Source organism: Galendromus occidentalis, unplaced genomic scaffold (genome assembly GCF_000255335.2).
Source record: "Galendromus occidentalis unplaced genomic scaffold, Mocc_1.1 scf7180000077088, whole genome shotgun sequence".
Lineage (NCBI taxonomy): Eukaryota > Metazoa > Arthropoda > Arachnida > Mesostigmata > Phytoseiidae > Galendromus > Galendromus occidentalis.
This window is the reverse complement of record NW_003805076.1, coordinates 202,138-273,001: the sequence shown is the minus strand read 5'-3', so window position 1 is coordinate 273,001 and position 70,864 is coordinate 202,138. Positions and strand designations below refer to the sequence as shown.

Genomic DNA, 70,864 nt, shown 5'->3' with positions numbered 1-70,864 from the left:
GCTTCCCTAGCGAAATTCACACATATGCTATCTCCACTAAACGTGCTAAATTACTGAACGTTGAAAGCTGAAAGCCCAGCGGCGGCTCCATGTTTGGTCGCTTGATCGGCGGTTCATGCGCTGACACAAGCCGATTCAACCCGCCGCTCTTGGCCGCCAGTGGAGGCGCACAAATTCGAATTCTAGAGCAAGGAGTCGACATCCATCTATCGGAGGGGTCACGGATATGGGCTCGCATAGTCAGTCGAAATCTGTTTGAAATGATTACCGAGGTCATTTCAATCAGCTCAGAGACCGCAATTTGGGAAACACTGCCGAAGCAATTGACAGTACTGCTTGGAGTCGGGGCCTTTGATTCTCAAGCCCTTCGAAGAGTTGCGTTATTGAGAGAAACAGATCATTTCTTTGATGTATCCCGTAACTTGTTGAGATCGGAACTCACATTACGCACGAAATCCTAAGCCAGAACTGAAGCGATGAGGATTCCCTCTGCATGGCGTATATGCGCCAAGATCAACAGAGGGGTCCTAAATAGTGAGATCTTCCGGCACCCCCCCCTCCTGCCACCTTGTAATATGTGACACCCTACGATGCTGTGATAGACTACGTCTATCATTTAAATACCTTTGAATAAAAGAGATATTGACTTTCATACTTCCTCCAGAACCAGAGAGAGCATTCAGGAGGAATATAAATGGGTTCAGCGAGATCGGATAGCGGCTTTGCTGCGACTTCCTTTCTGTCAGCATTCGGCAAATCCATGAGAACTTTGACCCGGTCACCAATATAGAGAAGCTATGTCGGATAACTCGCCTGATGCTGATGCTCATTAGAACGTGTTCTTCCGAGCGAAATGCAGCGTTTGCGCGTTCGTCGAAACGTTATGTCTTCCTCGGTCAGCGCCTCGCCTCCCGAAACAACGATTAGTGTTTGCTGCGATTGTATCGGAGGTTCACCAACCCTTCGCCTTTACCTCGTTGATTGTTCCCGGCCCCCTTCAGGGAAGCCCATCGAAAGCTTGGGCTGTCGTGCGCCGGTATGCTCGATAGGGCGATTCAATCCGCAAGATGAATCACCGAAAATCTTTGTCGTCGCCAGGGCCGGTCGTAGGTAGACTCGCCACCACAAAGCCCTGTCGGCGACAGAGGTTTTTCTTCTGGCGGTTCGATGTCGGATTATCCCCGTTCGCGAATGGGTGCTAGTGCGAGGCAAAGGATCCCAAGTACACTTGAACGCCTATGGTCATTCCCCACATGGATGTCGCTCAAGATTTTCGTAGCCCCGCCGGTGCCAGGCAAAGTCCCTCCCCTCGGTGAACAGCAGAGGGACGACTGCGCTACCTCGCCTCGTCTGGAGGGCATACTCCCAAAGGAGGTACCCTGGCCCTTGAGAGGCGAAAAATTGGAGACGATGAGCGGAGTCTTCGGCATGGGAAGCCTGGAAACCATCGAGATAGTTTCCTACTCCGTGAACCGTGGAGCCTCGAAAGGAGTCCATCGACTGTCTTCCGATTTTCCTTTCTATTGTTCGCTCTGGAATACTCACTCGTCCTCAAAGTTCCGTTTTCCATAGGTTCGTTCGGTCAGTGTATGTCCGCCGGTATACCAGTCTGGAATACTTCTCGTCTTCCACCCTGACCTTTGATTGCCTCGATTTTAGAGAGCTTGTCTTCCTTGGAGCAAGTCATGCTCCAGGATGGCAGCTTCTCCATCCTCGGTCATCTACTTTGAAAACTTCCAACCAAACTCTCACGGTACCACTGGCAAACCTTGGCAGATTGGAGAGGAGTCACACACGGGATCTTGTTTCAGGCTCTTCACGTTTCAAGTTTCGTCTGTTATTCTGATTTTGAAGACCTTTTTCGAACGAAAAACTCTCCATCAAGAATGGTTCGCTGTTGCCCTCTGGGCTTGGGACATCGTCGACTATTGTGCTATTTGCAGAAATCACATCATGGACCTCTGCATCGAGTGTCAAGCTGATCAGGTGTGACGGAGTTCCCGCTCCTAAGATCACGAGTAGAGTAATTGGGGGAGCCGCGCAGCCGCTCACCTCCATGACATTGTATTTCAGGCATCTGCAACGACTGATGAATGTACAGTCGCTTGGGGCGTTTGTAATAATGCTCTCCATTTCCACTGCATTCGAAGGTAGACACGGCGTGCCAAGAAGCGAGAGACAAGATGACGATCGCAGACGAGAAATTCATATCAGAGCTCCTCGCCGGAGCATGCCGTACCTCGGCTCAACGACTCTCGAGCCACCTCAGGAAGAGAAAAAACTGTGTACTGGTGGACTAAGGACATAGGAGGAGCAAGGAAGCGAAGTCTTCACGCAAGGAGGTTCGTCCGCGCAAGGAGACGAGCCCAACAGAACCCAGTCGGAGTCGAAACTCTGAGAGCAGCTTATGAGGCTGCGCGAGACAGTTATCAGAGCGAAATTATCAGAAGCAAACGACAGAAATGGGAAGAGCTATACGACTCGGTGGAGGATGACATATGGGGTCTCCTATACAAGATCATCCGAGAGAAAATCGGCAAGAGAGGTCTCAAAATCCCGAGGGAACGAATCGACAATGTGATCGCGGAGCTCTTTCCGAAAGGGACAGCCTTCGAGCGACCCGAGTTCCTCGTAGATCCGTCAGAAATCCCGAAAACAACGATACAAGAAGTCAAAGCCGCCGCCGAAAAGCTTACGGCTGGGAAGGCAACCGGCGCAGACGGAGTCCCATTAGAGGCGGTCAAGCTTCCCATGAAGAGATGGCCAGAAACCTTCGCGGAGATGGTAGACCAAATCTTGCCAAGGGGAGTCTTCCTGGCGGAAGATGGATAACGACCCAGTTAACGCTCATTCCGAAAGCAGGAAAGAAGGATGCCCACAGACCGATATGTCTGCTAGACACGACTGCGAAAGCCGTCGAAACAATCCTGAGCTGCAGAATCCAGGAGGAACTAAATGTCAAGAGAGGCCTCTCGGACAGCCAACACGGCTTCCGGCCGGAAAGATCCACTATCTCAGCCTCAGAAAACGTGTACGACACCGTCGACGCGGAACTACAAAAACCACCGTGGAGGAGAGCAAGAACGCTCATAGTGCTCCTCGACGTGAAGAACGCTTTCTACTCCGAAGAGTGGGAAATAATCATGAAGAGCCTCCGAGTGACTCCAATCTGAGGATGGTGAATGCCTTCACGGGAGCGATCTTCGATTTCGAGAGTACGAACAAGATTGAGGGCGGGGCTGTACCATGTTGCTCTCGGATGCACGCAACGATTCCGTACGCCTGCAAGCTCGCATCGGAGAACATGAAAGGTTCCTTCCTAGATGGGGTGCCCTGTGGGGAAAGCATGTGTCGGGGAATGGCAATACCCTCAGCCTGGCTTAGTAGCTTTGAGAAATTCCCGTACTGTTCGAGGATATTCCCTTTCAAGGCCTCGTCCCAACCGATTTTCTTTTTCCATAGCTCTTGGAATAGTGATTTCGCGGAGACGACGATTGGGTTAATGATACCCAGTGGATCGATGATTTGAGCTGTCGCTCTGAGGAGCTTTCTCCTTGATGGAACCCTTGTGGTGAGTTCTCTGAGGGCTTTCGATGTTGGGGTGCCAAATTCATCCTGAACTTGATTCCATGGAACGCCCAGGATTTTGTGGTTGGCCTGGCCGATCGAGATGGTCAGGTCCTTGACCGGCGATATGTGTCTGATAAATTCTCCGATCTCGGTGAAGTTCGCTGACCACTTATCCAACGGGAAGTGCCCATCGGTGAAGATGTCTACGAGGACTTGTATTCGGTGCCTCGCTTCATCGAAGGAATCCGCACCTCCGATGACGTCATCCATGTAAAAATTGTCTCGAATTTCCTCGATGAACTGACGGTCCTCTGGGTGATGAGCGAGTGATGATTCTACGTGGAATCTGATTCCCTGGCAACGAAGGAATGGTGAGCAAATTGGACCGAAGTCCAACCTGGTCGCCCAGAACTCCCGAATTTCGGCTGATTTATCCTCGCTGATATTCAACGGCCAGAGAAACCTCAGAAAGGTTTCGTCGTTGTCCGCAATCCTGAGTTGCAGGAAGGCTTTCTCAATATCTGCGGTGAATGCGAATCGGTACTGACGGAATTTCAGGATGACTTTCGTGATTTCTGGAAGGAGGTTCGGGCCGCAGTGGAGGACATCATTGAGTCCTGCCTGGTTTGAGCGCCTGGCGCTAGCGTCCTTCACCACTCGAGTCTTCAGACCCAATGGGGCGTCGGATTTCGCTTTGAAAACAGCTTGAATCGGGAGATAATGCGCTAAGGAGTATTCTTTCCGCGGTCGAGCTTCTGCGGCGAAGCCGGCCGCGAGGTAACCCTTGATCTCTCCGTCCACAGCCTCCAATCTGATTGGGTCTCGCTTCAACTTCTCGAGAAAGGAATGTAAACGAAATCTTGCCAAGTTCTCGTTGTCCCCGAGGGCGTTCAGGTTTGATTTGAAGGGCAGTTTCAGTACATAACGTCCGTCTTTGTCGCGACGGGTGGACTCTTTGAAGTGTCCGACTAGCTCTTGGGTGAGTGGATCTTCTTCTTCCTGTTGTTCGTCCTCGAGGTTTACCTCGAATCCGACGTCCTCCGACTGCCACATGAAGTGAAGATCTCGCAGTGTTTGAGCTGCTTGCTTGTTCCTGTCGAGTTTTCCTCCGGAATGAGTCTCTGAGACGATGAGCTGCTCCTCTGTGGATGGAGAAATCGGCGCCGGTTGGATCACATCGAAACCGCAGAACCGAGACAGGGGTGACGCAATTTTGGTGGCTTTCTGAGAGCCACCGAACACCCATCCGAATATTGAATCGAATGCGAATACGTCTTCGATCGACCGTGGGTTCCTGAAACCGATTTTCGAGAAATGATCTTGTCCCAGGAGGATGTCTACGAATTTCTTGCCCTCTTCTGGGATGTGGTCCGCCACTGGGCTGAGTTCGAAGTCCTGATCCATCAGAGGGAACTCTGATCTCGACACGCAGTCCAGTTCGAGGGCTCTGAGCCGAATACTCTTGTTCGGGTGATGTCTGCTCCTTAAGATTATGTTGTGGACTCCGCAGTTTCGAATGTCGGCGGTTTGTCCTCCTGCCGTTGCCATCGTGAGGTCAATCCTTCTGTAAGGTTTAGATTTCAAGTTCTCGACGAGAGCCTTCGTTACATGCGTTGCCTGAGATCCAGGATCAATGAGAATTCGGCAGGGGATTTTCTTTGAATCCACTTCCGCCCAGGCTGAAGCCGTCCACAAGAAGACGGAGTTGCCGAGGGAGTCCAGACCCAAGTTCACCGATAGGTTCTGACTCGGCCTCGCCCCAGTGTTCTTGGACGGTTTGGGGCATATGATTGCGTAGTGGTTTGCATTGCAGAATCGGCACTTTGTTTTGGGACCTTCCCTGCAGTGTTTCGCGTCGTGGTTGAGCTTCAAACACTTGGAACAAGCCCTCGCGGCGAGCATTCTTTCTTGCCGTTCTTGATAGGTCAGGGGTGTAGGGCATTTGAAAGGGGGGTGATCGCCTTCGCAGAACAGACATGGTGTCTACTGTTTTCTCGGAGGCTCCCTGGGAACCGAACGACTTGGCATCGACGATGAGGCTATGTGGAAGCTGTTCGAGGAGTCCTTAAAGGTCGTGGCCCTCCCCGAATTGTTGAACTGATCTCGAGACCGGTAGAATGACGGACGTGTTGGAGGTTTCCTAGGCTCGTTCCGATGTTGGAATTCGTCGTTGCACCTGGAGCTCGAGGATTGGTGTGATGTTCTCCTTGATGAGCTCTGATTTTCCCTGAGAGCTTCTGTTGTAAGAGCCTCTGCTTTAAGGAATCTCATTAGCGCTTCGAGCTTGCATGTTTGTGTAGTGGTTTGTGTTGACCTGTAAGAATCCATGAATTCACGTTGCGTTTCATTTGATAATAATTTGGCGAGGATTCTATTGGCAAATGCGGGAGTTAGTGTTATGTATGATTGACCGAGAGTGATGAGTGCCAGGATGTGTTGAGAGATCGAGTTAAAAAAACCGGGTAACTTATCGTAATTGATTTCCCCTCCGGATGAGATGATCCTCTCGAGCTCTCTCAGGTGGCCGTCTTCCGCCATGCTTGTCTCCCCGTATAGCTCCTGGAGTATCTGCTTCATTGGTTCGTAGCTTTCTGCACGCAGGCTGAGGTGTTCGACGCTGTGATAAGCTCGACCAGTCAGGGCATCGTGGAGCAGGATGATTTTTTGAAGCACTGGGATGTTCCGGTTGTGGACGAAAGCGTCGAACATGTCCATAAATTTCCGGTATTGTTTCGGGTCCCCGTTGAACTTAGGCAGCTTGAAGCTATTTGATGATTTTGGGAGATAGTTCTCGGGGGGCTCTGCGGGTCCGCTTTCGTTTTCGCATGTCATCGCTGGATCCGCGGGTATCGTGATCCCCTGGGGTGCTTGTGGAGTGTGTGCTCGCTCCGGTGGGGGTATACTTGGGGTCATTTCCGGTGGGGGCAGTCGTGCGATGTGGGAGATGTTCGGTGTCGATGTCGTCGCCGAGTTTCCCGAGTTGTTCGCGCCTCTGATCTGCTCGTCCACTTGAGTAGACGTTCTCCACTGTGGATCTTGGCTTTGTGGCGGATCGACTGGTGTGGATGTCTGGACGATCTCCGGGTTCTGAGTCCTTCCGAAGGTGGATTCCTCCGTCTGGAGGTCATGGACCAAAGTTAGCCGGAGCTCTCTGAGGTATTTGAGTGTTTTCCGGCGATTGTTTTCGATTCCGATGAACTCCGCCTGACATCCCACAGAGGCGGATCTCTGAGTCGATGTCAGATGGGCTTTGGATTCCAACAGCCATTCCTCCAACAGAGAGGTGATCGTTCCTCTGTAGTCGTCGACCTGGTCGAGTGAATTCCTTTTGTCTTCGTTCTCGTTGTAGAAAGAAATTGCTTCATCAATGAAGAAGCTCATTCGGGTCTTCAAAACCTCGATTCCGGTGAGCGGGACTTGTACTGGCTCAGCCGCTAGGGCGTTAGCTGTCAGGGGGACCTTAGGACTTGCCTTGGTCACTGGTTCTGGAACGAGTTCGGGGGGACCTGCTAGTTCGGGGTTGGTGTTTGACACTGGAGTTCTCCTTCGCACTGCAGCTTGAGACTCCTGAGCTCGACATCCTCCCGATCGGGATGAGGGTTCAGCCGAGGTCCCCGCTGATCGAGTTTGAATTGCCGTGCTGAGTGCCGAAGAGCCTGAGTTTGGCGATGTCGATCTGGAGGCTATCAGAGATGGGGGTCTGAGTAGCCGACTGTCCTCTCGGTCTGACCGACGAGTTTCGATGTTTTCATTTTTCGCGCGGTTGACTATGGTCCTAGCCATTTCCTCCAGATGGCTTTCTGGAGGGTCGTCGAAGAATGAGTCTGGGTTCTCTGAGACCCGTAAGGTCCGGAACGATTCAGGCAGTAGTTCCGGCAGTACCGGCGATGTTCTGCCCTGGGTCGTATTCCCCTGCTCATGCGGGCTGCTCGGTCTGGATTCTTCGCTCATACCTGGGTCTGGTCTGGAGTTCTGCTATCGATGATCCTGACTCCTTCGTTAGGCTTAAAAGCAGTTGAACCGCAACGAGTGAATTTTCCTCTTCGTTGTGGCCGGAATTTTGCTTTCCGCTGCCACACCTGGTGCTCGAGGTGGATTGGTGAGGATTAAATTTACGGCGATTTGAACCGAACGCACTGACGATGAGTTTTCAGAATCACATGCGGGCTCCAATGAAGGAGCTCCCGCTTCGCTGAAATCTGATGATTTGGTGACCAAGTGTTCTGGGCACTCGGGTTCTGATGACTTCTGACACCAATTTATGGCGAACACACTTCACTGACTAATTGATAACACAAGGCTTGAGCTTGTCGAGATCCCGTGGAGTGCGCTGCGCAAGAATATTGCCTGGAGAATCCCGGATTGAACGGGAATCTCCTGGAGATGGCTTATCGGGACGATGGAGGGTGTGAGCCTCCAACCGTCACGGGAAACTGAATGAGTACTGGGGATTCTGAACCCCTGAGTAAGACTTCACGAGGAGCTTTGATGCCACCTCGTGATCGTGATTCTCGATGATGATTGATTAACTCGCTGTCCCTCCGCCTCTGTCGCCACTGTGGCTTGCAATGTTGACAACTTCTCTATCGGCTGACAGAGAAACAGCTGATGCTCAGCTCTGGAGAAGCCAGCACTGTGCTGATGGACGTACCTATGCGGCGCACTCCTCGAGAGGTTTAATGATAACGAAACTTGATAGGACTGCTCGTCCTGGACGGGATATGATAACATAATTTAGATAACAATTAAACGGTGATTAAGGAGCGCTGGAAGTCCACCCCGGTTAGATTCGATCTCTGCTGTGCGTGTTGTGTGCTGATTGTTTTTGTGTGATGTGTGTGTGTGTGAACGTGTACGCAGCTTGAAGACGCGACGGCAGCTCCGTCCGTGACAAGGCTTCTGACCGTCGGGCATCCGGGGATCGGAAATCTGGGAGTCCGACAGTCAGACCCCTAAGTGTGGCCCTTTCTCTTATCCGACGCCCTCTAATAGCTACATGGTTCATCTTAGAGAGCAGGGGCGATCAGACTGCGGGCCGCATGCGGCCCGTCGGGTTTTTCCGTGCGGCCCGTGAGCCGCTTCCCGACTTACTATAGGGTGCGGCCCTCGAGCAGCTTTCCGAATATTCATGTGAAATACAATACAGTATCCGCCCGATTCTCGGATGTTCATCATCCCGACCAGGAGGGAGAATCCGTGACTTCCACCAGGAGCATCTGTCAAAAGCTCGCTTCCCAGAATTGTGGCGGAAATGCCGCAAGGCACATCTCCATGGCAGTACGTATCTTTGTGAGCAACTATTCTCGCTCATGAAGGGCTGCAAGTCTAAACATCGTACCCGACTAACTCAAAATAATCTACGGGCGACGCTCAGGATAGCCTCGAACCGCTCTTTTCTGCCAGATTTGGAAAAAACTTGCGGAGGCTTCGCGCCCATCGTTCTCAAGGAAAACGTAGGAGTTTGAAATAAATCATTGCCGTTGTACAGACATTCGGTGTCTTGATATCGAATGACAAAAAATTTCATACTGTCGAACATGAACATTTTTCCGAGTTGCGGCCCGTCCGAAATTTTTGGTGAACACCTCTGGTGTGTACTATAATAATGAATAACTACGATTAACAATTAAATAAGATAGAAGAAGAGATTACGCTCCTCCAAGTGGCGCTGAAATGTGGCGAACCCTCAGAACTTCGTCGTTAGCGACTCTATCGATCCCATCATTCCACCCTTGAGCGATCGGTCATCTTGGAATGGAGCGAAGGACAATATTTCTTCTCTCTCGCCCGTTTTTGGCATAAATTTCAGCGCGAGGAGCACCCTTAAAACTCCCGATATCGCAGGCTGGGTCAACAGAATCGAATTCAAGGAGCTGCCGTTAGAATCAGATTGCATTTCGCAAACTTCCTCGCGACCTCTTCGAAACTTGTGGTCTGGGGAAGAATGAGAGTTCTGAGCTCCAATGTCGTATGCCCTCTCGTGCTCATCTCGATTCTCGTCGCAATAGATGGACTACGAGCATCCCGTCGCAAAGAAACGAAGAAAAACATCAAGAACAAGATCATCAATTGGAACAGTTCGTACTACGTGTCTCGATATGAAGCCTGTAAGACGTTGAGAGAGTTCGATCCGGTGGAAAAGTTCAGAGCGCAAGGTTTCGCGGCCACCGTCTTCCGTAAATGCGGACCGCAACATATAGTCCGCCTCGCAACGAAATACAGCATTCCCGCCTTCGGTGAGGAACTGGGTTCACTAGAATCTTCGCGAGTCTCGGGAATTCTTCGGAAATCGCTTTGCGGGCTCCGACCTAAGGTTGCGTGGCAATCTTATTCTCCCATGCTTTTTTTTCTTAGGCATATATGACTTGCTGGGGATCGGCTGCTTTGCTGTGAATTTCGTGTTTGCCTTCATCGCTCCAGACGGCGGTGTCATCATCCCCGAATCTATTCCAATGAAGGTCGCCTTCGCTCTCATGGATAGGGCGCTTATGGCACTGCGTCGTGTCAATCATACAATTCTCCTGGAAAACCGGGGAAGAGTTTACCATGCACCCTCAACTCTATTGGACGATTGGGTTCAAGCGACGCTCCCATGTTATATCAACGAGGACCAAAAGCATCTGCGAGACGCTGATTTCATCAAGCATTTAGCTAATCATGTCAGACGCATCCTCCTTTGAGGGTCTAGAGCTCAAATAAGTCCGAAGCAGAGTATTCTACCTCTTCGCATCACTGTTCACCATGCATATGGTCCGACTTGGAGAATGACCGCGTACGTGATCCCATCGTATCGATAAGCGCTCTGCGGGGATATATCCTAATTGAAGCACCCAGCTTTTCCGGAGGGCTTCTGCTCGGAGGCCGCATCGCTCATGCCGTTACATTTCAAGAACTCCGCCTACTCATCTCCCTGGAGATTTCGGTTTATGGTTTTGTGATATTCAAGCATCAAAAATGACGAGGTGTGCATTCAGGTGCCCACGACCCGGAAGGCAGGTCTTGTGAAGTCGAGTCGATTCTCATCGAAATGATGTAACTATTTTCCTTTGCCACAAACTTCATGTATCTCAGGATTCTGCTCCTCCTGAAAGGACTCGAGAAATGGAAGACAATTTTCGGAGGAAGGTCACGACGGGCACGCGGGTACTCCAAGTGAATATAACACCAAACATGGAAAAAGCACCCGTCTGTGTCATCTGTCGCTCTCTTCCCCGGAGGGAAGCCAGATCCAGACGCTCGACAGCCTTGAGAAACTTTTTGACGTCACTCAAGCGTCGGCGTCGCCACCGTCAGAGGCAACTCACGGATGTTGCCGAGACGATTCTGCGCAAAGCTTGCGCAGCATCGCTGCAAAATGATCTGTCGTATTGATCGAGATTTGCGGCGGTAGTAGTAGTTCAAGTTCCCCTTCGACGTGTATTCTCGGTTTTCCCTGCAGGAACCCTCTAGGTGTTCCGCGACAATCTGCGCTCGTTACTCAGTCAGACGATTCTGAACGAGTGACCAGGGACGAATTCTATGTATCTGATTGAGAGTTGAGACGGAATTCTCCTTCCGGAGCCCATGACTCATGGGTACGGTAAATCCTGAAAGATACCGTTTCGACACAGCGAGCGAAAGATGACGCCCGGAACATCTCCCCCCTCTTTTTGCTTGGATGGGGTAAAGCATCAGAGGACACAGATTTTTTGGCTTCCTTCTGGCGAAACTCTCACACGAAGTACTCCTGCGCCTTTATTCTTCCACCTCTCTGTATTTTTCAGAACATCAGTCTCATCCGATGAACATGCTCACAGGCTAGAGACAGGAAAGCGACTCCCAGAAGTTGGAGGAGACCTGGGTCCTTAGAGGCAACAGTGTCACCCAGGATCGAATCAACTACAGTCGGCTTCAGTAATTTAGGAAATGAATGGTTCACTCGGCACCGGGTCCGAAGTCACCGACCTGGTCCGAAAGTTCGCGCGGAATCGTTCGGGCGCGACTAAAAGGAAGGACTATTGACGGTATTCGAGGGGGAATCGCAACGGGTTGAGCAGCGTGAAGTCGTTCTTATATGATGGAGATACTGGCCGGTCCGACGCGGAGTCTCTTCCCATCGCGTTTGAAGAGGAGCAGCCTACGGCAAAGGCGCGACGGAGAGAACCACGATATCGAAGAAGCAGATCGAATAAGAATGGTAGAAGAATAAGCATGGTAGGGATCAGCAAGCGATGGGATTTTTCACCAGGATCCCTCATGGTCTTCGTCAGCTTTTCCATGAAGAGTGCGTAAGCTGGAAGTAGAGCGAGACTCCGTGACCTCCGCCGAAAGTCCTCGAGCTCGACCTAATCATTTGAGGCTCCCGAACGAGATACTCCATCCGCTATCACTGCTTCAGTTCCCCCTTCCCGCGCGCCCGGATCACGTCCGCTCACAGCGGGATAGACTGTGAGCCTCCTTTTGCTTGTCATGCTCTCTTCTCATCTTCGTGGACAAGATCAAGTTCATCCTACACAATGAGGTCAACTTCCACATATTCGCTGGCGACATCAAACTAGTCCGAACCATTGATGGTCATGACTCATGAGTCATGACGACGGTCTTGGCCTTCAGAGCGTTCTGAACAACTTCGATGCCTGGTCAATGAAAATGGGTACCCAATTATACGCTCTTATCACATCTCTCATTACCCTCACGTGTCCGGATTTTGAGAGCCTTCACAGGCAAAGACCAGACTGTGTATCTCACATTGTACGGAATCTATGTTGTGCTCAACTTTTCATACTGCTTTCTTATGTAGAACCCTCTCTTGAAACGGGATCGCGATCTTCTCGAAAACGTACTGTAGAAGTTTCTGCACCAATCGGGCTTTCGCCGCAATACGTCTATGGCCTACTTCAATGTTCCCATCATCGGAGACCGGATGCTGGCTATGGACCTGAAATACCTTCGAGGGCTCTCAAAAGACGATGTAGCGTTCGACAAGCTATTCTGCCTCCAAAACAACCGTACTCGCAGATGCTTCGACTTCCACTCCGAGTCGATTGCGAGGTCTTCCAAAATTAGTCATTGTAATCCATGGCGGATGGCCATTTTTATAATTGGAGCTCCATTGAGGCTCAGGCCAGGCTCACTTGAGGCTGCGGGAGCTCGATCAGGAAAACTAGCTAGTTTGTAGATCAATGAGCTCAGGGAAACCGGGACCGGCTAGAATCATGCTATCGCAACGAAAACCAGCATGGGGTAGACTCTCTCCGTCGAGGGCACGGTGGAAGTTCTCGAGAAAAAAGTCTCACGCTCCGTGGCTCCTCCGAGAGAGGCTGCTCTTCGGAGTCGAGATCCTCGAGGGCTGGAATAGTCGAGACGCACGCCGATATTTGAATGCATTCCGTCCGTACTAGAGCGTGTCTCTCGGTCAGGGGGACTCGAGCAGGTTGGAATAGATGGCGCATCAAGTGTCACAGAGCAGATTCGTTGACGGGAGCATATACGAAGCTTCTACCGAATCCAGCGATTCCATCACGACACAACTCCCGTTGCCCATTATCGGTATCGAAAATCGAGCTCGATCCAGGGAAGGCGAACTTGCCATTGTTTGCTCCTACATGATTATTCGTCCTCTGGTGACGTTCATACATTCTTCAGGGTTTACGAAGAGTTCGCACAGTCTGAGGGAATTTCCTGGAGTACCTCCATTTACATGTAGCGTTGAGCTCATGATCATTGAGGATCTCCCTTCCTGTATCCCTGCACCGTTATGCAGTATTCCGCCTCACTTGGCTCCAATTGTCGAATCTTCACTCAAGGCATCGGAGTTGATTGTCCAGTTTTTCTCGGAGACTCCTCGCGCATCTGGTATAGCGCTTGATCGCCTTCGGTGGGGGCACGCCGAGTTCCTGCGCTTCGATCTCTATCAATGGAAGAAGGTTTTCAGTAATCTCTACAAAGTCAATTTTCCAGCGTCAGCGACCGAGCTTCCATGTGAATGTATATAGCTGGAACAAGGCAGACTCGATACCGGCTCCAAAGGCGGCTGCGCTCAGAGTCGGAACTTCAAATACAAATTCCCGTGAGCTCAATCCACCATGCGGATTACGGAATGGTGATGTGAACGGCCTCTACGGACCGCTGGCCTCGACCAAGAATACCGACCTGATGAATGGAAGGAAAAAGAGAAATCCCGAACCATCGCTCGTCTAGAATTCGCACCTCTCAACCTTAATTCCGGGACCCTACATGCCACCAGAATTCTATTTGGTAGCCCGGTTCCACGGAGAACTCTGAAAACGCGCGCAGAAGTATCACGAAGCAGCTCGGGTCAGATGAGGAATGAGAGAGCATGGAAGGCGCTCCTTTTATCTCTTAATCCGCGGAATAAATTAAGCGCGAATATCAATCAGGAACTTTCGAAGGATCTTGAAAACTGAGCGCGAACAGAGCGGTCGGGGTCAATCGTTATCCTCTCTCGATCCTGGAGCTCTTCTCTCATGTCGGACAGTTCAGTTCGATGATTCAACTCTCCCTTCGATCGTCATATATCTGTGCGGATGTGGTCGGGGAGTGCAAGAGACGCTAGGGGCGACGGCCCCTGTTTCGGAGAACCGACTGAATGCACTCCCGGTGACGGAGACTGAGCAGAGCAATATGGAGAGTCGAGCCGTCAGCGGACGGGCAAATCGATGATGAACGAAAGTTTGTAGAGAAGTGCTACATACGTGAGTTGGCACGCCGGAGATGACGATCACTGCTGGCACAGAATGAAATATCAGGAGTATGAGTCTTCTCGCATTGGTTAACCGGTCCGATGAGAAACAGGCAGCGTCGCCGACACTTGCATTCACAACCCGTTCTTGCGCTCCAAGTGTTGTATGAAAATACCAAGGGTACGCGACGCGGCCGTGTGCCGCGCCCGACGCCAGTCGCCGTAGAGGGTGCATCGTGAGTGGAACTTCGCACAGGAACTTTCACTTCCTCAGACCAGGTTTCATCGATCTTCGCAGAAATTACGTCTACTGAGCGGTAGAGAGGCTCAATATGCGTCATTTTTGCGTGTCAGTCCGCCACTTCTGCACTGTTTCACTTGGGCTGTTCCACCGCAGATCAGATGCCGTTAGCCATCGGCGGAGTGTTATGATGACTTCATCACAGCGAGGTGGCTTCGATAACGAAAACGTTGCTTCTTTGACGCGTCTTCGATGAATCTTGGGGCAGAGCTGAAAGGAAGGCTCATTCGCAATAATTCGGGATAGCCAAAGGGAAACAGTGCAGAGGTGGCGAACCGACAGACACCTACAGCGCTTCTATTCTCTTGGGGGATAGGAGGAATACTTTCGACGTCGGCGTCGCCCCAGAGGCGCGCACGAGGGGGGGGGGGGCAAGGAGGCCATGGCCCCTACCAAAATTCTTCGGTTTCAATGCTAAAATATGGACCCCGAGAAGGCGCGTCATCATTTTTGGTGGTCTGGCCCCCTCCAAAACTCTGGTTGCCCCCCCAAAAAAAATCCTGTGCGCGCCCCTGCGTCGCCCACCCGCTCGTGCCTTGGATTTCGCCACCATTTCATGGCGAACGAAGTCGATCAGAGAAAACCATCAAAGGTACAGCAATGATTATTTCAAGTATACGGGTACATCCTGGGTTTAGGTTCAGGCTCCGGTCCTCTCTGAGTCTGATGCCGATAGGCCTAGTGGGGTGGGAGGACTCTACTCGTCTGCAGGACAGCAACCGAGTCAAGCCTAAGTATATTCTCTAGACTTGTAGCCATACTTGAGTCATCTGGCAACTGTCTCCCGGGAGCATATTCCCTCTTTCTCACGATCTTCTTCGCGACCATTTAGTCCCCCGAATCTTCTTCGGAGAGGAATCTAAGACGAGAGTTCGCCCTTTCCCGAGCCGGTAGCGGCTGGGGCAATCTTCATAATTTGTCCCGGAAAGCCCGCAAGCCGTGCACCCGGTATCCGTTCAACCCAAAAAGCGTTTCCAGCGTTTCTCGCAGCTCGCCTCTAGGGCAGGCATGGGCTCGGGAGTCGGGCCGGAGACCGCCAACGATATTTTCGTGCTTCGGAGAGTTTTTCATAATCAGGCTTCGTAGGAATGGAATAACGGAGTGGGCTGGCAATCGGACTCGAAAAGCGCTCTCCTTGATCTGGCTCGCTCCAAATGATCATCCTTCTACCCAGAGGAAGATTACTCCGAGTAAAGAGCTCTCCAAGCTTTGGATCCCGAAGATTGTTCGCTGACAGATACCTTGGAAGGGTTTGAGGGGGAGGCCCTGACTTCGGTCCCAGAAGCCTGATATTCAGTCTCGTCCGCGTACATCGCTTCGTGACTCGTAACTGTCGCGAATTAGACCCAACCCTTGTTTGAATGGAACTTATCGGAGATCATGCACACGACGGCTGCGCTCGGGGAGCTTTCCCAATACAGAATTGGATGAGCGCAAATTAAGAGCTACATACGATTTAACTCGCAATGATTGAAATTTTAGGAGAGCCTGAAGGAGGTGTGAATGGAGAATCAGGTGGGGACTTCGCTTTTGCCATGGGAGCACAAGAATGCTCGGTTCCATTCATCTTAATTCTCGCGTCAGGGACTCTAGTCCCAAACTCCGAAGTCTAGGGCACCCGTAAAAAGTTCCCTCTCCAGCCTCAGCCGTGCACAGAGAATTCGACCGTGACATTTGTTTTGAACCTTGGGGGAATAATTCACAATCGCGCTCTGAATTGCGGCAGAATCTCCGGCTGGGAGCTTTCATCCAATCTCCTTGTCTTAGATGGGAGCGCGGGACGAGTTTGGCGGAGGAGGGAGCGCAGCATTTCAGTTTTCCCTGCTGGAACGAATTGTTCGATCCCGGTCCTCCGCCTGCTCTGTTGCACGTCTTCCACAGCTCCTCACGAGAGCCTGATTCTAAGGCCAATTACGGGACCTTCCGCTCGATTTTCGCTCGAGTTCTGTCAAAATGCTTGACAGATTTTCGGAGGGATCAATGCGATATCCGGGGAAAACTCCGGGATGGGCACAAGAGCGCCAAACCCTCAACTCGTTTTTGAGATTAAGTAACTCGTGCGCGGTGCATATAGTATCCTGAGTTCCTGAGTCGAGAATAGTTCCGGATATCGCCAAATCTTCATCTATCGACAGGATCCTGACTGATTGAGGCACCGACGGGTGGTCGAGTGGTTAGCGCGTTTGTCACTACTCGTGCAAACGTACATAGCCGCACCGACGCCGCTCGCGTCGGAGGCGGTGTGGGTTCGATCACTGCTGCCGGAAAGATATGCAGGTACTCGGCCTTGATCCTCCTGGGTACATTTGCTCTATGGATCCGTCCTCGGAAGCAATGTGAATAACAGTACCCGGGACGTTAAACCTAGGCTGTGTGGATCAGCCCGAGAAAGTTTGACTGATTGAGGCTAGGTGCTAGGCACGCCTGCAGCATGTCCAACCATCCCCGCTGAGGAACCTATCTTTCTCGCAGAGCGTCAATAAAACAATCTCATCTAGGATTAACAAATCTCATCCACGCTTCTCATTCATTAAGTCCGTATCCTCAGCAAAGCGCCGCGGTCCCACACGACATATCAGGTGGGTCGACTCGAGGGAGATCCTTCGAACTCTCTACTCCGCATCCAACGAGAAGAAATCGAGCGACGCGGGTCCTCCGGGAGAAAAGACAGCATTGCCGCGACTCGATTCCAAAGCTTCAGTTCAGCAAGATTCTTATGTATGCTATTGCTGAGACATAACCCCGTAGGAGTTTCCGCGAAAATGTAGGCCGTGAGCTGTTCTCCTTTCTTCTCAGCATTTTGTCACTGATTGAATGCCTCATACGCCTGGAAATCTCGCTGCCTATTCGGATCTGTTCCTAGATGTTCGCTGTGACTGAATGAGTTTGCTGTAAGGAGCTTATACTGTTCCCATGCTCCGTTCGAGGCTCCGGGTCGCAGCGAGTCGCCCAGGGGAACGAGGGCCGCAACGAATGGTGTTGGAGGCTGTCGAGTCCCTGCCCCGCCCAGATACTCGATCTCTTCCTGCAAGAGTTCCGGAACATTCACTGCACAGGAGTATGAACCCATCCGGCTGACTCGGTACCCCCAGTATTTACGACGCTCGTCACAAGTCTTGTGCATATTCTACCGGCGAGCGATGAATCACGACGTTTCCACAGAGGGAGTCTGAGAGTGTCATGTCCTTGAATTGGTCGACTTCGATCTTGAAAGTCGTCTCGTAACATTGACGCGTGATTGTCCCGACAAGAGAGCACCTTCGTTCCTAACCTGTTGAATGTTCGAGCCCGACCTCGAAGTCATTTTTATTGTTTGTCACACCCGCTGAGCTCATTCTGATGGACCTAATCAAAATTCCCGTCACGCCGTGAGTCCCGGGAAAGCGGCGCATTTCTCGGTCACCCGCCATGGCATCAACCCACTCGGCGCTCCGAACGATCGGGTTTCAGTAAGCTCAATGCTGCGCCTTTAATAAAGTAATATTCTCCGCTATTCTCTGGCGTACGTAACACAGGTCGGAGATAGCCGATAATGCTTGGATCTATTGAGACCGTGACGGTTAAACATCTCTGAAGGTAATACCGTCATGGTTAATTTCTTCACCTCTTCCTGTACTACCTGTTCATTCTTTTGTCTCCATCCTGCCAGTCGGCCTCACGTCGAACTCTGCCGCTGTCTTCAGTGCCCTCTAGTGGGAGAGGCTCTTCTGACAACATGAATGCAGGAGAAAGCGTTGACGTTCGTAGTTTGCTCCGACGAAGCTTTTCCGAAAACGAACTTGATCCTTGATTCTACATGAGCCGTCTAGAGGCTCCACTCACCGAGCTTCAAAATAGACTAGCGTACCCTTCCGCATTGCGTTGCAGCTCACAGCTCGCGTCCACCATCCAACATCGTCACAGCCACCGTGAACCTTTCTCTAGCGATGCCGGAGTCTGGTCAAGCTGCAGCTTCCCACTTGAGCGATCCAAAAACGACGTGACGAAGTATTCCAACGCCCACAATCATTGACAGCGATTATGTCTTTCTTTCGATCCCTGTAGTATGAGCGCCCATACCGACATAAGCGAGAGGATGACAGGTTCGGTCAGGTTGTTTTGGATGAAAAACTCGGGAAGATACTTCTCACGGATAGTTTTCCGGCTCCCAGCGTTTGAAACTCGCTCCCTTTGACTGATTCATCCAAGCCTAAGCTGATCTCAACTAATCCCTCAAATTTGCATGCCGCTGTTCACAGCGCATATGTACCGATGGAAATGGCTCAATAACCGTTTTAAGTTCTATTATCTTATTGTTAGTATTATCTTACAAGTCAAGGGAAGAACGCAGGGCGGCGCTTCGTGATAGCTGTAGCTGTGGGCTGCCGGGGCAGTACCGAACGAATCATTGACGCCATGATTCCACCAGCTGCCGAATGCGGCATTCAGCTCCTTGAGCCAGTGATATCGTCACCTGCTCTAAACTGGGAAACGGTCCGGGCTGCGCTAAGTTTCACTGCGGCTGTAATGAACGAGAATTAGTCGACTCGTTGCATCGATCGCTAAGCGCGCCATCGCTAGTTCTACTGAATCTTAAGCGTCTCCGTGTCCCATCCCCTTCTTACCCGTCACCCTCCCCCTCTCTGGTCCTCCTCAAATCCACGTCTCTCGTAATTCTCCAGGTTCGTTCATGTCCCAGATTCGGCGATATCTCAATAGGGCAAATTGCCGGCAACGATTCGGTGCGAGTTCATTAGATAGCGCTACCCGGCGAGCGCCGCTGTGAGACCAGAGACTACGTTCCTTAACAGCGCCTCTCCCTATGCTTCCCTCATCTCCGTTTTCTTCTCCAGATTTCTCCCGTCACTGGCTCTCAAGTCGTATTCCGTTTTTCCCGTCAATACGTGTTCTTTCTCATTTTACAGCCCTACCCACGCGAAGTTTCCCTTCCGTGAAGCTTTTTTCCTCCTCTAGTCTGCCTTTCCTTCCCTCAGTCATTTTGCGCTCCCCCTCATCCTTCCCGCTCTCCCGTCTCCCCATCGCTTCTTTTCTCTGGACCTCCTTCCTTCTATCTCACCGTTCCTGATCCCTTCTCTCGAGTCTCTCATCTCCCCTGATTCATTCCTCATTCCCCTATTCCATTCCCATTTCACGGATTCCCGATATTCTCCCGTCCTTCTTATTTTACCATCTCCCCTCTCAGACCTTTCCTCATCATGCTCTTTCCCCACGTTCCTAACGCTTCGCTCCTTCTACTGGATCCCTTCTATTTTCCCATGTCCTCCAGCTCCGATTCGTACCCTTCTTTCTTCTCCACTCTAATTTTCACCGCCCATCCTCATTTTTCTTCGGTAACTTTTCCGCGCCCCCTCATCATACTTCTTCCCCGTCTGCTTCCGCACTGGACTGCGCCGCGCTCCCCGAACCGCGGTTTTCAATCGCGTTCACCGGAGAATGTCTGCGGTTTCCGACCGCGATTACCGTGAAGATTTTTCGCGTGAAAACCGCCTAAATTGATTCCATCAACCCGTGCCGCGGGGAGGAATGATGTATGAGCACCCCAGACCGCCGGCAACAACGTCTGCAGAATTGTAACGATTGGTTTCTGGATGCAAAATGATTTGGCCCGCCTAGCAGAGAAAAATGGTACCTCGAAATTCCTTGATCGGCATAAGGTCGTAGGAGCCCGGTGACTCGCGCCCTCACCCACGGGATGCGTTTCCAGCTGGTCTCCAGCCGCGCTTTTCGGTTTCGTGATGCCATTCGCCGGAACCGCGATTCTTCCTAGATGCGGTACTTTGCAAAGCGGAGTTCATACACGGCTGGAATTCGCTCAGTTCAGAACTCGATCGCTGGAAAGCGCTTGCTACAGGCTGCGTTGAGGAATATCGAAGGTCAAGGATGCGTCGGGTGAAACAGGAAAAACGGAGCTCACTGGAAAATGGTTGAGCTCCGGTGCGATCTCCCTCGCCAGAAACTTTCGGAATGCTGGGGCCGATCATCTCGCCTAATTTGGAGCGATCACTTGCGTGCTCTGGCTCACCAATAAGGATATCCATACAAACGTGATTTTCACTTCTGATGTACAGATTAATACAGAGACGATCCAGCATTTTCCGAGACCCTCTTTGAGATTCACAGAGGAACTTCGACAGAATCGGGCCTTGATCCAGAGGCTCGCACGATAGCATAGGTTGCCGTCATCATGACATGCGGAGAGAAATCGAATTATTTCACCGTCATCGGGTAGACCAGGTGGAAATTAGTGGAACATCGATGAGTCTTGGGAAACAGGAAACGGTAGTATTCACTCTTCTTCCGTTGTGGATGTTATGACTACTCGCGTGTGTTTACAGAAGCCGGAGTCACAGATCCGCATGTCGTCACTGAACAACTGAACTCAGCGGCGATACAAGTGCCCAAAGAAGCGAAGAGTGTCAAAAGAGAGACCGACCGATTGACTGGCTGACTAACAGTGGTTAGGCTGACATCAACTGTCACGGCGACTCGGCTCATCCAATCTCACCTTCTACCTGGCTTTCTCGGCTGTGTGACGTTTTCGTCTCTTTCTAGGAGGTTCCCCGCTCGTCTCACACCTGCTATCTGTGAGAGAAGTCCGGGTAAGTGTTGTGCGCTCAAGAGAAAAATTGGACTTTTTGTCGATTTCGCGCGGGGTTTTTCCGACTTGACCCACATATCCGTGGCGTTTTCGGAGCACCGACCGAACTTTCATTCTCGGGATGATACGATTCGCATGAGCTTCCTAACATCTTGCGGTATCTGTTCGAATCCTTCCCTCACTCCCGTCCGAGTGGGGAACCCATCCCAAGAAGCCCAACTAAATTCCTCCAAAGATGAGTCCCATGAACATCGCTGTTCGTCGGGGCGGTCGCGTGCCGAAGATTCGCGGTGAACTATTCCAATCTCGACCGTGGGAGAAATTTTCGGAGCAAGGAAAGTCTCGAATGGGTTCGGTCGAGAGGAGAGAATTTCCAGTTGCTGCGGGCCGAACTCGACGACAAAACTCATTCTCCCGAGAAAACCCGTTGCTGAGTGAGAAATCGGTGGCGCCGGATTTGCTCTCATACCAACAGGGGCGTACGCAGGGTGGAGGCTGAAGGGGCTATAGCCCCCGCCCGGATGGTCTCTTCGTAATGCTGTAGTACAGGAGCGAATCGCCATACCGGATTTCAGCCCCATGCGGAGACCCGATCTAGCCCCCCCCCAACGAACAGATCCTGCGTACGCCACTGCATACCAAGCGATGAATAAGTCGACATACGGTGTCGAGAAACGATTCTGACGCTCAAGTGAGGGCAAGCTCAGGCCAGGCTCGCTTGAGGCTGCGGGAGCTCGATCAGGAAAACTAGCTCGTTTGTAGATCAATGAGCTCAGGGAAACCGGGACCGGCTAGAATCATGCTATTGCAATGAAAACCAGCATGGGGTAGACTCGCTCCGTCGAGGGCACGGCGGAAGCTCCCGAGAAAAAAGTCTCACGCTTCGTGGTTCCTTTGTGAGAGGCTGCTCTTCGGAGTCGAGATCCTCGAGGGCTGGAGTAGTCGAGACGCACGCGGATATTTAAATGCATTCCGTCCGTACTAGAGCGTGTCTCTCGGTCAGGGGGACTCGAGCAGGTTGGAATAGATGGCGCATCAGATGTCACAGAGCAGCTTCGTTGACGGGAGCATATAGGAAGCTCCTACCGAATCCAGCGATTCCATCACGACACAACGGATTTAATCTTCGGATTTTCGCTCCAGCTGTAATCTCGCGAGACAATCGACTAGTTGTGGAATGGGAAATTGCCCGGTGAGCATCGACCTCAACGTCATCGCTCAGCTGGAGGCGCCACGGTCTCGAAGAAGGACTAATGCTATCTGAATTTCACGAAAAGTCCCCATTCCCATGAAAAAAATGGAGAGGAGCTGTCCTCTCACCCACGTAATCATGGTTCGGGTTCAATCCGCGTTCACTGTTCGATTGGGCTAGCAACGCCATTCCATCCGAGGGAGGATCATTCGAGGACCGCGCGACCCGAGGAAGGTCACCGAACATCTAGTACCGGGGTTATTCGCGTATTCGATATAGCCCCCAAGATTGTCGACCAGCCCCACTGCGTTAGAGTTCCTCACTTCACTGAGAGCGCGATGAGGAACAGGAGAATAGTCTTTGCCCGGCCAAGACACTGACTGGTACTTTCGCAATGACTCCGGAGGGGGTTCCGCGCTGAAAAGAAATCGGGAGCCGCTCGTCTGTAGGCATCGTTGGGCAGACTGTTAGCGCCGACTGAGCAGCCGTAAACTGATGCAGCCTGTTTGATCTCGAGATGGGCAAGCGCTCTCAGAAACAAATGCTCAATGCAGATTTCGGCGGGTACTGTTATCGAATGAACTCTCGCTCATCATCAAAAGAAATGACGTATTCCCCTCGGATAAGCAGAGGATCTGCTGCCCCAAGCGGAGATGAGGAGAATCCACGAGAATCCACGCGCAGGTTTCAGAAGAATTCATCACACCCGCTCAATTCGCATGCGGCTTGAGGACGGAGAAAAGGTCGGAGAAGGGGGGAGACGATCTTCTCGGTTTAGGGGATGCGGGCCGAAATCTGGCTCTAGACTTCTAGACAGATGGAATCCGGATGAACCCGCCAGATGCCCCTTATATGCTTCGGCTGAATATCGAACACGGTGTCATGTAAATGAGTGGATGACCGTCTCTAAGGTTGCAGAAACAATGCAACAGTCACCACAGGTCGGCCAGCACGACTCCGATCACGCAACACATGTGATCTCTATTCGATTGGCGGAGGGCACTCCCAGACGCCCGCGCGCACACAGAGAAACCGCGCGGAGCATCTTTATTTCATGTGAACATTGTCTTTGTTGAGGGCGTCAACGGAATTACATTGCCCCGAGGTAGGTGGCTCGTCCAGCTCTCGGACCCGACATCAATCAGGGCATGCGTCACATCCACATTGATCGTTAGCTCATTGGGCAGTTTCGCCGCACGAAGACTTCACCTGTCCACTGCGAAAGAGATCCACATACGGAATCGTCGTGAAGTGTCACCGGATCGAGTCCTCAATCTAGTTTAGTTCTGGGCTGTTCCCTTGTTTGATTCCGTGACACTTGAATTGATATCTCGTTGAGGAGGAGGGTGCCTGTCGCCGTCAATGAATGACAGCTCTGACGCGGTTTGTTTGATATCGGTCCGCCGCCTCATCACCGCCAGGTTGGAACCGTGTGCCAACATGTTACTCGGTCGTATCTTCCAATGAGCGTCTGCTGCATGCTCGTGATCTAGTGCCGTTTCCTCCCTAGACTTGACGACGTTCTAGTGCGGGCGGAAACAACTGGACTCGGTCAGTTCCCGATTCCAAGCAGAGCCGGGAGAAGTATGTCCACTAGGATGTTGAGCGTCCAACAGTCCCTTGCGATGCCCTCTGTTCTGACAATAATTGTAAGCCGCCCATTTTTTTTCAGAGGGGAGCCTTGAATTATGATAAGCCTAATCGGCACGCTCCGGGGCTTGCTCAAGATCAAGCCTGTGCACATCGACGGCGTCGTGTTCCGCTTACATCATGGCCCCACTGTGGTACTTCTGCTCGCCTTTTCTGCTCTCATCACAACCAAGCAGTATTTCGGTGAGTTGCCCCCAAGAGACCTCCGGAATTCCCCGGATACAGGGCTCGAACTCCTCGACGCGAACGATCGACTAACCCGTCGCGCCATCACCTATCGTGGAACCTGAACTAGGACCGAAATCGACAGGCCTCCGTCCGTAAGCGATCAGCGGGAGCTCCGTGCTAATAACAGCGAGATCTCATCCGATGTCTCCGGTCTTCAGTGTCCCTTCGACATATTCATCGAATTTTCGATAAGGGCGATTCATCGGCTGCCTAATCCATCCTACACATTCGAATTGAAGCCATTACGTCGCGAGGAGTCGCTGCGGGCTGATCCAACGCCGCCAGGCCACGTGATTCCGATATCCGAAGCGACATTTCTCACTCGGGCCAGAAGAGAAAGCGGCTCTCGAAACTCCTCGGATTCCGATCATGGCACGAAAATGGGTCTAGCGTCGACCCCACCGCCCAAGGAAAACGGGAATGGAGGATCTGGGAAGCTTCGGCCGTAATTGTTCCGAATGAACTGGTTTCAGAGGGCCCGCAGAGGAACGCATCCGTCGAGGAAAGAGCTCCGGGCTGCGGAAAGAGTTTGTAGCCGGAGCTAACATTACTTCCAGCTCGATAGGTACCTCACCTTGGATGCAACGTACAATGTCACTCGGGCGCGATACTTCGTTCGGTGCTCGGACAAACTGATGCTCTCCGACCGAACGAGACCTTACCGAAATTCGAATTCCACGGATGTAGCGTATGAGTTTGGCGGTGCGGAAACGATATGTCATGGGATCTCCTCCCTCGACTCCGGCAACGGCCGTCGCAAAACATTCAAAGCTCGGAACAGCGAATCATCGTCCCCCGCTCATTTGTACTTATTTCTCTAACGACGTTCATTTCCCGCAACACGCAGGTGATCCTATCGATTGTGATATATCTGGAGGAGCACCGAAATCCCTGATGAATTTATACTGCTGGATACACGCAACGTATTCCGTGAAGTCATTGTTCAAAGATGTGGACGGCGTTGAAATCGTTTACCCGGGTGTGGGCTCCTGGAAAGGCGCTCCACCGAAGCAATACGGCCAGCAGGGAGATTACAAGTTCCATAAGTACTATCAGTGGGTGTCGTTGATGCTATTCTTCCAGGTGAGTTCCTATTCGCTGATCCTAGAGCCAGCTTGTCACATACGATCGTTGTCGAGATTCATACCGCACCTCGAAAGCGGCGAGAGAACCGATATGTTTGGGAGAATGCCGGGAATCTCGGGGCATCTTCGCTCCTACCCACGACACAAATCCCCGGAGATGGGTCGGCAGCACCTTATCGAAACATATGTATATTTTTCCCCGGCTACGACTCTCCCGATCCCCTCGGCTACGAAGAAAGCAAGAGACCCGAAAATACAATAATTTCGAACCGAATCGCGGATGCAGACGTTCGAGGTACAGCAAGCGTCTCCTAGAGACGATCGCCCTATGTAAACGAGCACCGGACTGGATGCTTCGAGTCATTCAGGAGTAAATCCGGAGTTGTCCCGGGTCGCGCGAGCTGGGGCCGACGCTTCCAGCACTCGTATTGAAACCAGCACTGGATCTCCCATGTAGAAATCAGTCCGAAAATAATCCCCGTAGAGGTGTTTTGGGCTCCCGAAATTGATAGATTCTTGGCAAGCTCCTCCGATGAAATGTATCGATTTGAAGCATGGCCCTCAACAGTCTAGGAATAGTCGACGTGACGAGGCGAGTTTGACGGCGTTTGAACTTCTCTTCTGTAGCCACTCGAGGCTTGCCGTTGGCTCACCTCCGTAGCTTTCATGAGAGACGCTGGAATGAAGTCTCCGGAATGATGGCCAAAAATAATTGTCCGCATAGTTTCCCCAGATTCCATCCCTACCCTCTATCGATGTGTTCAAGTCCCTCGAAGCTTGCGCATTGCATTAGGCCTTGTTGACGGTGACGCAGTTCTCCAGGGGAGGCGGACGACAGCGTCCTCTGTTGCATTCGGACCTCTGCGACCTACTACTTCGAATCTTCCTTGTGCCGCAATAGACGACATCACATTGCCTTCGCCGGAGAGGCGAAGGTGCTCTGTTTCTAAGTCGAGTCGAAGCTCAAATCCATTGACCTTTCGACGAGAGAACGTTGATCCGCCGAGCTTAGACAGAAAGGATTTTCCTGGTCGATTCTAGGCCCTCCGGGACTTTTAACGTCGAGGAAAAGCGGCATTTGGAGGACAACCTATTCTCCGGCACTCTCCACCAAATCTACCGAGGATCAAGCTCTCCTGATTCGAGGAGAGATTTGCAAATGCACCATTTTGCTCCCGTTGTCGCGATGTTTTTCGGATAGATGTTGAATATTCGAGAAATGATGAGAGAGAATTCATAGCCCCCAATCACATACGAACGATGGAGTCGTTCACCGCAGTCGCTGATGAATTGGAACGGTAACAGAGGCGGGTGCTTTTCCATCCTCTGATCTCGTGCATATTGAGCGCGATCTGAGCGACCGGTCGAGAAACCGCGACGAGGGGCCACCGCGTTCTTCGAGACGGAACCACATGCACGGACCGCTCCTGTAGACCGTCGACGTCCGATCAAAGGCTTCCCGTTCACCATTTATTTTAACAAGCCAGTTAGACGCTCTTTTCGCCGAGTCGGTTCGCTGGCCGCGAGTTCCGAATCGGGTTTCCGACAACGAATTCCATCTATTCGGGTTCGGAAGGCTGAAGTCGTGGCTCTACCTCCGAATTTTGCGACAGCATTCCAGTCAGATGAGCTTCTAATGAAACCGAGCTAGGACTAGATTCGAATCTGCGAAGCAAACCCCCCACAATGCGCTCCGACTTTTGTCGACGACGTGAGGGTCGTACCATTGTTCTCCCGTCGACTCCTTTAAAAGGCTCCTCAAGTGGCTTTTGTGTGGTCTGAAGCGGCTGCACTCATTCCATCGAAGCCGACTGAGGCAAAGAACGACTTCAGGTCAAGCCTGTTGCATGCACCATCATACGGGGAGAGTCATTCTCGTGCGTTGCTTTGAATTTCGCGGTCTCGTCATTCCACTTGAGCGCGAATGTGCAGAACGAATGTCGTTCTGTGTTACTCGGACACGTCCCTACATTTACCGAGAAGCGAGTTTCTGATTCCGCGTATTGACGAAGATTGACACAACATGAATAGGTTCTGTCCTGTAGACAAACGCTCGTTGTTGTTGTTGAGAGAGAATGACAGATCGCGACGTTATGAGCTTGTCAAGGGCCCGCGCTTCCAGGCTACTCCAACAACAGGACGCCCGCTAGCTGCTGCTGAGAACCGTTCCTTGAGATGAGGAATTCCTACCGAGTTTTAACCGATCGGGGAGATCTCCGGGCATCCTTGTTTCCTGAGAGAATCCGAAATCATAATCCGTCACAGAACGGAGGGTCGACTCGCATAGAGAACGATTCCCGGCCGCTTGAATCGCGCTTATCGAGAATCTTCCTCCTGGCTTCTTCGGCCAGCGCCGCCGCTCGGATCGTGCACTGAATATCGATTACTCCGATATACCTAGTTGCGAGTGGACCCTCGATCCGCAGCCGAGCGCCGAGCGGGCGCTCGATTCGGTGAAGGATGACCACGATTGATTTCGACGTCGCGTCGGTCGGATTAGCTCGCGAAAGAAGACTCCGTCCCAGCTTTTACGGCGATCGAGGACAACGGAAGAAGAGAGGGAAGATTCACTACTCCGTCCGTGGCCAGGTTCCGCTTGCGAAATCACCACATAATGCAAGAGAATCAACTCGGTATCATTCATATGCGAGGCTTCCATAGAACCTACCCGGAACACGGCGCATTCGCTTATGCCCCTTGTTCTCAATCAACTTAGTGAAGAATCGAGCAAGTGTCGTACCTTTCTCCGAAGTAGGTTCCTCCCGCGAGCGACGGTGCGCCGAGCAGGTCGTATGAGACGAAGAAGGTCAATGCGAGAGTGTTCAAATTCGGTATTCGATGTCTCGTCGCTGGGAAGCAAAGCGTGAATTCATCTATGTTGCGGCTGCTACAAATGGTGTGAATAGTATTTTTCCCCATATAGGCGGTGTTATTCTACACACCGAGATGGATTTGGAAAGCTTGGGAGTCTAGACGTTTGGAGAATCTCCTGGCCCCTCGAGAGCCTTCCGATACCGCGAGGTCCATCTGGACAGGCGGCTTCAACAATTACATGTTCCGCTACGTCGCCTGTGAATTTTTGTGTTTGATTAATGTTGTCGCCCAGCTCTTCGTGATGAACCGGTAAGTCGAGTCGTCTTCAAGTCCCTTTGACTCTACGATAAGAAGTATGATTCACAGCTCTCTTCCCGAATAGAAACCATTCGTTCCAAAGCATTCTCCTTGTGCCATCCGTCTCAGCGTGCCCGGGCTGGGGAAACTGAGGGAAATCGAGGGATATGTCCGAAGCACTTATCTCAAGTTCGCACTCGAGTCGATGAGCGAAGTTTCTATCGAGCGCAGCTGATCGAATCTCGTGAACTTCAGATTCCTCGACGGCGAATTCACAACATTCGGTCTGGACGTGCTTCGCTTTTTAGATGAATCGCCTGAACTCCGGATCGACCCTATGGTGCGAGTATTCCCCAGAGTCGCGAAATGCCATTTCCAGAAGTTCGGCGCCTCTGGGAATGTAGAAACGCACGACGCAGTCTGCGTTCTACCTTTGAACATCATCAACGAGAAGGTTTGTGCATTAATTTTTATCAACAGGGCTCTGAACACTGTCCGAGCCCATGAGAAATGATGCGCCAGAAATCGCAGAAATGGATTCGCTCCGAGCAGCGATTGGGCGTTAATCAATACATATTGTCCTTTGAAACATCTTACGCACAGTCGGCTGCACGCGCACACACAGGGGGCCCGCGTCTCGTCTTTCTCTTTCGAAAACTCTCCGGCATTATTTAATCGACTTGATCAATACGCTCGAGATGAGCCTCCTCTGGGGAGCTTGCACCAGCTACGGAAGACACTCCTGAGCGCGTCGCGATCTGGGCAGGAATCTTATTCTCGCCGGGAAAATTTATGGTCTCGACGCAGCCCCATCCGTGAAAATTATAACAAATGGCTGCACGGAATTCTTCGAGCCTATATTCTTGCTTCTCAGTTCCCATTTTTGGGGAAGATGTGTTCAATTCTCGGAACAATATTCCAGGTCTATGTATTCCTGTGGTTCTGGATGTGGATGCTCTGTACCCTGACGATATTCACCATGATTTACCGCATGATCCAGCTCTTCACCGGAGGGGCCATCCGCGCTCGACTGATGAAATGGAGGTTCTATTATGTACCAGAAGTCATGCCTGTGAGTACCGAGCAATGTACGCTCCCTGGCGTCACGTTCCGCGTGTGTTCTCTAGATGGATTCCGAATCACTTTCTCGAGTGTTGCTCCCACTCCTCATAGGCCTATTTCACGACTCACTGAATATTTTTTAATTTTTCCTTCGGCCTTCCGCAGGCTGTTCGCGACTGTTCGGCCGGACAGAGCTTCGTGCTCTACATGCTCGGGAGGAATATGGACACGTCGAGCTTCGTCGATGTGTTGCACGAACTTAACCGACTCCAGGGCAAAGCTCCCGGATACGAGTCTGTCTCGAGAGAAGAGAAAATCTAGCCCCATGCTTCCGGTCTCTCGAGTATGCTACCCCCCGTGTAAATCTCGTGGTCGATGCCGGCGATCCGCTCCGGGAAGCAGAAGCGTCTCTTCTCCGGATGGCGGGCGATAATTCATGCCGCATACCTTGAAATAGCGTGTGTTCAAGGGCAGACAATCGGAGCTGACGATAAGCTGAATCATCATGTCTACTTCAATCCTTCCGCGCCATGTATATCCTACTTTCACCTGTTTCTGCCATTTATATAAAGAACTACTTAATCGTCGAAAGGTGCTCCGAAGTTTTTCCCAGAACGAATCCGGATCTGAGGAAGAGTAGGATTCGTAGGATTCCGCGTGACGAATTCAACAGTTTTCATCCGAAGTCGGGACCATTTGTTGACCACCGAACAAGTGCGCCCCTCCAATCATTCCTGGCGGCATATGTTTATGTCTGTACATGGATATGTAGGGACAGCCATGCAGCTGGCGCAAAGGATACGTCGTTCGAACATTTTGAATTTTTCCTCCGGAGCTGCCCATCTTCAAAAAGCTCTCTGGATCACGATTCCCCTGAGAAGGATAACGTAGAGTACATCGTTCCAAGGGAGTTCCAGAGTGTGCTCGGTCCAGGTTTTGTGAACGAATAGAGCTTCTCCGTAAGTGAGCTCTGTTGTAGGACTCCGGCGCGGATCGCGGAAAAGTCTGGCTCGTTTTCGATGAGCGGTATCATTCGTGCCATATGATGAGAGAAGAGCTGCATATACCTAGACCGGGTCCGTTGTTGCGTATACGTTCCGTAGGTACATGGAACGAGATCCCCTCCCTCATAATGTTTCCGTTCGTCGCATTAAACGGGCTCGCTCATGAACCCGAAAAAAATGAGAAGGCGAATATTTCAAGTGTCTCGTCGCTTTGATCCCGGGAATTTCCAAGCAAGTTGGCAAAAACAAAAACTCCGTGATTATCACGCTACAGGTAGGTACCTCTCCCCCGATGTCTGTCTGTCGGGTGGCGACGGAGCCTGGCTGCCGGCCGGCCTGTCCGAGTGAGTGTAGCTTCTTCCCTCCCCTGGCGTCGTTCGGAGCGAGGGTCCGGGAACCCACTCGTGGTTGTGTTGAGAGGGTCCTCGCGTGTCGGAGTTCTCTACGCCCCTTCACAATGCAGTGAATCCCGTTCGAGTAGCTGCACTAGGTTCTCTCTCGGTTGTCAGGGAACTGTGTTCAAACTTCTTCGCATTTTCGTCGCTGCTCTTACCACAGTTCCCGCTAGCTCAACGATTGAGTTTCGTGCAACCTTTTTTGTGCTTAATTAGCAGCTTGGATCGCGTCGTCGGGAAAAACGGTGATTGATTCCCCGCTTGATTGATTGATAGATTGATTGATCGATAGCTCGCCCGATCAGTCCGCCGAATTGACTGATGGTTTTGTGTGTTTCGCGGACTTGGTTGAACGATCAGCAACGAAACGGCGCTCGACTCATCGAGACTTGAAATGCTTGAAGATGCGTGCCGACCGTCGTCCGGCTCGATCGAACAACAGGTCTATATAGTGACAAGGAGTAAATACTCATCAGACGACATCCGACTGAAGAATGAGCGGCCTGATCGCCCGATAGTCGCCCTACCGAAAAACTACTAAACAAACGAAATATCCCCGGAGTCGAGGGACCGAAAAACGAAGCAGCCTCTCTGGGTCATCTCGAAAGCAAGCAAGTAAGTAGATCTTGGGGAAGGAAAAAAGGAGAAATGCAGTCATACCGTGAACCAGCGATTTCCGAGGGTATTGGAGTAATTTCTTCTCGCCTATGCCGAGAGCTCTGCCAAACAGAGCGCTCTGCCGAGAAAATTCGATGGCCACGAGGTCTGTCAGGCTCCCTCCGAGGTGCTGGAAGGCCTCTGGTCGTGTCCCTCTGTTTCTCTTCTTCTTTGGCGGCGGATCATGCGTTCGGGATGCTTTCTCTAGATCCCCGGAAGCCTCCCAGGAAATGATTCCGACTATCGGGGAGGAATCAGTCACCATAGTCGAATCAGTCTAATACGCCTAAATTTAGAATCAATTTCGCTCCCTTTGTAGAGGCGTCTTAGATCTTCGCTTCAGCCTCGAGCACAACGACACAGTTCCCTTGGCAACAAACGACAAAACAATCTCTCGTAAAGGTTCCTTGCTGTTTCGCTGCCCCGCTTGGGGCGCGGTGTTCGGAAGAGCTGAGCTGAAAAGTATCCCGGCGCTCGGCGTCCGTCGTGACCGCCTCCTGTCAAATCGATGGGGCCCATGAGGATATATCTACCCCGATAGAGTGTTGTGTTTGAATTTTTCATGCACGGCAAATATTGCAGTGAGGTGTTTCTTCTCAGTGTATCGCTGACAGCTTGATAATATCCAGTCGCGCCGTGGGCGTCGTCAACCCCGACAGGACTCGATAGTTGATTCGACCCCGCATCTACAGGCGAGGGAAACGAAAATGAAGATTGGCCCTCCAAAGACGAGTGCCTGGCTCGACTCTCGTCTGTTACCATCTGAAAAAGCGAGCAGAACCATCGAGCTTTGCTTGGGAGGAGGAAGTATCCTAGATCCAACAAACAAGTCGCGTTCTCCGATTCTGATGAAGGTGATATGTACGTAATTTTTTTTCGGCTGAGGTTTCGACGCTCCCTCGCGCCCCCGTAGTCCACGTGCCGTTTCTGTGAAGGCTTGCGAAGGACTCCTCCCGAAGTCGGGATTGGGTTGACACTCTTGGAAACGTTTGTCCTGGCACTGCGTTTGCAACACGATCGGACTCGATGGTGTTCGAGATATTTCAAATACCTACTTTCGCGACTAATGCGTTCGTCAAGCATGCTTTCAAGGGACGACGAGCACTCGCTCGGCAAGGCTGCATCACAAACGGTAGGTTCGGAGAATGACAGCAGATTGGGAACCGCGACGAGGTGCAGTCGGGAATTTCGGACGGATGAAGCCAGGCTGTCAGAGGTCCGTTCGGGAGTGATTGCTATTGAAGATTCAGACTGGATTCTGTGAGCAGATGACAGCAACGCTGAATCTCACGCCCTCATTGAAAATTTTGTCCAATGTTTTTCCTCGAACATTAGGTTTCCGACAATTTCTCAGAATTGAATTCTCCTAACGGTTCTTCACACCTCTCGCTCGTCGGACGGACGCTCCTTCGGTGAAACGGTTTTGGGTTCGATCGGTTGGCAGTCTGTTATTTGCTCCCACCTCACATCCGTCCTTCCGATGCATACATACATAACGACGAGGCTCGCCTTCATGCACTCGAACACTGACGTCACCGAGCTGTCTGGGCGGAGAATTGTCTCGCTCGATGACCAAGCCGAGGAGTTGACGACGGACGCAAATTCACGATTTGAAATTCTTGGCATTTCGCTTTGATCGCTCCGGAGAGCCTGCTGGAAACGTGCAGCGGAGTCACTCGGACATGATACACGCGATCTAGGATCGTAAAGCGCTATTATTCGCCGAGCTTAAGCAGTAGGCCACTGCGGAGAGTTGTTCTGTGCGAAGGCTCGAGAGCGTGCCCTCTATCCGACAAGGTGGATACGTATCCAAGACGTTGGGAATCGAATCTTGATCACCACCTCGTCGCATTGATCGGAGCCGAGGCGGGGGATGACGAGTAAGTGGCGATTCCCATTGCCCACCCATCGGAAGGACGTTGCATAGCATCAGACCTTGAAGCTAATATTAGATGCGATGCCGTGGAGATTAATTGCGATTTCATGTGATACGATCGAATAGTAGCAGCGATTTATCATCAATTGCTTACCAATTTAGTCAGTCCATCAATCACTCGGCCCGCCACCATTGTACGGACTTAGTCAGGCGAGCGTTTCCCCCAATTAATTCCATTGTCTCGGAGGGAGGATCTTCCAAGTTGAGCTCCCCGAATCCCGAGCACGATAACCCCTCGAGACGCAGACGACAACGAAAGCCGCCCCGGTCTGATAATACTTTACGTCGCTATTGGAGTCGCTTTAGCGCTGCCGTACAGATGAGACCCCCGTGACGTACGGGGAACAACGGGTCGACACGAGCGGTTCAGTATTATTCGCGGCCGCGGAACCTCTTCCTTTCAAGCTCGATATAATGCATGTTGTTCCAAAGCCCGATATCATCTTTTCAATCACGCACGGAGTCCAGCTTCGCCTGCGGCAACATCTGGAGTCCCCGACCCGTCGCAAAAAACGCTGGTCTATTCAAAAGATGTTGAGGCCCTGTCGAAAGGGAGAGTTCCCTGTTCTCGACTGGATCCGGCGCTGCGCCGCACGGGACGTCTGACGAGATCACTCGCGGTGGATCAAGGATTTCTTGCCAGGGCTGTTTTTAGAAACTCACTGCCGTTCAATTTCGGCAGCGGAAGCAGCTCCGGAGAAATGTTTAGCACATTAGTTCTCCGACCAAACGACCAAAATGTGTTTTGCCCGAACACAACTTTCTCGGTGGGATCGCAGCGCGGAATTTCGCAGCGGACAGATTTCTCATCTTCAATGACCGTGTTTTCCCTCTAATGTCAAGGACGAAACTGAAATTGATTTCGGTCTCGGTCGCTGCCTTCTCCCCTCTTTTGACAAACTCAATTCAGATGGTAAATAATATGTGCACGAGCCGACGCGAATCGTCAGTGTTGGCGTGCCTCGGGCGAGACACTCTGCGAAAGATTGAAGAACGTAACCATGGCAAAATATGACGGCGCTCGAGGGACCACGGGAGAGAATCGTCGAAAGAACAATGACGAATGGGGCGGCCGGAGCTGCGAGACGCCGATCGTCTGTCGCCGAGCCGGCCAGTTGGCCACGGCAGCCATCGCGAACATCCGCGAAGGGAATGATATGGATACAACAGGTCAATTCATCCTTGTTTATGACACTCATGTAGCGTATGGCCTTCTTATAAGCGCCACAAGTCGTTCATTTGACGCTCCTGGAGGAGCGTATGGTCGACGGCGATGCGGTGAAAAATGGCGGAGGCGACCGGCGTCCTGTTTTGCTTCGGAAGACACGCCGATCTGTTCGACCGGGAGACTGGCCGTCTGCGAGGTCCGAAGAGGGGCTCCGACGGGGTGAATAAGAAATAGAATGAATGAGCGGGCGGGCAGGCAGGCTAAGTGACGACCACGGTGCGGCGGGAGGGGGTTTCTATCGACTAAGAAAGGGGCGGCTAGTAGGTCGCAAGAACCTCATGCTGAACTGATTATATGCTTCGCAGCTTCCATGGTTAAGGCTCGTTGTGGGAAGTACAGCTGCTCCAACGGACTACCGGAGAGCTCAGCTGACAAATCTCGCTCCGGTGAGCTAAGACCACATGGTATTCAAGCGGTCCGCTACCGGGTGATTGAAGGTAATATTCGGAGTGTGCTCCCTTCATCGAGTTGACATCAGAGAACGAGCGTATTCGGCCCGGAACTGGGACCTCACGAAGATCCCCCTGCGTAGAGCTCGTCGATATACGTGTTTGCCCAGCGAGCGTTTGAATGATTTCAGCTCGCGGTAGTACACGAACCGTTCGGCGAATCGATCCACCAGATTTGAAAGGAGGACTCCTTTCGATTTGTCGATTCAATGGATGACTTAGTTAGCCTGCAGAATGTCGCTCAAAACTGATTGGAAAATTCGACTTGAGCGCTTTCGTCTCTACTCGAGCCTCGTGCTGGAGTGTTACCCTAAAGTCGAACGTGCGGAAGCTCGGGGAAATGCGTGATTCTCGGTCTCATATGTGTTGTTCCATGAAGAGCTGGTACAGGGAGATGATTTGATGCGAAATCGAGTGATCTTAGTGCATTCGATACTCCGACGAGGTTCCGAGAGCTCCTCATTTACCATAGGTGAGCACGGTGTCAAGAGAGCGCGCATGGATGAAACTCGAGCGATGCCGGACCCTCCCAAGCCCGATGTCTGGGAGCATTACATGAACAGTCAACACCTTTGGAAGCATGCACCCTCAGTAAGCATTCGCGGGATCCGAACTCTGTGACAGGTCATCGGAGCTCCGCTTCTACCGGAAATTTTCGTGGCGACGACCGAACACGGCTCTAAGAATCATTGCAGCCCTATCCGGACTTGGACACGGACTCGGAGGGATACTCTTGTTTGTATCGGGAGATTCCAGAGAGATAAAAGGATAAACGTACTAGGTAGTTATCCCTATCAGCTCGAACACGAAATTCGCACTGAATCGTATCCATGGGAAGGCATCCCTTGAGATCGAGCTCCGGAAATGGATGCCGACGATCCCTCAAACGATTTTCGGAGAAAGAGGATCAGCATTTCATATCGGTTAGAGAGCATACCTGCGAACCCCTTGCTCATTCGTACACGACAAGCGACGGCAATCAGGATTGTTCCGATGGCCTTCGCGCACCCTGCATGGAAATCGATCTCTGAACCCAACTTGGATGCATTCCCCGATACTAGACGCCCCCCCCCCCTCCCCCCGTGCAGCCGCCACTGCCCTGAGACCGGCCACCAAAGGATCTTCCGAAAATCTCAGCTCGATACCCAGAAAAGAGGACTCCAGGCCCTCACCAAATGTTTCGCCGACCTGATAAAATACCGGTCAGATGGGACATAATAGGCCGTGTCTGGTAGAATCGAAGCTCTACGCATCTGGGAACGGGATGGTCATACGAGTGGCAGTACAGATCCGGCTTTCAGTGCAGTTCCTGACCACAGCTGCACTACTGTCGACAGAGTCGCTCTTTGATAATAGGCGACGATTCCTCAACGGCTATCCGTAATTCCATCATCGTCGTTCGCGCCACGCCCGAGAGCCACCCACTCACGAGACATGTTTGATATGTGTTCGATCCAAGGGACGCCCCCTGTACTCGGCAGTAGGGCTATTCTCTAGCATGCGATTAAGTAGCAGACCCCAATAGGTACTCTCGTTCGCAGCCAGGCGAGGGGGATAGCCCAACCCCTATACCCCTTTCCTTGATTTGACTATACGAGCTTCATTTGCGTTGCGCATTTTCCCGACTGACAAGGGAGCGCAATGGTTGGTGCGCCTCGGATCGGAGGTATTGGAGAGTGCAGGTTTCTTGGTGGATCCATTTCGCGGAACGTCACTGGTGGAGTACACTCCGTCAAAGGACGCTATTCCAGCGGAACGTTGTCTAAAGTTCAGATTCTCCCTCATGATATCTATAAGAGACTCCTCGAGAGTTACCGTCGAGATTCCCATCAGCGTGTGCATCCGGGCTTCCGTAAGGAATCCTATCGAGGCAAACGTTCCGGCTCTCTCAAGGTTTCCCGGGAAAGTTCTCCATGCGGATTCGGGAGGTTTTCCGCAGAAGCGAACCCGCGCCAGTCTCGAGCAAGAACCTGGATCCTTGGAATACGGATCGATCGATGGATTCTCTTACCCTATATACGTCCTTCTCATTCGAATTGAATTCTTTTCCTTTTTTTGAGGATGCTGACTTTTCTCGCGGACATGAGCAGCAAGAGTAGGTTGCCTCTGGGGACCGGGCCCGCTGAACGCGGGTGTTACTCAGCATGCGGTGATCACTCGCCACCAGGCTACCCTCAGATGCGATTCTTCCGACTTCACCTGCATCCGGTGGAGCCAGGGAACGATCGGAACTACTGGACAAGCTTCAACCATAAGATCTGTCCAATATCATCGATTTGTCATGCGCTCTATCAGACCTCCCGCAACCTTCGAATTAATAATAATCGTTCCCCGTGGAACGACGGACGAGAACCATACAGCCCTGAAGACGAACGAACACTCTAATATCTGTTTGTCGATCGATGGAAGCAAGAATCCGGCGTGCGCATCCGACAGTATATTGATTTGCTCATGAGAGGCGAAACTCACAGTTGCGAAATCTGGTCCCGCAGGCTGGCGGCGCGGAGCGAAGTACGTGAAGTTGCTATCGCGTCCGGATAATTCATCTGGGAGATAGTACGGCTCGCTCCCCGGACAGCACACTGGATCAAAAACACCAGAGATCCATCTCCTGACCCGCACTGTGAACCGAAGCAAGAGAGACATGCGTCATATTATATACCCAGACTCGCCAGCGAGAACAAGAGAGCAACAGAGCTCTATCCAGCGTTCCAGCGTGGAGCACGAACGACGGGCGCTCTCTTTTATCCCTCTGAGGGAGGCATCTGCAAGCTATATCTATTCCCAAGTTGTTCGTTGACTTCGACGATCGATAGTCCTAGGCACCGGGTCCGAATCTTAACACGGGCGAAGATCTTCAGAGCGCGAGTTCCGGGGTCTTCTCGGATAGGGCGGCAATATCTTGAGATGTCCGGGGACTGTAATTTGTTTCTGTTTTCTTCAGCAAGGAAGCGTTCCACACCGCTGTTGCCGCCGGAACTCGAACGATCCGCGCCCCTCCAAACCACAAAGGTCGACATCTCGTTGTTTAGGGAGTGGGAGAGATTACAGTTCCGAGTTCAGCAATGTGAGCTGCCCGGAGAGCCACGAGGGGGCACTTATCAGCAGGCAACGTTTGCGAGAGAGGTTATCACAGCGGATGTTAGAGAAGTGTTCAGCTTCCGAAATGAGCTACGCAGAGGGTCAGCATTCGCACGGCTCGTGCGTTCAGCCGCTCCTGCATGCTGCTCAAGTTGAGTAAGATTCATTTCGTTGCGGCGTATCGGCGGCGCGCTGGGAGGGCACGAGGTGGATCGTCTGCCGACCCCACGGCGAACACGTGGAATGGTGGAGAATTTCAGGTTTTCCCGTCTGGGTCTCGCTGCTCGGCCACTCGAATACCCCGAGAATTCGAGCAGCTTCGTCGAGAGTGAACAAATTCAATGGAGTCGAGAATCATTAATTGAGACGTGGCTAAAGCCCTTGATCCATCTGGCGCGACCCGTTGAGCTCTCGACAGCAATGCTTGAAGCAGCAGGCGGGCGGCCGAACGGGTGAGCGAGCATGCAAGCAAGCACTTTAATCGCTTCCCCGAGGGTCTGTTGTGGCTTTAGCCACTCTGCAATTCATGTCAGTTCCGTCCACAGCCGCCGCCGCCGCCGCCACGGCCGTGGCCTACACCACGACCGTTGTTGCAGAGAAGTCGCGGCGAAGGGAAACAGGCCAGTATCTAGACAGCGGCTCTCTTCGCGGCGAAGTCGTACACATAGGCTAGCACGTAACTGAACGCCAAGCGTGCTGTTAAGGCGAGGGAGTTTATGCACGCTTTGACCACTCGAACGGCGAGCTCTCGAGGCACCTGAAGGCTGGGGCTGTACTGCTCTACTGTCGACCGCTCCGACGCCGCAGGGGATGCAACCCACCTTCCGAAAGGAGACGGCTGAGAGATCCGACGGCACATCTCTAGAAGTCCCACGAGCAATCGCCGAAATCATCGACCCGTCGAAGAAAATGCGGTATTTCGCGGGTGAAGACGAACAGTGTAGCTTCCCCGACCAGCCTTATTCGGTAGGGTGAATTATGGACGTAGCGAAACCGGGATGTGAGCAGCAGCGGATGTTTCCCGCCTCCAAGCATAGCTCTCCACGAGCTGCGTTAGAGCATCAAGTGCCAGACGGAAGTTGAGCTCTAACGCTAGCGTTTCTTACTGCCTCTCTTTTTCTAAGACCCTATAACGTGTCCATGTCGATGTTCTCCGCCGCAGTCGAGGTTCCTCTGGCATAGACCACCGCGGTAAGAGCTCCTCCGAGATCGGGATTGCCGCTGTCCCAGACAGGGCAGCATTATAATTATTATCATCCGTGTCTCTTTTAGCATAACCGATCGGCCTCAAACGAAGGCCTTCCTTCTTTGGAAGACAATTTCCTCCACTGAAGGCATCGTCCGCTCCGAGGCTTCAACGGGGAGTGCTTAATCTTCCATTTCGGAACTTTTTCGGGGAGGAAAGATCATGGGCTCGATGGGGATGCCCATTCCGAATCCGGCGATGAATACCGCCGAATGAATGCGTGCCGAGCATAAACAGTGCGGGCCTGCTGGTCCGAGCCTCGATTCTGATTCAAGAACGATCCGCCCGCCCCTGCCACTGCCTCGATCCTCTTTCTTCAGATAGCCTCCTGATGCGAGTGTGGCTGTGACTCGAAGGAGGGACACTTTGATTCCTTTCTGGGTGGAAACATTCAGCTCTTGGAAAAACGTTCCGCTGACGCCGCATCGTGCGTTGCATTCGAACTATACGAGCCTGGCTGATTGGCTGCTGACCGAAAGACTCCCCGACTGACCGCTGACTCACCGGCTGAACTCAGGACTCATCGCCTCTACGAATTGGAGACTTTTTCTCGACCACGAACAAGGAACACCTCCAGCATCGATTTGAGACGTCCCGCCCTCTACGAAGTTCCGCATTCCCGTTATAGGTATGAGGAGGGTCCGTGTAAACGGTTCTCGAGGATATAGAATGGCTGGAGTCTCCTGATTTCCTACGCACGCCCCCTCAAATTCGGAATCCAAAATTCATGGCCAGGGGAGCGCGGACGGGAGGCGACAGACCCAAAAGAGCTCGTCAAGTGAGTTATGCAGGGTGCGTGCGACATTTCTCACGACGCGACGGCGCGGCGCAGTGTGCAGGAAATCCTCGTGCAGGTTCTGCGCGCGGCTCTTACGTAACGATGAAGTCGCGCGAAGCTCACAAAGGATTCGGTGCGAGACGGTGAAAACGATTTCCCAAATTCTCTCAGCCGCCATCTCGTCGACTGTTCACTGCAGCCTCGACAGACCGTCACATTTTCTTCCTTTTTCGGTCGTCGGACTTCCACAGGAACTTTACGCAGCGTTCGAATTCAGCGAATCTTTCGGTCTTCCTCTGACATGGAAGAATATTCCGTCCTCCTACTTCCAGTTTGCTTTGGGACGCAATTCACATCCTGCGACAGTGGCAGACTCTGCGACGTCGGCGTCGACGTACCTTTGCCATCATCGTAATCATCGTCGCTGTAGCCTTACAGTATGCATGTAGTCGACGGTCAATCTGGAAGATCATCGATGGGGATCAGCTGCTGCCAAAACCGTCACCAGCGCTCAAACATTGTTTGAGAGGAGCTGATGACACGCGTCACGCACAAATCCCTCAGAGAGAGTCCCCAGAGCGGTTCAGCTCAGGGCCACAGGTCCAGATGTCGGAACTGAATTGAAAACGATTGGAGCCGCCTTCCCGCAAAGCTGTTTTGGGCGGTGGCTGATGCCCATTTCTGAGAATTGTGTCTTGCCTCTTCCTACTTATGACTGCTCCCGATCCCTGCCGACGCGAAACTGAAAGTTCGATAATCGAAACAGATGAGCCCATGAACGTGCGGCTGTGCCTTATGCGGGTAGATATTTGTTTCGATGAGAGCGATGACTGCGGTCGAGCATGAAGACAGGCTCCAAGTCGTTTCGTAGCCGGCGTCTCTAGTGAATTAAACACTACGGACTAGCCTATTAGGTAATGACCTTCCCGCCTTCTCGGCCCGGTTTGTTAGACTGCCTCGTTGTGAACTGACACATGGACGCAGGCCGACAGTGAGCGCTCTCGAAACTCGACAGGAGTTATTATAATCTCGGCTACGAGCATGACTCCATGACCCGCGTCAACTTCAGAGGGGAGGCAGGCCGCGGGCGTACGCACGGGCTTCGCACTGTCCATTATATGTTTTTTCGTGATCGTATGACCTTGGCGAAAGATTCTTCTTCCTCGGTGGGCGCGAACGATTCTCTATCCTAATCCTCTCCATCAGCTGAGTTTCGGCTGCTTGCGAGAGCGAGAGAATATAGGCTTTCCATCGAGCAGGAGACAGGCTAAGGGAGCACTCCATGGGAATTGCGATGATTCATCCGTTTGTCATCATCATCCCATCTGAGAGTCAGCTCCGACGTCGTCCTGTTGCGGCGCCGAGTTGATCCGTCTCCCTGACTGTCCGTTTAGAGTGAAAACGCTTCGCTCGCCCTCCTGGTGGCTTTCCGTCGAGCTTTACAAATCTCGGTAGATACACAAATCCGGGAGTGTACGATAGTATAACGCTAACGACAGGTGCTACGTCCCACTATCAACGGAGTTCACCGGATTGCGGACTCGATATGCAATGTCTTTCGATGCCCCAACCGATACCCGTGGTGACTGACACACATGCCTAGACCGACGTTCTTCCACGAAACTATCGTAAGGTGTGGAGGTCGGGTCCTCGTATTGATTGGAGCTGTGAGACAGTATCAGTGAGCCTTTAACCGCATTTGACCCGATTGTGACCTGTGTCGGAGGCTTCGAGTGCCTCGGAGGCTTCGATTGTCTAGCGAGACGCCCGCAATGGAGATTTCACTAGGCTATGGAGCTCTTCTGACGAGACCCATTCTATTAGTAACCTCGAGGCAATAAATTGTACCGACCTTGCTGGAAATACTCGGAAGTCGAGCGACGAGGTTTATTTCCGCGCAGTTCCAGGCGCATCCTTTGTTGAATCTCACAGACGCTTTCGCGAAATGTGAGCGTGTTCGCTTCTCCATTCTTCTCGGCCTCGACTTGGTATTATTTCAAAGCAGATTTCCGCGCTAAGCTCTTTCGCTATTTAGTTTGTTGCATTTTCGTCGCTGGATGCCTGCGGGCGTTTCAAGCCGACTTGTCGGCGGTCGTACAGTGCGCGATCAGCCAGCGCGAGACAGCGGTCTCGAAATCGCAACGGAGAGCGAGCCGAACTTCCTACCAGAATTTGCGAAACAGGAGTTGCTATAGTGTACTTTAGCGATCGCTCTTCTCACGAACTCGATCCAATCTTACGTCGAGGGGAACACCGGGTTATCCTCCCCTCGAGTTTTCTCGATTTCGACGGTGGTCATGCCGCAGCGGTTGGGCCCTCGCTTCACGAGATGGAGCCGAAGCACGCATGCAATCCTCGATTTCCCTCCCCCTCCCGATATCGGATTCTCGAGATCGCTGCGCCCTTGCATCATTCGGGTTTGAACATCTCTTGGTCATCAACTGGTCATTCGCTCGAAATATGTATCCGTCTTGAATGATTTACATCTGTCGTGAACTACCTACGTCTCGGTGATTTCGCTCCGAGCTGTGGATCATCCGAGCTGACCACTTCGACTTCCGCGCATGTTCCGTCTCGCAAGAGACAGCGTTCAACGGCGCGGCTCCGGAGGAGCAGACTGCAATCAGAGTTGCGGGCGACCCTATGCACGGATCTAGACTTGGCCCCAGCTCTGGTCATCACAACAGACGCTCACGACAGGTATTTCTCAGAACATATATTCATCGAAAGCATTGAACCTACGTACGAACATACGGTATATCGAGGTTCAGTCCGACTTCGCGAGGGAAACTCTGCGTGGCTCCGTAGATGTATCTCTCTCATGAAGTGGTTTTCCGGAAGAGGAATCGAGAGGCGTTCCTCCCGGTCACCGCCTGGATTTCGTCCGTTCCGCTGACGCAAACCACGCACCTTTCCAGTCGAATCATTTTCTCCGACTATGGCTCGACTGTCGCTCGGCGATCGAGATTGCGCCGAAGCCTATAAACTTTGGATTCGCCCGGAAGGTCGCCGGAGGGAAAAAGAGAGCCTCTTCGAGATAGGAGTCGTCAGTATTGCTTTCGTATGTGTCCGAACCAGAGTGACGCGTGATTGGGAACAACGAATTCGTCGTATCCAGCATCGTAGGCAGGGCATTTCCGCCCGACAGATCATCAATGGAGGGAATCCAATGAATGATTGTACCATTATACGGACGGTGGGCGAAAAGGCGCAGGTCGACCACCTCCCGACGGTAGGTGGTAAGTCAGAGGCGCTCGATGATCAGGAGGATTCCAGGTCAGCCGGGTATCCGGGAGCCAAACGAACATCCGGACGGAAGCCGGTGTGCGTTAAGAAACAATACTCACGTTGGGACGAGGCAAGCACATCCATGAAACGTTCGGAGTCCACCTCGTGGGCCTCAATCTGCTTGATGAGACATCATCTCCCATCCCGGTTTTGGAGATCTGGACCGCCCCGGGTTATCCGGTGATCCCATGATTAGGATTCGTTGAGTTTTTGCATTTCTCCGATCGCGCCAGTGCTCTAGCTATATTTAGAATAGATCAGCCAGAATAATTCAGCTTCTTATAACGGAGGTGTCTCTATCGAGTCTAATGACGTCGTTCGGATGGATGTCATTTCAGCAGCGACTCACGTTCCCTATAAATCGACTCGTTAGCTGGATAGAACCCGAGGCCTCCGGGTTTTTCGTACCGGTGAGCACCTCTCGACAAGGGCGGAAACCCCGAACGGATTTATCTTGCGTGGACCGTGATGATATTTTCATTACCCGGCTCGAGCTCCTTGTATTGGGACTCCGTCACGGAGTTCGGAAATCGAGAGAAGGCTTCCCAATCGAATTGATCAATGTTGCGTAGCTGTGAGGTATCGACCATTGAATCCACGGATACTTTTGCCGGATTTCCATTACATCTATGGGGATGCTTCCACAGTCGAGTTTCGGGGCTTAGGTGGGCAGTGGAGCTTGGAGGCGGAGATGGCGAGCCAATTCGCAAAAGAGAACTAAGGCGTTTTCAGATTGACACGGCTTCGAATGAAAATCGAGATTTCGATGAGAGACAGAAATGGAAGAATCAATTAGAGCCGGCTTGTATTCCTTCCGGTGAATTCGATGCTTGAGTTCTCATCAGAGCCCTCTCATCCATCATTTTCCCCTCCTCTTCAAATCGACCGCAGATTGTCCTCCATCAGCTGACATGTCCGGTCTCGAGGAGATCCTATGAATCAGATCCACAGACAGAGACAGACGGAGACATTTGATTCCATCGCTCAATGCCAATCGTTCCCGTGTCAGAACGCGAGACGCGAGGACATCGATAGCTAGATGAACGGATGACACCCCCTTAGAAACGGAGTACTCATGGGGCTGGGAACGCGGAGGTGGACCTTCTACTGAGGGGAGAGCGTAGCGTGTAAGAGAGAGAGACACTGTGAGCGGGGGTACATGGCTCATCAGCGGCTGATCGAAGGAGGAATGTACCTAGCAAGGGTTTCAAGCATGCAATAGTGACTACTACGAACGATAGTCCCACTGCGAACGGGCATTATGAGCGCGCGTAAAAGCAGCCTCATTGTGATCACCGAGCGACACGGGTCACTTTAGGTCGTCGGCGCTGTTTGCAATCTCGACCCATACACATTCTCTCTTACCGCACGGTGGGACGGCTAAAAGCCAATAGAACCGCCTGAATAGATGGGTGGATGGGTGTGCTAGCTCAGTCCGGCTGCTTAGAAGTCGCTAATGCCCTTCACGGTTATAAATATTCCCGTTGCTAATTCCGACACGGACGAACCTCCATCCTTCCGACGCACTCGTCCAGGGTTTATGAAAGGTGCGGCGCTTTGCCCTCCAACGCAGCCGACCGATACGGATCAAGTTGATAATTTCCCATCTGATGATAGGAGCGAAATCACGGGGATCGAAAGATACATTCACGATAAGTTGGAAGTCGACGATCGTAGGGCTGCAACTGCCCCACACGAGGAACGCGGTCACTACGAATTATGAGTGCAGCGGTAAAAGACGGAGCCCTGCGGGTTTCGTTGTGAGAACTTCCACTGTAATTATTAGCAGATCGTGAGGCGCTCGAGCGAAGCTGCGAACCACGAGAGCGTCATGTGAGCGCGCTCCTGAAAAAGTAACCGACGCGACGCTGATCCCGTTAGATTGCCACTCATGGTTTCCAGAAAGAACTTGACTGGGAAGGCTCGATGCGGCTCTCACTGCTGCAGTCACAACCTTCGAGCAAGGGTTCGTGAAAGGAGCTCCCTGGTTCTTCCCCGCTTCACGACCCTTTACTGACCGAATGAGAGTCCGCGCCGCACGTATGGGTTGACGGGTGAAGACAGCGGCTCCGAGCCCGAATCGAGTGCTCATCATGTCGTCGTCATGAAGAGGTACTCAGGGAGATGACGCGCATCTTGTTGAGCGTTGATACACGAAGCTAGAGATTCAACGAGATGGAAAGCCCTTCCGATATGTCAGAACCTCTTCTATTCCTGAGAGAGGAAAGGATCTTGTCGGCGACTAGCCCGTCGGGGCCAAAAAAAGAGGGATGAACGCCACCTCCTCTCCGCGCTCTTTATCTGCTGACTTTATCTAATGCAGGACGAGAGTGAATTTCTCATTCGGGACCTGTAGATACGTTCAAAATCCCCGACACTCCCAAAGAAACCTTTAATCTTGATCATAAGTGCTCGCTCGAAGTATAGCTGTCGAAGATTGCTTAAAACTTGAAATTCTTATTCGTCCACGAGAATTCTTCGAGGCAATTTTGTCCAGGCAGCACCTTGCCAGAGGCGTGGGAAAAGTTCCTGAAAGCGGAACGTGACTAAACACGGAGAGAGGCACGCTTAAGACTACACGTGCCTGCGTTCAAGCAGGAACTCGCAGTTTGTTCTTGACGCGCATACACGTGCGATTTCCGACGTCAGACCGGCCAGATCGTGACGCGAGGGGTCGCTCCCCCCGCGCATATGATGAGGAAGGAATATCGAAGCCGCGGGGGTTCTTATACGAAAGTCCTCATCGGTGAACTCTTCGACTTTCTTGTCGAGCAGAAATCCGGAGTCGGAAGTTTCGACGAGCGAGCTCGCCCAGCTCGCCGCAAAACAGGCTTTTGAGATTTTACTCCCCTCTCCTGACCTGAGCGGGGACGAGACGGTCAGCCGCAGACATGACTCCTCTGCGCTGCCGTTTGGGAATCCTTTTTTAGGCTCTCGAACTCTCTCGAGCTCACATTCAGGACAGAGTATCTGATTTACTGTTCAGGAAGGCTAGGCGATGGCGGAGGGAGGCACGAATGGGGTGAACAGAATGGCTAAGTGACTTGTCTGCGTCCCTACACCTACATACAGCACTATGTGAGGGAGAATGATTGGACTAATCATTGGACTTGTTGACAGTCGCAGACTGGGCACGTCGATTAAATCGCTGGCAGGGAGCAGACGAGAGAATAATCCGACTTTGCCGGCAATGCCGATATCATCGCTTGCATTTTCTGCTTCCTTCGGAACAGACTAAGTAAGCATGCATTCTTCAGGTGCGGTCGAGGCTCTGACGCTCTGACCATTCCGAATAGCCTGATCTTCTTTTTCAATATCGACAATTCAATTGATCCGACCAGCGGACCAGACGTATTTATTGCGTGGAGAGGAAGAAGACATCTTGGATGGACTCGTGATAAATCCTGTTGAACATGTTGAGGGCTGCCCGAGCCCACGATGGCGGAGAAATCTAGGGACGACGCTCCACAATCAGTGGGACGTCTCCGACCGGAACTAGGCTGACGTTCACCAACTTCCTTTTGGGAACTTCCTGTCCGGGCGTCGCTAGCTTCAGCTCGAAGTGCTTCAAGATGTGTGCGAGAGTGATTTTCATTTCAAGGAGCGCGAAGCGTTTTCCCAAGCACATTTTCGCACCCGCCCCAAAGGCTAGATAGTGCGGCTGGGAGCTGGCGTGGTTGTCGAGGAAGCGCTCCGGAGAGAATTTCTCTGGTTCCGGCCAGAACTTCTCGTTCATATGAATCGACGAAACCGCCGCCTGAATTCTGACTCCGCCCGGTATAGTATGGCCACCGAGCTTGATTTCCTGATCGCCCAGCCTTGACACCATAGTTATTACGGGCGAATACATTCGCAACGTTTCCAAGAGGAACGCTTCGGTTTGCTTCAGCTTGCTCACTTGCTCGTAATTGAGCGCTTCGTCGGTGTTCCATACGGCGCTTATTTCGGCGTAGAGTTTCTCTTGTTCGTCCGGGTGTTTGGAGAGCAGGAACGACGCCATGGTCGTCGTTATGGCTGTTGTCTCATATCCACCGACCAGGAAGAGAAAAGCGTTCGCGGCTATCTCGTCATCGGTGATTCGGTCGGATCCACTTTCCGCGGCGTCCATCATCAGCTGGATCATGTCCTCCATCCTCACCCCCCTATCTCTCCGACTTTTCACGACTTCGTGGATATTTTCCATCAAGCCAGTCATCAATGCGTAAGAGCTCGTGAATCTGTGAACACGGAATCCGTTAGCCAGAGAGAAAATTTATTTTCCTCAGAGCACGCTCGGGAAAAGAGGAGCGACCGATTCCGACCATACCTTGAGATCACGAGGAGCAGTCTCTCTATGATGGGCAGTCCGAGCGCCAAATGGTACGCTAGGTGGTCGGAGTTCGCCAGAAAGCCTCGCACGTCATTCAGAAACTTATCCTTGTCGTCGTGCAAGCAGTTTATCTTTGTCGCCAAAGCGCAGCGTGCGATAACGTCCAGTGTGACTTTCTGGCTCAGATCGAAGAAGCACACCGCTTCCCTGGTTCTCGCATATTTAGCTATTACCTGAGGAAATTCGACATCTAGTCTCGGGTCGTGCAAACAACCGGACGAGTCGTGACATTCAACGCATGTTGATCATAATCGCACTTACGCCCAACAATGTTTCCGCCGACTGGTTCATGAGGTTCATCATGAACTTCAGCTTCGACGCACTGAACGCAGGCGACAGCATGACTCTGACTCGTTTCCACCTCTGGTGAGGGACGAGGAGGAGTGTCTGATCCACAGGATACTGGCTCAGGGGTACAGGAGGTCGTTCTCTGAATATTGAGACGCTCTTGACGAAGACCTCCTTCACCATGTCAGGGTCACATATATTCAGGACAGGCACGTCTCCGATATAGTGACCGAAAACCGGACCGTACTGTTTTGCCCATCTATTTAAAACCTCCTCGGGGTCCTTGTGGATCGTCAGATGGTGGCCGAAAATCAATGAATCCGCCTCAGGACCAGGAATTCCCCATCTCTTGAATTGTTGATGTCGATAGCGTCTCTGTACGACCCATCCTACGACAAGAGAAACGAGCACTGACGTCCACCAAATGGCAAAAAGGTTGAAAGCACCGAACTCTCCAAGAAGATCACGCGGATCTCTGCGAGGTAGCCTCTGCACGAACTCCACGATGTCGTTCATCGTGTGAATGGAATGTCACAGCGCAAACCGCCCAAATATAAGTCAGACGCTGCGAGGATCCATGATCCGCAGGCGTCCCGTCTCCCCGTGTCGAGACTAAAGGATTAAAAAAAGATAAGGATCGGTCCGGTCGGTCCCAACGCCGGCAATCATTGCTCTTTGGGATATCCTCGGATATTAACTATTCGATCGCTCGAAGGTGGAATCCTATCCACTCGAACTCGATGAAAGAGTCTCGCACCATGCGCATGGTTCGCCCGGGAGCCGGCAGCTTCTCAACCCGGAAACGCTATGAAGAATTGGCGAGCCGCCGGCGAGAGACTCGGGAGGTCCGGGAGGGCGTGAGGTCCGCTGTCGAGGGCGATGAACTCATCGACTCCAGCGTTGTCCAGCGCAAGTTCGCCTCGGCTCACCCGATGGAGCTGACTACTTACGTCTCGAAGCAGACTGCGGGTAAGCGAGCGGAGGATTTAAGAACTGATCTCCCGACTATGCCAGGAGACAAGGGATCAAGAGGCGTAAGCTGGATGGAGAAATTCAGCGAGAGACAATTTCTCAGCTTACCGCACAAAGCGGGCTTCTACTCCGGCTTGGGGATTTCTCCCGATACGCCGTCGGTACCTCAAGTTCCTCATCGCGGACGCAGAGATCTTCCGGAAGTAGCTCTCGATATCCCTCGACTTCGAGAGACGTGTCCGACACTTATGTTCCGCGACGGAATCTCGATCACACGAGTCTCCGCCTACCATATCCTCAAGGCTTGAAACAAAAGTTATCATGGAGTTGGTCCGGATGGAATGAGGTTCTCTCTGGATTATCGGAGCTGCATCTTGTGTTCGAGGAGCTGTCGCATTCCGAGTTTGAGAGCGAAAATAAATTCAAACAGAGCTGTGATCGTGATGGCCCATGCCCGGTCGCACACCTCGCCGCTCCACGCCAATTCCTAATGCTCTCGGTACTTACCAACGAATGGAACTGCGGCGAAAGTCGCGGGGAACCGACAGCTTATACCCACAGGTGTACTCCTGGAAGATGAATGATTCTGGAGCCGCTCTACGGTAAACACCGGTCAGACATTCCCTAGCGGTTCTAATCGGGTGCAAGTCACTCACAGATCGTCCTTGTGGGCGGATCGGACGCCTCGAGGGTCATCAGGAGAGTGCGAAAAACCCGCCAGGGCGAATGTTAGAATCGACTGAGAGCAGTCAGAGTGCTGAAATATGCTAAATTGGCTCATGGTCACATCGAGACTTGTTGTCATCGCTCGCGCAGAACACACGTAGCTCTATATCAGAAGGCGACGAATTATCGTCACACAAGCCCGATGCGATCGGAACGGCGGGCTCGTGCAAGCATGCCCCTCCCCGGACAAAAACTCGCTCGACATAAGGAAGTGATGCCTGAATGTCATTCTCGCACTCTCGATTAACCCAACCCGATTCCGCGCAGCATCGCGTCTGTCGATCTAGAAGATTAAAACAACGACAGGAGCTTAAAGTTTTTAAGAAAACTGGCGATTTGGAGATCCTAGGACGTGATGTCTGTGAGCCCGGACGGCGCGAGAGGGAGATTATTAGGGCTCAGGCGAATTTCCCTCCGTTATAATTATGATTGCTCAAAGGGTTGATCGACGTACAAGGTCTCGAATATTATTCACGTCGTTTGCGCAGACGACTCACCGATCAAACCGTGCGGCTGGCAATCGTCGTCAAGAAAATGCTTTAGTCCATTATTATCAATCATTCATGAGTTATCGAATACACGAGCATCGTTCCGTCCATCTAGAAAACGATCAGCGAACGCAGCGACGAGCCGACTCACACGCGGTTCCTAAGGGGAGCTGTATCCGTCTTCGGTAGCTATATGAGCAGAGCAGCGTAAATTTTGGATCGGGAATATCCAACTCGCTTCGTCGCGAAGCTTCCGGATTTTGACTTGGTGAAGGAAAAAGCCGCTCCAACAGAAGCGGAGGCTCGGCAGGACCTTGTTATCGATATCACAGCCATGAAATCCGGGCGTTCCGGTCGCCGACTCGGTCCGTATTCATTTTCCTTCCGTCACCCGACCGCGTAAGTGCTCGGCATAATATTTCTCCCGGTACAAGTGTGGTCTGGACAAGGATGCATGCCTCTATCCCGAGCCCCAAAACCCTCGTCGCGGACGCGACACTATTCGAGCAACTGCTCAGACTCAGGACCGCCTGCGAGAACCAAGCACATCCGACTAAGGGATCGAGACTTAAGAGGTTTCAATCCGGAATCGTGTCGCACACCACATTGGGAACCACATTGATCCGGCTCAGAAGTGAAATATAGCTCTATGAGGGATTCCGACGGCACTGACTGAGAGAAGGGCTGCGAAAAGCTGTTCGAAGTCGAGCGTTCGAATTTTTTCCCTGACTCCCCTCATCTTCGGGTCAAGGCTGAGGGTTATTCTGCGATCTCCCAAAAGTTTGGAGAGTGCTTCGGGAACAGTTTTTTTTTCGCGCAACGCCAGTCGTTGAGTGTCCGGCAACTCGAAGAACTTCTTACAGCGGAGGCTCCCGCTCTATCGGCGGCGATACCGAGCACTACGAGTATCTACGACGCTCCGAACGATTGCTCCGGATTCGGTAGCGGAGAGAGATCTCGGTACGGGGAGATGTGCAGAGAATGGAGCATGCTCTTCCGTGCAGCCCGACGTCATCTTTGAGCGAACCGTCGCGTGAATGTGGACACTCCTCGGTCTCGTGTGACCTCTCCGACCTCCGGATCCCTCCGAAACTCAAATTCCGGTCGTGGAGCACTGCTCACTACGGAACATCAGCGGAGCAAACACTCTGCCAGCTCATATTGTGCGCAAAACAACAGCTGGAACTTCATCTCGCGCGTCAGCACCAATGGAGGTGCTCCATATACAGGAAATTGAACCCGTCTCTCAATTGCACTCCGCGGATCATGAAGAGGGCGAAGTATTGTTCGATTTTTCATCATTTTATCCAATTCTCTACTGCGATAGATTGACTTCCACGCTGAAGAGGAGTTCGTGCGGGGGCAATCCCGTGATATTGAAAATTATCAGAGGCGACTCCGTGATCGATGTGGTCGTGGGTCTCCGCTCTTGCGAGCTCGATAGATATAAAATGTCCGAAACTCGCGGCAGCAGTTCATTGATTCTCCGAGGCCCTCACGCCCTGACGAGTAGGAGGCGCTCTACGGTCTCTCACGAGCAACGCTGTGTTGTTTCAGCTTCACCCCATTGTAATCCGTTAACGAAAGCTGTCGGAATTAGAGAGTCCCCGATTTCCGAAACAATGCTCTCGCGGCATCGATGCCCTTGTTAAGTCTGAAAAAGGACACGCCGGGCTCCACATAAGGGGAATGAAGTTGACGCGCGAGTCGCTAACGAGAGGTATGCTTCCAAATGCTGCTCGGTCAGATGGGAGCAGAATGTTTGCCGCTTTGGCAGGCCACGAGTCGCTTTGCTCCTCGGAACTTCCAGAATATTTCCGCGCAGGAGCATAGCTGAATCGCTTGGCGCATGGGGAGCAGACGAACGCTTGGCCGAACGCATTCTCAGGAAAAATTGCCCCGTAAGCAGAATAGTGAATCAGCCCCTTTCAGAGACGTGGAAGCCCGTCGTGGTCCTCACAGTTCGAAAGGGAGTGCTCGGGAAGCACCTGTTTTTGAAGTCGGTTCTCCCATGCCAATGCCACGATTATCCCAACAGGGCAGAAAAATGAGCCCGATTCTGATCCTTAGGATAAGGTCAGACGCAAGCAAGAGAGTCGTGGGCTCTTCGTTATGATTTTCCTCACGCTTAACCGGCTAGCACTCGAGGGAGGACTGTCAGTTCGTACACGGAGCCATCTAAGGTTTATGTGTGGTCCTCCTCGAGACTGCAGCCACATCTAGCTTCACAGGGGCGAGCACGGTTCTCCAGGCGAGGTGATCCAATCAGGATCGCAAGCACTTATTCTCATGACCCGTGAGCGTATATAAACGAACAATGAGTAAGACGGATCACGGATGCATGCATATTCCGGAGGAGTATTCCGTAAAACAGTGAATGCTCAGCCGGAGAGAGGTGCGTCGATTCCGGCTCAGCCCCCATCTTGTGGGAAAAAGGAACGGCCCTGATGATAAGAGGAAGTATCAAGCCGCGACTCTGGATGATGTGTCAGGTGCTTTTCTCGGGAGTGGGAGCTTCATCCCGAGGGACGATACAGCGTCCGGGCTGGCATCTCGAGTCTATAGGAATGATTAGGTGCTGTAGGAAACGGCACTCATGGGAGTTCCTTGAACTGTTTGCCTTTTCATCTGCGGGAGAGCCGCTCTCCAGCTAGGCATTCCGCCTCACCTCGATTGTCTCCTGCCAAGAAAGACCTTCCCTCTGACGTTCCGACTCCACGCGGAGTGCAGATGCGACAGTGATTCGTAACAAGAATCCGAGCTGGGGTGTTTATGAGATCATGATTAATGTAAGCTGATTTTATATGACCGAACGAAATTCCTGCCTCAATTATGAGGCACCGATCGGGCTCGAGAACGGTTCTCACAGAAAGAGGGAATCGGTCTGACGATTGAGCGGAGGATCCGCGAATCGAATCAGGAGCTCGTCGTGGAGAATCGAGTCTCTGCCGTGCTTCAAGCAAAACGCACTTGCAGCGATCTGTGCTCAATTATGCAGCCATGCTCTTGAAGTGCTCGGAGCCGGCTCGGAGACTCCTGAATACGAACCTCCACTCTGATCTGGTTCTTGCTCGGCTTCCGCTCCGCTCCCCTTCCTGGAACATCTGTAGCTGCTCGGCACGTAAACGGAACGGTGTGCGTCCATGCCACGTGGGGAAGATGTGAGCCGATTCCACACTGACTTGATGCCCCTCATGTTCATCCAGACGCAACGAATTCCTGGGAGAGCTAAGGAAGCCTCATTTTCGACTTTTTCCAGGCCACATTCGCTGTACGGATACTTTTCGGGAGGATAGCCTGTCTTGCCAGTCTGGGGAATTGGGCATGACAACGTGTTTATTCAAGAGAACTTGCAACGTACTGTCGATATGTTTGCCTTTCTCCGATCGGATTGAATTGAATTCATTTGCAGCCGAAGGAGTGGTGCGTGAATATGTTCGCAAAGTCTATCGGATTCTGTGCCTGATTCCTACGATGGCCGCCGTATTTTCTCTATCAGAAGGGCACCCTCTATCAGAGAAGCGCCTTCTGATGGGAGGGCACCTACGTGGAAATCGAGATATGGAGGAGCAACCTCTCAATCAAAACGGCATCCTTCAGCATGCGCGTCTACGGGAGAGCGTGCAATCCTGGACTGATTGAAGACTTCGCGGGCACCCTCTATAAGGCGGGCGTCCTCCAATAGTAGTCGGACGAGGTTCAAGGGGATGGCAAAAAGACGGGCATGCCCTTCTGATACGGACAATACGGCATATAGACTCCGGCAGCGAATTTCGGCAGGCGACGCGGCGGTATCGGGATGCCGGCTGTCGAAGATTCCTTTCTGTGCACACCGAAGCGGCCGCCGCGCCTTAGCTGGTGAATGTTTCCTGCCGTAATCATGACGATCTAACGCTACCGAATGAGACTTCTTTCCGAGAGTCTCCCCCCAAGTCCTTCCCGGATCGGAGTGGGCGGCATTCTAACAGTGGCCTCCTCTACGCGGCGAAGCTCGGAGCCTAATAGTTCGCATCTTCGATTTACGCAGGAGAATGATGATCTTCGCGGAAAGGCGTAAAATACCACGCAGACATTAGGTAGACATGGAGATCCCGAGTGCAGGATTCTCAAAATAGAGTTCCCCACCCTTGTTGAGATCGACGAAGAAATCGTGGAGGTCGCGGGAGCCGTCCGCGATGTCCCTCATGAGAAGAGATCAATTCCGTACGATGAGGAAGCTGCACAGTTCAGACCGTAGCAGACGGGATCATGTTCATGCAGGAACTCTTTGTTTTCTGGAATGCCACAAATAAGTCTGAGGTTCTGTTGCTGGAGTCTCCAGCTGCCTGATGGGAGCCGCGGGAGGAACAGATTCAAGATCCATGACTCATGATTAACCCTAGACTCTAGAGGGCGCGGAGGAGCATCCTCGACGAGAATTATTCCTTTATTCCTTTCAGGGAGAACCGCCATCCCACCTCTTGACGGCGAAACTTCACACATCGAACAGCTTCCATTCCGAACTAGTTTGTGTTGGATCGAAGGCTCATGAACAAGCTACAGTGAGTACATATGTCCTACAGAGGAACATCCCCTTCCACCGATGCACTAGACGTAGTCAGTCGACACCAGGTGTAAGGACGGGTGGACCGCGTGCTTATTCTCCGATCGTCCAATTCACGGGCACTCGTCGTCGAGTACACAGCGGAGCCACAGAGCGCAGACCCGGATACGGGATGAAGCATTCGATGAGTTCGTGATTTTCTCGTCCATGACATCCAGTAATAAGGAGATATATACGAGGCTACAAGAGCGGAGCGTACTCGATCATCCAAGCGCAAGAGGAGTATGCCCTAGGAGCAGGCGATGAGACAAGACTTGCGTATTCCTCGGGAATGAGCACACCTGCCATTCTCTGGGCTTAAACTTGTTCTCTAGTTCAGAGATGCGGGTCAAAGGGTATCGGCTGGTCTTCCCCGATCCTTCGCTATATAACCGAACTTCGATGCGGAGTTTTCTCGCAGCCGATCATTTTCGATTTCCATCTCCCACGGATGCTCCTTCCATTTTTCTCGGCTGTTTTCCGGATCTGGGTACATGGGGGACGATCTTGCTCCAGGTACCAGGATATTGTCTTCGATTCGGTTACGGGAGCGACTCCTCTGTCACACAGGAGGATCGACGTAATCTCCGTCTTCTCAGTGGTCCTAGCTCATTCGCATACTATTCCGCCATCGCTCAAGCGACCCAAGAGGGGAGGGCTTCTGAAAGGGAAGTCCTGCGAGCTTTCTTCCGCCATTGCTCTACGACACTCTTCAATCATTCCACTCTGGTCGTTCCCCCATTCTTAGCTCAGAATGACCTTCCTTCCGACGAAGTGTTAGTAGGGACACCATTGCTCTGGGGTCGCTGCTTCGCCGAAAAGGTCGGCATGGAACGATTCCTCCCCCGACAAGAGCAAGAGTCCGAGCAAAACTGATGAATACGAGGGGGAAGATTTGTCATACATATTCAGTTTGAGGTCTGGATGCTTTGAGTTCCGTTAGCCAGAAACGCCCGCGGAGACCATATCATGCTTTTATCATTGAGTGCGGGTCCGCATCATCCACCTGTCCGGTGAGTGATGGATGAATCGTCATCCGGTGAATCATCCACCTGTTCTGAAAATCAATCCTTGCTCATTGGTTCTAGGTGAGAGTCTGAATGACTTGTGGATCTCATGGTTCTGTGGTTCAGCACAGAAGTTCCACGAGAAAAAATACCATACTAGCTGCGCGATTCGAGCTTGCACAGGATGAGCTTTCCGGAGGGAGGAAAGGGCAAGAGTACGGAGAGGTTTCACGCATTGAAAGATTGGCCATACGCTGCTAGAAATTCTGAAGTGAAGACTTATTCGACTTGGATCAGGCTGCGGGAGCCTTTGTCGGAAGGTAATCGGAGCTCTTCCCCAGCTGACGATCCTGCTCTCCTGAATGGATGAGCGATGGGGGCCGATATATGTTAAGCAGCCTGGGGAGCCCAGCCCACGGTCGCGCTCCTTATCCGTGACTCAAACCAAGGAATGATGTTTGTCTTTAGTTGCTCAACCTGAGCACGCTGCCCTGACTCCACGTCGACTACCGATCCTCTGAGAAGTATCTCAAGAGTTTCTGAAGACTTTTGCGATCACGGACAGTCGCGCTTCATTAGTAGGGGGATATGCATGATAGTATGCATAGATAGTAGATACCTAGTATGTATCCTATCGCAACATGGGGCCAATTTTTGGACCAGGTCTCGGCAAGATTGATCAGAGCCAAGACGAAACGACCCCAATAGTAGAGAACGCTCATCATGCCCATCATGGACACCTCACTGTCGACTTTCAAGGGCACGATCAATTAGGTACGGGCTGCAGTATCCGAGCCTGCGATTCCCTCGGGAACCCCTCCGCTCCTCCACTGTGTCAGATCACCGAGTGAAGTTACGGAGAGGAAACGGTCCCGCACAGGCTAGAACGAACGACTAACTGAAAAAGAGCATCCCACTCAGGACAGACGGTACCTTTCAGACAATCTCGATGCTCGTCGTTGAGTTCCCGCAGGGATCAAGTATTCGAGTCTTTGCATCGCATTCATTCATTGTTGCTGGTAAGCGGAAGCAGCATCAAGTGACGATGGAGTGATCGAGACCGGACGCGGAAAATAATCGGTCATTGGTTGGGCGATCGATGACTGCACGTCCGGATCGATATGAAATTGCTCCAATTCCTCCGAATAGTCTTATCCCGGAGAGCTGTCTGACTCTCTCCAAGGGCGTGAATGAATTCGACGGAATTTTCGAAGTACAAGCTCTCGCGCTCGAACGTCGTCGGTTGGAGGCGATTTTCCCCGTGAGCCGCACTTGGAGCGCTCAACTTTCCGCAGTTTCGGTGACTATATTGTCTCTCGCGGCGTCCGCGCGGCATATCGCATAGAGTTCCCAGCTGAGAATTAATTCTATTCCGACGCACAACCCGGCAAGCGAGCATCGCGTGCAGGTGCACCGGAAAACTTCCGCGCCTGTGACGGGAGTTTTTCTTCGCTGAAAACTCCACCAGGGCGAGAAAGGACACGAGGAGCTAGTAATCGAACGATAGGAGCGAGAAGGTGATAAATGGAAGCGTCTGATAGGCGATGACATTCCCTTCACACTCTCTGCTTTGCGCTGAGCTATTCCAAATCAGTGCCTGGATCGCCTTCGACAAGCCAAGACTCCGATTAGCGATGCTGAAATGAAAGCCGAGAGCGCAAGATTTCCCAGAGTATCCGCTCTTAAAATGTCATGATTCTGGGGATACTTGGCTGATCCGGAGCATTGCAACCGTGCGAGGCAGCACTCATGCATGTACGAACTGAAGTTTCTTCGGTCGAGGAAACTCAAGTGCGACCTTTCGGCAATCGTGCCAATGGCAGCGGGCTCCTGGCAGTCACAGAGAGTGTCCTCCGTCTGAATGAAAGGCGGACTTCGCGTGCTCTGTATGCCAACGCAGGAGTGCAGCAATCTTGTTGGAGCCGAGCGGAACATAATGGGCAGCGGTAACTTGCAGAGGAATCTCTAAGTCGAGTTCATCTCTTCTCGCTGTCATTGATGCCGATGAAACTCGACCGACATACCTGAAGTAGGCTGGTTGAATTCCCCGCGGGGACAACCGTGCATATCCATGCGGACTCCAAGTTTCGAATGACCCCTGTGCTCCCTTGGGACCCCATCACGAGAGGACCCGTTCTCGATTTGCATCGCAACGGGGCCTATCGGGACCCACGGCCGTTTGTCCGAAAACTTGAGATCTTCCTTCGATCCAGAAAATTCGCTTGCTTGCTATGTTTACGCGAGAATCTGGTTTTCTGTGCGATCTATCGGAGGAGCAGAGAAAGAGTACAGAGCACAAACAGAAGCTGCGATCGTCCGAGGTCGGCAGTCCGAGTTGAAGTACAGAAAGGGGCGGCTACCCCCCGAGTGGAATTGGATCTCCACCAGCGCAGTCTTCCAGGACCGAGCGAGAGATTGCCATGAAGCGGATCGCCATGAAGCGGATCGCCAAGAAACCCCAAGGGTCGATCAGGAGCTCAGACGAAATCGCAGTGCTCTGTTATAGTTCCAGATGTAAGTGTGCGCTGCTTCATGAAACAAGCCGAACTCAGTGTTTGAGAATTACCTCCGATGTCTCTCTGACGAGATATCGACCCCAGACGGTCGTGATACTATATCCCGTATGAAGGCCCGTGATAGACAGAAGAGCTCCGAAGCCTCAGAAGAGATCACCGCTCCTCGGAGAACATCCTCGTGCCTCGTGTTCGAGTGTCGGAAACAAAGGAACGGAGGAAGCTTTCCCCGGATAACGATGGAGGCATCCCCGCGCAGACAACTTCGTTCAGGGTTTGCCTTTTCGAGAGTGACATAAAGAGAAACTAGGAAGCAGACTGTGATCCCGTGGTCCCCCATCCGTATGTGAGTCGGATGGCTCCGCTGAAACGGTCGAGCCGGTAGACTCAGACAGATATTCACGTGGAGTCTCTTTCCCTCTTACGGCTGTGACCGCGACGGGAATGACCTGATTTGAGCCGGATTCCGATGTTCTTTCAGGCGTACACAAGGAGGAGAACGCTTGTCTCACTCGTTAATAGCTCGAGCGTGAGTTTGTATGTTCTCGAATGGAGCCGTAGCTATTTACGGATACCGACTAGAAGGGCACGGACTCTGCCGCCGTTCCGACCCACCGGCAATGGGTCAGGGGGCGGCTTGTCTTCGGCTGTCGGTGGACACTGCCTCCGAGACATCTCTCATCCAGGCATCGATTAGAACGAGATCGGAATGAGAAAAATGGACGCAGTGATGCGATGACGGAGACATTCAGAGCCCTCTCGCAAATTTTGTGAGCGTTCCGTCGGCTCTCGAGCGTGGTAACAGTCACTTGGAATGCCGCAGGGCTTCGGGATAATCAGAGTCGATCGATCGACATATCGTTCTGACTTATGTGTACACCATCGGCGTGGTGGTCGGAAAGACTCCGAATATCGATTCGGTTTCGAAACCATGCGGATGGCTCCGCGTGCAGTGCGTCTCACCGATGCGGAACCTCGTAATGGAACAGGAATAAGATTATGAAAACACTCCGGCAGCTGGGGTTACCAGTAGTTCGTAGACAGAGTTATGGCGGTGGAGTTTCGCCCAGGAGTTCCATTCGACCGATCGAGCCTGTATCCCGGGCTAGATATGTCGGGCTCAAGGCGAGGAAGAAGAAAGTGTCTGGGAAGAGTGACAGTCTCGGCGGGCCAGTTTCGCGCTGCCCTTTTTCCGACAGGAATTTTAAGAGAGCGTTCGGATGCGTCCCGAACAATCCTCTGCGTCCAATTCGCTAATCGGCGAAGACTTGTTCAAAACCCCGAGCACTCATTTTCCTTAAGGGATATCGGGTCACGGTTCGAGACTTCGCTGCTTTCCCGCGTGGGTTCCACAAGTGGGAATCATGATTCGCGACCATCGTCCTAGATGGGACCAATGGAGGTCGCCGTCATTTTCACGATTCGCTCTGCTTGATTTCTGGGGAACTCTAGACGAACGTGATGCATGTGTATATCAATGTCAGACAAACTGCCCGTGGCGCCCCTTCCCGGGGGTCCCGACCCCCTGTAATTGGCACCTTGAGAGGGGCGCTGCTTATCCATTACCCTATCCTCCACGGAGCGATCTTCGCCCCTCCGTCGGAGCATTCTTGGATCCGGTGCTAGCTCTCCCCTTGGAAATCTGTCTTGCCTCAGCGGTCATGCATAGGGATCGCGAACCGATACAGAGTTCTCTTGGCAAATGATTTGCGACAACTGTTCTTGCGTCGAAACATGTACATAGCTCGCTTCAGCAGACGCGACGTCGCGCCAGTGCCGCGGAGCGTTGGAGAAGCGCTAGATATCGTTTCGGCGATTTTCCACGCATTGAATTTGCGAGAACGGCCGATCGACCGGAGGAAATGCAGAGGAAGCAGATGGCTTGTGGCGCACTTCCGCGCGATAGCGAGCCACGATCTAGGAAAAATTACAGGGGTTCGGCATCTTGGGGGTTGAGCCCGAGAACATGGGCGAATATAATAGATTTCAGATTCCAAGTCTGAAGATAAAATACGAATCGAGAGGGAAATTTCGCTGCTGGGTCGCGAGACCCCGAGGACTTCCTCCATGGAATTCAAGCCGCGTCGTGTCGGTCAGCGCCCGGCCGAAATTTCAAGCGACAGCGTCGATTCCCCTTATTTTCCCGCTTTTCAAATAGCCCTTCCTCGACGTTTTCTTACTCGACTCCAGGAACGCTCACAACTTTGAAAGAAGCTTCGGGGGCCATGGCATTTCCTCAGCTCTCTCGAGGAAACACAAGCGACCCGATGCGACTGCTAGGACGGTGTTCAAACAGCCTCCGACTGAAACGAGTCCCGATGAGCCCGAAATTCCCCACAGACGCCCACAGCCTCCGAGTACCTGGACATTTTGACCTCCTATGCACTATGACTTCAGTCTGCGGCCGAGTAGGAATCTCCGACTCCTCCCGAGAGCTCTTAGACAGAACCTTCATGATGGTTCTCATCAGATTCCTCCGCGATTCTTGAAACTGATCATCAACCGAAACAAGAGCAGCGCGCACAAAGGTCATGTTCGTTCCTTTCGGCTCATCCTCCGTGGCAGGGAGAGTCTCAAGGGACACCTTGTTTTCAGCTTCTCGAGCAACCTAGCTGAGCATGCTTATCGGCTGAAAACCTTTCCTGGAGATTCGACTGCCGTCCGTGAATCTTGTGCTTGGTATCGGACGCTGAGTGCAATGCCTAGCGTTTGAGCAAGACAAGGCGGTACAATGCTGAGCGGTGCGGGCTTTCTGGGAAGACGAAGAATGAATTGATTCGGAACTCGCTCGGCGGTAGAGTGATAGCAAGAACGCCATCGAGAATAGCAGATGAAATATTAATGCTCCATCTTTGCGAGAAGTATCGATCATTATTCCCGGGTGAGGAATTTGGGAAGGAACTCGAGTGCTCCAACTCCCAAGACGGACTTGGTGAGAGCGAGAGCTGACGTGAAGCACATCCGAATCCGTAGGTTGTCACAGAGGATCCTGTAGCCACGATCCCCGGTTAGAGTCCGACGTAAAATGTGAGCTCGGAATTCTCTGAGTTGTAGATTTTGGCGAGCGGGAGTATCACGGAGTCCATGGTCAATATTCGCGGTTAGGTCGTAGGTACAGTTGACGAAAGGTGGCTCTGCACATCAGCGCGAATCCCGTGGATCGAAAAAGCGCTCAATGTCACTGGGACAGGATCTATCGTGGGGTACTCTCAAGATGTAGTAGAGATTAGAAATCGGTCACCGAGTGTCTTTGTGTGCCGGTATGTGTGGTATCCCGTATCAGTCCTTGACGGGGAATCGGTCATTGCGCTGAAAAGCAGGTACATACGAAACTCCTGATGTACATAGAGGAAGCCGGCGATGCAAAAGATAATATCCTCCGAAATCTGTAGGGCAGACGAGATTCGGCGTTGTCACAGAGAGATTGGATTCACCTCGACAACCGCATGAAATCGGACTTATTGTCGTTGCTTCTGTGGATGTCGATCGTCGAGGTACCTCGTCGATGCCACGGAGGATCCGGAGGCCAAACGATCCCGATGGACAGTTGCAGGGAACCTGCTCTCCCGTGAGGGAATTTTGCGTGCCGCGCGGACGGAGACACCCTTCCGCCCGCTCCTAGCGACCTAGAATCTTCCAGTCTCAGTACTTCCGTCGGAGAATTATCGATCCCTGCTCGCTTGGTATATTCAGTGGAGAATCCCTGGATGAGCGCTCTAGAATCGAAATTCATTCACTGAAGGCAAGTTTGGAAGATTCGTGATTGATAAAGAACAGCGTTTCAAGATATTTAGCAAGAGCAAACCAGAGCAGAACAAGGGCGAGTATGATGCATGATGGCTGACAGAGTCAGTAGAACATCGAAACATATTCTCTGGACTTCGCCTCGATCGGGATGGCCAACGCCTCGTGTATTACCGCGTAAAGAAGCATATTGGGAGGTCTAGCTTCGACTATGGCACCCGGTATCTGTCGAGTAGCTCGATGAAGTTCTGCCCCTCGGTCTGGGCTCTGGGAGCAATCAGAGATCATGTGTCGTCGTGGGGAGTCTTTCCGACTCTACAGCCGGCTTTTCCGGAAAGCCTGATCCTTCATGCTACAGTCCCACATACTCGATGCTTTGAGACGGCCCGCCTTTTCCTGAGAGACGACGCAGGACAATTCCACCTGTGAGGGAGCACCTGACCCGCTCATTCCCGATCTGACGTTCCCTCATCAGAGTTTATCCTCGTATTTTCTTTCCGAAGACTGGGACAAAACCTATATCTTCAACCGAGTTGCAGAGGCGTCTGATCACTGATAGTTCGACGACCGCGAGACTTTTGTGCACTCCTCCACTCGATAGTGTGGCCCTCTACCCATCTGAAATGCAGGGTCAATGTCGACTGGTAGTTTGCGAAAAGCATGATTCCCGATTGGAACACGGCGGTTGGTCGGCGTCATGCATCGCCTCCTGGCCAGCTGCCTGGTTGGCCAGCTGCTCACCCATTCGGATGACTGTTTCTCTCCTCCGTGGGGCCGTCTCCGTTAGAGGAAGGCTTCTCTCAGAGACGGGATATCAGGGCGAAATTAATCTGGTAATCGAAAGTGCCCCCGATTCCTCCGAATTTATTTTCTATCAGACAGGGTATGCCTCGGGGAACGCACGTCGACCACGCAGCAACGAAAGAAAACAACCGAAAGTACGAGAAAGTTCCCGAGGCCAGCGGAGTTCTACAGAGTCTGAAGAACGAGGGAGCACGCGATTTGATTTCCTGTTCTTCTCCTTCCGTGTTTGTATCCCGACGGATTTACCCCGAACGAAAATCGAAGCTTGTCGCCAAGCGGAGCTTTACTTTACCCGCACGCGGATGTCATCTAAAATGCCATTGTGGGAGGCGTTTAAGAAGAACGAGGAAATATTCCAATGGCAGTCTACGCCCGAGTCTACTATTTTTCGAGGACTCTGATTGACGCCAAAAGCTTGCTCCCCCGTAGCTCACACCTATCCATCCAGAATAGGAGTCAGCGACGGGGGAGGAAGATTCTCGTAAAATTTACCGGAGCTCTTTCCGAGCTCTCTCGATATGTAAAATGTTCATTGATGATGGCATGCTCCTCGAGTGAGGTATACATCACATACAAACTCAAAGATCGATTCATCGAATTCGTCCATATACCGCAATACATGAACTGCAATTTCCGGTGATGGGAAGCGCGGATGATGACTTCCATCGCGTAGAGCTCTTAGGGCGGAATAGATATATACCTTCATATTCAGTATACGTACATGTATTGTCCCTGGCATCGAGTCAGAATTGCAAGTAGGATATTTCCACCCTATCGAGACTCTGAGATGAATTTGTTCCGGCATTCGAGACCAAATGATTCTGTTCGGTACCTAGTTGGCGGTCTTGGTAAGCATGCTGTCTCAAGTGAATCGCTCCACAAGACGTATATCGTCAACATTGAGAAAGACAGAGCTAAGTGTGCGGAGACGATCGTTCGGCCCTGTTCTCAGGGAAGGATGATCGGGATGCCTATTACTCGGTACTTCGCTTGAAGAGCGAACCTGCCCGAGCCTCGTCGTAATCCACCCCAAATTAGATCGCTCAGATGAATCTGCTCCGCTGCGCCTTTGTAGATCGGAATTCGGACAGGTCGATATGAAACGATGATATACCACTTCAGCCATTTTCCTGTCCGCGAAAACATTGGGGAATTTCGTCGTTGCCAGGAAGGTTCCGGTGGGAATCGCCACGAATTTCGCGGCCATGCAAACTTGATTATTGTTAGAATGAGACAAGCGATCCGAATGCTCTCGGAACACTGCGGAGGCATCCCAAAATCGCAGTAGATAGCGAGCCTTGGACTGAGATTTTTCATCTTCTCTTTCAGAGGTAACGGTGAACTTCATGGATACGACCTGATGACGTCCGAGCTTCACCAGAATTTAGACTCATGGAGCACTCCGAGATCTTCGTGATTTTTCCGCCTGTACAGTCGTTTCGGAGCGTGAGCTTCATCGATCGAATCGATGGAATCAGCAGCAACTAAGGACTCTTGATATCAAAATTTGCCAGAGCTCTGCGAGGATTGCCGGACCAGTCAAGCATAAGGCTTTCGGCTTCTTCCGAACATTCCTAGCCTATTTTGCGTGAAAAACTGGATAATAGAGCGCCCGGATGCAAATGGTGTCAACGTCGAAGCGAAAGCCGCCACGGATATCCTCCATAGGACAACATTAGACCATGAAGGGGGAATCAAGCGGATTTCAGTGACGATCCAAGTGCAACGCTCCGTGACATGGAGCAGCCGCCCACGCAGCTCCGCCATTTGAATGGCCGCGCCTATGAAGAACCGGTCAGGATACACAACTCGGTCGCATTCAAACTTGTCAGAACGGGTGAGTTCATCTCATTGTGCCCGAATCCGAGAGTGCGCCACGCTGATTTTTACAGAGGTCTGTCCGGCGCAGAAATCGGAGCTTTTAAGAGCCTTTCCTCTAGGACTTATGCGCGGAGCGTACGAAGGCATTAGATGCACCGCGCAATCGCAGTCGATCCTCGGTGGTCTATGTTCTCCCGCTATTCTTCGCTGATTTCCTCACGAAACTTATATGTCATTCGTAATCTTCTCCTCTTCCTGATCCTGCTCTGGCGGAAGATGCGTCTGACTGAGTTTGTAGCGAAAATCCCCCCACATATTTATAAGGAACCCATTTCCGAGCCTGAAAGTTTTCGCTATTGCGGAATCGTCATGGAAGCTCTCCGGAATTTCGGCTGGTCGAGTCGACACGTGGTCTCCGGATCTGCGCGCCGGGACCCGTGGCGCCGTCTGAGCGGTTTGTGGGAAATCTCTTCCCGCAATAAGACCTTGGTTCGTCACCTGAGGGCGACACCGGTCGGCTGCACGAAGAAGAGACACAAACTATGTTGGGAAAGCAGCAAATAAGCATTTTGAACGGGGAGAGGATCTAACCCCCATGCCGTCTCCCTCCCCCCTCCTCCCGACCGTCTCTGCTTCGCTCTCATGTCGTTCGCTGCTCTACGGACGAGATGTCACCCGCCTGCTGACTCTTGGATCACCGATGCCTGTGTCCGCCATCATGAGATTCCCGTCGGCTCACAGTCATCTTACATCTCAATTCGGCCATTTCTCCTCATCGCCGTGTGGAATCCTGGTCCCGATTCCGACGACAGCCAGTCAGGATCCCGAGTAGGCCGGGAATCTCCCTAAATTCCCCTTCAGATCGCCTCTTGTCATTCGCGCGACGCCAGTGGACTATGAGAAGTTCGAGCATCGACCACACTCATGTAATTCTTAGGACCTCGGAGCTCAATTACCTATTCCGGAGCGGGTCACGCGGGCTGCTCGGCTAGAGCCATCGAGGAAGCGACAACGGCTTAGATGGGAAACTCCACGACGCACCGGAGGGGAATAATCTTTCGATTGATCAGACGAGACTCCGCGAAATTCTCCGCCCAGGAGTCCGCCATGGATACCGCTTCCTGAGTTCCACCGCAACTACACAAAAAGGAAATTTCGCAGGTCACCGCCAGACGATGCCCATCGCAGCGATATTATACCAAAGTTGTTTCAGAACAGGGCTGAAGACATGGATTACCCGTCCAAGGCTCAAGTCGGTCACCCGCTCTCGGCTCAAGTCGGTCACCCGCTCTCGGCTCGAACGGTGACCTCGTCAGCCGCTGACAAGCAGAGGGAAAGGGTATTTTTCTATAGTCGACTTCGTTCCTCATCCATCGACGGAGACTTCGTTGCATTCCACAAGTGGTTGCTTGGATCGATGCCCGCGAGGCGGCGTTGTGATCTCTACAAGAACATCGGATCCGGTGACGAAAACAAGGGGATTACGGCGGCACGGCGCCTGCGATGGAGGTCCGGGAAAAAGGAGCGGTCTTCGCACAAGTCGCCGCTGGAAAGACGATTGCGCGCTCCGCCGATCTTTCGGCTGGTCTGTCTGTTTGCCGGACCGTCGATCTGTCTGCGGTTCTATTGCTGTTGAGTAATTCCGGGAGGATATTGGCATTCGTTGTTCACCCGTCTTGTCGGAGATATTTCCCCCATGTGAGAGAAAGAATCCGCCTGTTACCTACTTGAGCGAGTCCCATGCCTATCACTCCGACGTACTTTTCTTCGACGGAAAAGCAACCCTCAGGATGCGGCACCGTAGGTATTTCATCAGGTCTCTCAGTCGCTCTATTTCTTTCGCGGGTAACCTCCTCGAATTCCAGCAGCTAAACATGAAGGTCGCCAGATAATGATTGAGATGTCGGTCGGAGCACGGTGACCACCGACCCGCGCCAGAACATCTGTAGCCAGTGTCCTTCAATTGAATCGCAGGGGATGTGGGAAGTGACTTCGGCCGGACCTGCGTCGAGTGTCCGAGAGACCATTTTTTGAAGCTGGCCTGATCGGTTCGGAATCAGCCAACGCGAATCGTCGATGAGTTACGTAAGTCGCAGATTTTCGGTCGACGCAAGCCTCAGCCTCTGACCATATCCGAAGACCGATGACGTTCAGGCAGGACACGGGTGTCGTCCACCACGCCCACTGCTCTGGCTGGGGTCTGACGCTCTTGTCCGATTCGGACAGCCTTTCCTGGCTAGCATTCGAAGCTCACTCGGAGCAGAACTACGATCTACAGACCACCTCCATATTGAGCACACATCCTCGAGCATCTTTTCAAATCAAGAAACCTCGGGACGCGAACGAAGAATTGTGGCTCTCTCCAGGAGGTCACAGACATAGGAACTTTCATGCATTCGGGATGAGTCGATAGTGCCCCGGCAAATCGTTTGCCTTGAGGAGGAGTTGGAAGACTTCTAGTCAAATCTGGACAGAACTCCGAAATTCGAAGACTCCTAGCGAGGCGGAGGTCTTCAAGCAAGAGCTCCCTACGAGTTCCGAGATTCGTCGTCCAAATCGGGTTCCTCGGTGTCTTCCACCAGACGTTTGTGCTCAACTCTCCCAGCGGCGAGATTCCTTGATTTCAAAGCCGTCTGCTCGTCAGGGCATCCAATCCCACGGATGGCACCGACGAATGCTCGATAAATAGCTGTTAACTGAAACCCTCCCGATATCACCCATAGGAATGGAGTGTGATGTGGTCGGATAAGAGGATACGGCCTAGAACGTGTACCAGATGGGACGCTCCTTCTAAGTCCCACCTCATCTGCGGATCGGAGCGGACCAGAAATTTTCTCGCGTTCACTTCACCGGCAACGCACCGGCGACGGCGCCGTGATCACTTCGCGATGCTAACCTCCAATCTCGTCGTCGAGATCCTCCCTCCAGGATGCTGATTGAGCTGCCCTGTAGGAATGTAGAATGCTCGGCGCTCTTCATGCATTCAAGCTTCGATTTGTTGTACCTACATTCGCATGCAGGCCTTTCGGGGACTGTTCGCAGCTTTTCCGTGAGAGATTCGGTCCGGTATGATATCTGTATTCCAAGTACATTCAGCTCCTCCCTACATGCTCGGTCACGGGCCTGTCAGAATAGTTGACGACTTGCAGCTCGCGTCTATGCCGGTGAAAAGTTGGTCTGACACTCATGGCCTCATCTGTAGCCGAGCTCAATTGGAAGACGATGGTCGTATGGCGTGAGTCTTCCCTGGCGTCCCGTCCAGTCGGGAATTACCCGCCGCCTCCAGCCTGATTTCACACCGGACACTTCGTAGCAGAAACGGAACATAACTTGCTTCGATGTGTTCACTCGCGGCCGCGAAGACTCGATAAGCCTAATGGAAGGGTGGATAATCCCATGCCGGCGGTACGCGATTGGAAACCTGCCCAAAGGTCAATGAATCAAGGAGAGAATCGGAGCTCTCTCAAAGTTGATTTTCAGAAGTAAGAATGACGCAATTCTCTTTTCAACCGCGGGCGTCTCTTCTGATTCGTCTCGCTAACCTGTCCCGAGATTCTCGGGCACCGTGCGATGCTCGAGGGCCCAGCCGGCGCCGACAAAGAGAATCCATGTCTTCCCACCTGTACAGGGGAAGACATGTGAGAAAGGCCCTACAAGGATATTCACTCGGATTGCTCCCTGCTGGACATTCCCGACCTATTCATTCGCCGAGCTGCCGAATGTGCTCTACTCGCCCTGTCATATGATACGATCGACTCCTCCGATTGATACCGGGGTCGCAGAAAAGTCGCGGTTTCGAATTCGCAGCTTCGTTCGGGTGCTCCAAACGATTGATACGGCAAAGTTTCTGAAACTTCAGATATCTCCCCCGGAATGAGACTGTGTTCATAGCATTATGGTCCGTTCGCCGTTTCAGAATATTCTCAAGATCACCAAATCGAGATTATTTAGCAGCGGGTTCGTTTCATTAGTAACGATATGATTTATTCATTCTCCCCTCTTGCCGCGGAGTGACTGCCGTGCTCGACGGGAATGGAGCGATGCCGTGGATTCTCCTCACATGGGACCCCATTGGATCGAGAAAATATACCTATGTTCGTTGCAATGCAAGTTCGCTGCAGCGAAGGTTTCCCATCATTGTCTCTATGGCGAGCCTGCTTCGTAGAGGGGAAAATTGTTCCTTGTGCTGAAAAATCGTCGTAAGGGTATTCGTTGACCCGAGATTTCTCTGTATCTGCAAGAGATGACTGGCAAGAACTGTTTGCCCTGGCTCTGAGCGACCGCTGAAGTCGCGACTTGATCCAGTGGTGCCGTTCCAACGGTCAGCCGCTTGTATCCGTTCCCGTTGGTTCCCGGTGACCGCTCCACGGCTTCACTCACCGTGAAGCCCGCATCGTGGCAGACCTGTTTGGCAGCCAACGGGATAGGATTGTTCGTCAGTCCTTTCGGCTGATTGTCGTCGGTCACTCGATACGCAACAAAGGCAAACAAGCATCCAGAGGCGCCTCGGAGCGATGATGCTCCCTCCATTAGGTCTGATTACTTGGAGCGATCGGGGAAATTAGCCTTGCTTGGACGACTAATGGCGGCGGCGAAAGTTACCGGACGGCCACGACGGGAACAAGAACAGCTGAAACATCACGCTTGCTTCGTCATCGAGAAGACAACTGGAGGACGAACGGTGTGAGCTGAAGCAGGGGAAGGAAGGATTCTTACGACCGTCTCACCAGAACGGAAGGAAGGGACGAGCAAAAGAGACGACGACGAAGAAGCAGGAACAGGCAGGGGCTGAAAGAGAGCGCTCGAATGGAGGGTTGGCTCGCTTGCTCGTTCGTTCGGCCGCCGCTCGTTCGGTCGAAGGTAAGAACACAGAAGCCAACAGTTGTTTGCGAGAGTCGGTCTCTTTCCCCGAAGGTTTCCCTTTCTATGGGAGGCTGCTGCCCTTCCTCACGTTGGCGGTCTCTCCTCCTGTTGCCCGGCGCCTGCTAGACTCTACGTGTATTCCCGATTTTGCAAGCTGTGTGTGAAGCGTTCAACATGTTGTGTTCTAATCCTCGCTACGACCACCTTATTGTCGCCATTACCTAAACTCGACTATCGAGCAATCGAACTCGGAGGCGAGTGGCGACTGTCGGCTCGCGACAACGAATCCCGGGGAGCAACAGGAAAACGACAGCGACCCCAGCGATGTCCGAGGAACGCACTCGCTGACGACTAGCCGCAGCCGTAGAATAAACAGTCGACCACTCGTCACGAAGCCAGTGCTGATGATTTGGACGAATCTCGCAGGTGGCGACATGCCGGTGAACTGATCGACAGAAACTTCCGTGCCATTGTACTCTACGATGTAGCAACTGTGTAGTAGTTGTTGTTGTTCTGATCTGTGCGAACTAGTCCATTCACTCGATCGAGCCCTCGACCCCAATCTCGTTGTTGCCATTGTCGTTGTGTTTGTTGTTGTTGTCGTCGTCGTCGTGGTGGTTGTCCTAATTAACTATTTGTTGACTTAACCTGTTTATGGACTACAGCTGGCGTTGCTGTCGCTTTGTCTGGAGCACGTGTGCCGTGCATGTATTCGTTTCCGCTGCCGAGCAGTCCGCTTATATCCAAACGATTCAGTTCAACGAAGAAACCCCACAAGAGAGTCATCCACTCGACAACAACGACGACGACAGCGGCAACGACAGTCGAACGCTCCGCGACAATTCCGAACTTTTCGGTGTTCTGCCTATTCCTCTTACGACTAGTGTTCTCTGAATCATCACCTCGACAAAAAAGCCAGTCCCCCGGACTCATGCGTCTCTGAAGCGACCGCCCACGCTCAATTGACGCTCCGAAGAAGCTGTTTTCCGAAACAAACGCCCGATTCCCTATTTGCGAAATGGACGAATGATATCCCCAACGAATTGCAGTCCCTGGTCTGCTCTCTATCATCCTCTCAGTCAGTCAGTCAGCCACCCAGCCAGCCAGTCAGTCAGTCAGTCAGTTACTCAATCGGTCAGTCAATCAA

At 52.1% G+C, this 70,864-nt stretch overlaps 3 protein-coding genes across 3 annotated transcripts in view; 1 reads left to right on the top strand and 2 right to left on the bottom strand.

Moving 5' to 3' along the window:
- Positions 1-97, bottom strand: part of LOC100902115 (uncharacterized) — a 2,907-nt gene extending 2,810 nt beyond the window's left edge. The window contains exon 1 of the mRNA XM_003740861.3: positions 1-97. This exon is cut by the window's left edge and continues 276 nt beyond it. The gene's annotated coding sequence lies outside the window, so the exon portion shown is untranslated.
- Positions 98-24,030: 23,933 nt separating this feature from the next.
- Positions 24,031-30,068, top strand: LOC100905421 (innexin shaking-B). The gene is made up of 6 exons (XM_003740881.2): positions 24,031-24,175; positions 25,068-25,303; positions 28,229-28,428; positions 28,672-28,870; positions 29,339-29,488; positions 29,644-30,068. The coding sequence occupies exons 1-6, from the start codon at positions 24,031-24,033 to the stop codon at positions 29,797-29,799; spliced, it is 1,086 nt and encodes a 361-aa protein (XP_003740929.1). The 3' UTR covers positions 29,800-30,068.
- Positions 30,069-46,849: 16,781 nt separating this feature from the next.
- On the bottom strand, positions 46,850-48,721 carry LOC100901963 (cytochrome P450 3A28). The gene is made up of 3 exons (XM_003740860.2): positions 48,171-48,721; positions 47,847-48,082; positions 46,850-47,757 (listed from the first exon to the last, which is right to left on the bottom strand). Exons 1-3 carry the CDS (start codon positions 48,711-48,713, stop codon positions 46,992-46,994), a joined length of 1,545 nt encoding a protein of 514 aa, XP_003740908.1. The 5' UTR covers positions 48,714-48,721; the 3' UTR covers positions 46,850-46,991.
- Positions 48,722-70,864: the final 22,143 nt, after the last annotated feature.

What these genes read in the sequence shown, in the direction of transcription:
- LOC100901963 (XM_003740860.2), bottom strand. Translation starts at nt 48,713, where the DNA reads ATGAACGACATCGTGGAGTTCGTGCAGAGGCTACCTCGCAGAGATCCG. An exon ending in CGGCGGAAACATTGTTGGGC is followed by an intron (nt 48,083 to 48,170) that starts GTAAGTGCGATT and finishes GAATTTCCTCAG; the next exon opens with GTAATAGCTAAATATGCGAG. An exon ending in CTGCTCCTCGTGATCTCAAG is followed by an intron (nt 47,758 to 47,846) that starts GTATGGTCGGAA and finishes CCGTGTTCACAG; the next exon opens with ATTCACGAGCTCTTACGCAT.
- LOC100905421 (XM_003740881.2), top strand. Translation starts at nt 24,031, where the DNA reads ATGATAAGCCTAATCGGCACGCTCCGGGGCTTGCTCAAGATCAAGCCT. An exon ending in CACAACCAAGCAGTATTTCG is followed by an intron (nt 24,176 to 25,067) that starts GTGAGTTGCCCC and finishes CGCAACACGCAG; the next exon opens with GTGATCCTATCGATTGTGAT. An exon ending in CAGCTCTTCGTGATGAACCG is followed by an intron (nt 28,429 to 28,671) that starts GTAAGTCGAGTC and finishes CGTGAACTTCAG; the next exon opens with ATTCCTCGACGGCGAATTCA.